The following is a 72,089-nucleotide window of genomic DNA, read 5'->3' as shown; positions in this document are numbered from 1 at the left end:
TTCAATGATTGCATCACAGCCTGTGCCATATGGTCCCTCCCCACCAGCATCTGAGTTGTGCAGGTGAGAACTTTTTCTGCAATATATCCTATATTCCTGTAACTCTCCTATCCTCAACATTCGTTAGTCATTGTCCTCACCCATTCTACCCCTTCCCTGTTCCCATCTCAGGACTACACAGCCCTCATTCCACCATCGCACCCAGTCGTATTTTTACTTCTCTCCTTTTCCACTACCCCTCTCCTGCCATCTGTCTAACCTCCAGATTGCACTTAGCTACCCTACCCTCTCTCCACCTCATCCCTGTGAGTTCCCCAGCAGCATTTCACTGTCCCCTATGCCTACCCACTACCACTCCCCCTCGCCGCCCCAGCCTTCTCCCTACTCCCCCACACAGTTGCCACTCCCATCATGCCATCATGCACTGGTGCTGCTGTTTGCAGTGTGGCTTCAGTTGCCAGAAACTGCAGTCATGTGTGTGTATGTGTGTGTGTGTGTGTGTGTGTGAGTGTGGTTGTGTGTGTGCTGACTATTTTTGACAAGGGCCTTACTGGTCAAAAGCTTATTTGTGAGTCTCTTTGTTGTGCCTATTTGTGACTCAGATTCTCCACTATATGGTGAGTGGCAACTTTCCTTTTCATAATATTGTTACATTCCATCCTGGATTTTCCATTGTATGGATCAAAGCAACATTTAATCATTGATCACAATCTGTTGGTTGCTCTTTTTAATCCTTTGTCTTCTGTGCTGGACAAGGTAGCACCTCATTTGCAATGGTGGTCTCTCTTCCACTCCCATTATCATTATCAGATCCATAACTGGCTCACGAAGCAACACACCAATGCTGATGCCTTATCTTGCCTTACAATCAGTCTATACCTGGCATTTGATCAGGACAGGATGCTTTGTTTCTATTCAGGTACTAAAAACCAAAAATCAGTTGACGGTTTTCCCATCACTAGTACCATGAAAGCATGATCTGTCACTGCAGTTCCTGTACTGAGTGAGGTCCTCTCTTTTGTGGAATACAGTTAGCCAGAAAACTTCTCGTGCTGTGCCTCAGATCCCTTGCATATCTACTTCTGCATCCAGCACTGCCCTTCTGTGTTTGATGGGGTTCTTTTGTTAGCTATGGAGCACTTACCATTGGGGGACCTCTCTCACCAAAGTTTTGGCCCACTGGCATGTGTATTGGCTGGGCATAGATGGGGACATTATCTGGCTGACCTCTGCTTGCAATTGCTGCGTTCATTAACAGGCAGCCCTGCTACAGTCTTTTTTCCCTGGCCAATGTCACAGCACCTGTGGGAGCATCTACAGGATCATCAGTTTTGCTGGGCCCTTCCTAAATCAGTATTAACTCAATGTGGGGGATGCCTATTCCAAGTTTCCCTATGTGGCCTGTTGGCTGTCCATATCCGCAGTGGCCACTTTTTGGGCCCTGTCTAAGATTTTTGCAATTGAGGGACTTCTGTATTCTGAGATGGCCCCCAGATTGTTTCTTGAAAATCCGCATCTTTTTGTCAAGCTAGTGGTTTTCACCATCTCACAGCTCCCCCATTTTATCTTCAGTCTAATGGTGAGGCCGAACATATGATTTGGACGTTCAAAACTCAGATGCAGAATTATGTATCTGGCAGGTCTCCTGAAGCTGCTTTAGACTATTGTTTGAGTTTGTACCGTTTCACTCCAGTGGGGGACAGAGGCCTGCTACTTGACGGGCACCAGACATGGACACTCCACCACATATTGCGTCTAATGCTACATCCACCTTGCGCCTGTTTGGGCTCATGGTTTTGGCTGCTGGATGAACTGGGTTCCTGCTGTTATTTAGCATTGCCAGATCTGACACCTATGCATTGTCCCCACTCCTGATTTTCAGGTGTTCCGTCACTTTGTGCAGTTGTGGCCGGACACTCATTCCCCCCTCCCCCCCTTGCCACTGCTGGTGCCTGTTCCTGTGTCACACACGGTCCTTTTCATGCTGCAGAGGGGGTTGCTGCCTGGCAGATTGCTGTCTGGGGTTCCTGCCTGTGCCCTCACTCCTGACACCACTGCCGCCATTGCAATCACCTCCACCTCCATTGCTGGATCTTGTGAATCTGTCACTTCTGATGCCCCTGCTGATGCCCCCAGTGCTGACTACTGCCTTTGAGGAGGACATCGCTACAGAAATGACATCCCTGGTCTTCCCCTGTGGCCTCACATGATTAAGGGTGACAGCATGTCAACCCACCCTCTCATCACTTCCACCCCAGCTGCCATTGTCATGAGATAAAATGGATGTCAGCAACTTATTTGGTGTTTTGCATAACTCATAATCTCAGTACCTTTTGGGATCAGTGTTTTTCCCATGGTACCAGTGATATTTTTTCTTTACCATGTGTTTTTCTGTGCCATTGTTTTTTTGTGTATGTATGTACGTGGTTTTCCCACCACCTAGAAGGAAGGAGTGATATACCTTCACTCATGACATGCACGATCTCAGAGAGTGTGTAGCCATACAGTTCATAGGCCCACTAATAGAGGCACCTGCGTCAGCCCTTTGGTGCACTCTGGTGAGCTGCCAAAGAAACAGCATTATGTAAGCAATCATAAATGAGTGCTCACCTACACTTTACACTGTGTTACTGTTGTCCAGTCAGTGCATCCAGTGCTACACACAATCCGTATCTTATGTGTTGCTCTGTAAAGTATTATGTTCTATATATCATGTTTGTTCTTGAGATGGGTTCGGTTTTTTGGAGGGGAGGAGACCAGACAGCGAGGTCATCAGTCTCATTGGATTAGGAAAGGACAGGGAAGGAAGTCAGCTGTGCCCTATCGAAGGAACCATCCTGGCATTTGCCTGGAGCAATTTAGGGAAATCATGAAAAACCTAAATCAGGATGGCCAGATTCAGGATTGAACCGTCGTCCTCATGAATGCAAGTCCAGTGTCCTAGCCACTGTGCCACCTCACTTGGTATTTGTTCTTGCAGTAACAGTTTGACTTACTTTTTTTCTGAAGCCAAACAGTCACCATTTAATATCTGTGACACCAATGTATATAACTGGGATTTAGATATTGCTAACAATGTAGGATCAAAAGAACTGACAAATTGTCCTAGTTGGATAACTTGCTTCAAAATATTGTGCAGAGTTGTATTTGGGAATATAATAAAACATTTTTCAAGAAATATTCTAGAGAAAGGTATGGTTCAAACTAAAGTAGCCAAAATTTTTGTCACAAATGCAAAGAGTAAGGTTGTCACCTTTAGCATATCTTGTGTGTATTTTGCACATCAGTCTTGTTTTGAAACAGTAATGTGTGGTATGAAAGGGCAATTTCATTAAAAGTGGAAAATAATACAAAGATGATTGCACTGTCCATGCCTGCAATTACTCTTTTATACATAATAATGTCTGTGACCAATCTTTAAGGTTCATTGTGACTTATGTTATATATTTGTCTTCAAGAATAGGTTATAAACTTCAGACCATGTTGAACAGAAAAGCCTGTGGTAGGCTCACTGAAACCTTGAAAAAAGCAGGAGGAAAACATTGCAGTTTTCCTTGTGTTTTGTGGAAACAAATCCGTTCTTTTTCTAGATATTTGCTTGGGTCATAAGAATTCTTAATCAGTATTAATAAAATGAGAAAGTATGTATGCACCTGGATAAATTCTATGGAAAACATCGATCGACAATAAATATACTAAGTATTAGTTAATACTGAGATCACACACTCTATTGCACTGCATGATGCATAAAACATGAGACACAATAAAGATGAAGACTCTACAGGGCAGGAAGACAGAGAGAGTAAAAATGAACATATTCTAACTTCAGTTCTACAGTGGTTGTGTTTTACATTCTATTAGTGGGATTGCCAAAACAACAGCTTGTGGCTTACAAATCTGCCACTGCTACTAGTACACATTGTAGCCTGTACAGTAGGTGCCAGTTGAATGTCAGGTTGCAATGGATACTGATCGACTGACAGTGCTGTCACAGTCTTTGCCTTCATCACATCATGAGGCATAGGCATTGAGCAACTGTTGGGGACCTGGTCCAAAACACTGTCCTCTCGAAACAGTCAGGTATGATACAGTCTAAGGACACTGCTGTAGGTGTGCACAGCTCAGGGTGTGTAGATGAATTGGCCCTAGTACAGTGCAGTGACTGCTCAGGTGATGAAGACGATTTAAGCTGTGCTTTTATGATATTGATATAGAAGTACTGATGTTGTTTGATGTAGGCCTTGTTCAAGAAACCGGAATTGGCTGAGGATGGAGTTTGTGATGGTGCTCGTTTGTGAGTGTGATGAGTCACATGAGGTGTTGAAGCAGGTTTAACATGACACATTGACTTATCTGCAACCACCAAAATAGTCCCATAATGTTCATAAGCAGTTGTGGACTGACATACTTGTGTAGAAGCAAGTTGTGGTGGATGGCAATGCTTACATTGTCTTTGGAGTTCACCTTGGATGGTTTCCTATTCTTTGTAATAAGCACTATGCTTGGAACAAAACTTCCTATTTTTAGTAGAAATGTTTGGTTTTTCTTTTCTGTAGAGAAGACATACTGCATTTTAATGTGTCATGTGTGGACCTCAGTGTCTTGTGGCATGTCATGAGGTGAGGTGTACTGTGGGATGTCACAGCTGTTTGCTTTACCCAGACACTTGTTAACTACACAGGTCTGCAAAAAAATATTTTTTGAAAGTTATTTGAAATTTTATAACTGACTCTTATGTACTTTTCAATGCTGATTTCAAAAATGCAATCCATTTTTTTCTATCATGTCAGATTTACTCACAAAAAGGGAGTATTTTTTGGGTATAATGACAAAATTTAAGCAATTTATCACATTTTTTCCAACATTATAAAATTTTATTTTATTTATAAATCATGTTCTAAACTATATTTCCAGTACACTTCCATTTCTCTTTAAGCTCCTAAGTCCTTATAATAATGCTTTCGCTTTCTGTCGAAGCTTCTTTTATTGCTTTTCCTGCTGTGGACTCGTTGAGGATAATCTCTCTTTATCATCTAGCAGTAGTCTGCTATCATGTTGACGTTCCATCTTCCTTGATATCTTCTTTCCATTTCTTTGATGTCTTGGTGAAATCTTTTGCCCTGCTCTTCACTTACATCACCAAGGTTTGCAGGAAAGTAGTCAAGATGTGAGTGGAGAAAATGAACTTTAATCATCATGTTGTAGCCCGGCTTCTTAAAGTTGTCTAGCGTGTCTGTGACAATTGTCTTGTAGTTTGGATCTCTCTTGTTTCCTAGGAAACTGGTAACAACTAATTTAAAAGATGTCCATGCTGCCTTTTCTTTTGTTTCCATTTTGTCCACAAAGTTGGGATATGTCATTAGTTTTCTAGTGTCTGGTCTGACAAAGATTCATTCCTTTAGCTTTGCCTCAGATAAATCAGGAAACTGTCCACAAAGATATCTGAAACACTACTCTTCTTTTGGCAATGCCGTAACAACTTGTTTCATCAGCCCCAACTTAATGTGAAGTGGTGGAAGTAACATCTTTTTGGGATCCACAAGGCTTTTCCTCTCAACATTTTTAACCCCTGCCAGTAAGGTTTTTCTCAAGGGCCAAGCTTTCTCCATGTAGTGTTGCTTTCTGTCTCTACTGTCCCATTCAAAGATAAAACAAGGGAACTTTGTATAGCCACTTTGTTGACCAAGCAGCATTGAAATCACTTTTAAATCATCACATAGTGTCCATTTATGGTCTGAATAGCAGAGTTTGCTTAAAATCAGTTCAAGGTTTTTCTAATACTCTTTTAAGCAAACCGAGTGTCCAACTGGTATAGAAGCATACATATTGTCACTGTGCAGAAGTACTGCTTTAAGGCTTCTTTTTGAAGAATCAATAAAATGTGTCCACTCATCAAGAGCATATTCTATTTTGAAATGTGCCATAAGTTCAAGATCATCACTGCCAAACACCAGGTCACCTTCTTGAGAGAAGAAAGATACAAAGTCCTTTTCCCTCGATCGATACCACGAAAAGGATGCACCCGGAATCAACATATGTTTATCTTTCAATCTAGATCCTAAAACCTCTGCTGATTCTTCAGAAAGGCCTAGGTCTCTTAACTAAATTGTTCAGTTCAGATTGTGATAATGGAATGGGATCTGTTGTGTCAGGATTGTAGCAATCCCTGTCTTCTTCATTATCACTTTGCTGAGCCAATGGATTGTGATCATCTATATCATCCAAAGAATCTGGAGGAGAGGGTAATGGTATTTCAGGTCCATGAGGAACAGGGCGAATGGCTGACTGAATATTAGGGTAAGAAATATCCATTTTGTTCTTCAAATTGAAACCTTGTATGTTGCAAGAACAAAAATAGCAGTCATCACTATGATTTTTGGACTCCCTCCAACCCATTGGTATTCCGAAACGTAAGGACTGTTTTTTAGATTGAAACCATTGCCTCAGTTCTTCAACACACACTGAACAAACTTTGTGTGGGGCCCAAGGCTTATCTTGATTGCCTAACTTTGTACCAAAATAGGCAAAATATACTTTTTCAACAAAATTGGAAATGTTTCTTTGTTGCTTTTTAACAGTATAGTTACCACAAATGCAGCAGAAGCAATCTGGCGAGTTTATAAATGCTGTGGTAGCCGTTGCCCATAAAACAACTTCACAACACAAGAAAACAGTCACTACTTTAAAGCGCTTGTAACAACAAAATGTGAAGTGCAGAGTGAAGGGGTACTGTGAACTGAAGGACAATAGCAGAAGTTCACAGCTTGGTGATGGCGGGGGAAGGGGCAGCGCGACAGACAGGTGCTGACATGAAAATACTGCTGGTTTCTCCTAATTACTCTTTATTTTACGTATATCTAGTATAAAAGCGGCTAAACAACAGTTTATGGAGATCCTAAAAAACAAAATTCAAACTCACTAGAATGATGAAATATTGAAAAAAGCCAAAACTAGACATGTAGTTTGCAAAATAACTGTATGTGATGGAATTTTTTCACTATTTTTCCCAAAATCAGCGTTGAAAACCGTGGTATACACCACTTCTAACAAACACTGAACAACACGCTCCAGTACGCGGCTGCCAAATACATCACTGGCCGCACTTCTCTGGGCGTCCTGCTGCTTCCTTCGCTGGCCATCTTCACACGCACGCTCCCTTACGTGGCCGAGAAATACATCGCTGGCTGCACTTCTCCGGGCGGCTCGTGGCTACCATCGCTGGCCGCATTGGCGCGCGTGCGTTTGTCAGCACACAGCCATTGGCTATGCCAGGAAACATTGCGATTGGTTTTCCCTGGAAAACAGCGACTCCAGCCGACGGCTCCATTAACTAGCAAGCCTTATATAAACCCGGCCGCCGCCGCAAATGACAGTTCTCATTGGGAAGTGCAGTACGCCGGGTTCCAGCTGCTTGTGGATGACTTGCCGCCCACTCAAGGTTACCTGGCTGCTCGGTGGAAATCTTGTGACTTCACTCGGAGAGACTGAACTTCACTGGACTTGGGGATAATTACGGAATGTGCACCCCACCATGCACATTTGGACATTGGTATAACCAAAATTTAATTATGCATTACTTCTGAGTGTGAGCCTGGGTAGACGCTTGGCTAACATAATTGTTAAAAAGTGATTTGTGATTTAATAAACCAGACTGAAGAGGTTATTGTGTTATTCCTGGTTATAACACAAACATTATAAAAATCACTTAATAAATTTGAAACAATTTTTATGTCACAAACCTGTGCTATCTCACAATTCATGAAGGAATGCGCACAGTGTAAAGAAATGTCAGTGATAAAATGGTGCCAGAAATCTGCATGAACAGTGAGTTCAGTGAAATCAGCTACTAGAAACATGCACTGTAATGGTTTCTTGTAACCTATATTCACCATTATTGTGCTTTTACCAAGTGTAGAGATTGTGAGGTTAGTCATGGTATGAAGTCAAGAGATAGCTGAAGACTAAGTGTCTTGTTTTCCTGGCAGTACAGTGACGTCTGATCCAGAACCAATTAGCTTTGTTCACAAAAAACATATGTCCTGAACAGACAATTGAAGTGTTATGTTGCTACACAGTTTCAAGAACGTTTACATTGCCAGTGCCGGGTGAAGAAGTGGAATGCAGTGGCAGATTTGGTGGTGGCTGTTTGCTGGTCATGTTTGTTAGTGAAAGCATTGGAAATTTGTGAAGAACCACAGGTATCAGTTTTGAAGTTGTTGATGAGTAGGTGCTTCTTCTTTGTGCAGCAGCTTAAATACAGTCACTGCTGTCTTACGTAAGTGCGAGAAGAAAATTACGTCCTTGTCTGAGAGTGGAAATGCATGTGGCACTAACACAATCATGGAGATTGATTGTAACCACTATGGCATGTACTGTGGCAGCTATTGTCTTCTGAGCAGGCGTGAGTCAGTGTTTTGGTTATTGTCTCATCGAGCTGCCACTGGAAAGTGCACATCTCTTGCTGCAGCCTGTAAATCTGGTCTGTTACTGGATGCTGGAGGTCCATAATAGTGTCTGCTGGAACTGACATAGCAACCCATTACAGGTTACAGAAGCTACACCCAAATTGCCATTTTCTAAAATATTGTAAGCATTGTCTATAGCTTTTAGTTGTGAAGCCAAATCATCACAGTTAATGGAACACATAGCACCCTGAACTGTTAATGGTAAAATGATTAAACCACATGTATTATGCTGTTGCATCCAAAGTGTTAGTTTCTGCAAAGAACTTTCACAATTGATGCCAAAACTGTGCTGGTTATCTGTCACCAATAACCTCACTTAACAATTGTTGAATGTGAAGCTCTCTTGATTTTCAAACATGGCAAAGCACATGGTCTTTGAAGTGTGTATTCCTGCACACCTTAGGCAGCAAATGAAAGTGTCAGAATTTGAACTACAGGTCTGGCTCTGTGTCATATATAGTGGAACAACTGTTGTGCTTCATGGTACAAAAGATGCAAGGCAGCATTACGATAAATTATCTGCGCACTGCATATTACATGAATTTTTTGGCACATGACCATCAACTGGAAACACTTGGGAAACAGGGGTAGTGGTCACCTCCTCAGAATTGCACAATAATTGTTCTGATTACAACATTGTAGCTTCCTTCACACTTAACATTCTTCTCATGATTAATGGCTTTTTACAGGCCCACCACTTGTGGAAAACAGTTTTGGATATTACAAGTCATAGATCGGTAATAACACACTTTTGTAGTCGAATGAACATTTATTTAAACACTGAACAAGGCGAATACAATATGGCTGTACGAGCATAGCACGCAGAGAGACAAGGACAAAAGTAAAGTCAAAGATCATCGGGTCCAAAGACAAAGCACTTCACATCAGAGGTGACACACATTGATTCACAATATGTATTATAAATATTTGTTAATATTGAGATGACACACTTTATGACAAGTCACTGGTTGATACATGAAACATGAGACAAAATAAAGATGAATTGGATACCAGACATTAGAAAATGGGAAGACAGAGAGAGGAAAACAAAAAAAGCAAAGATAGTCCACACTTCAGTTCTTCAGTGATTGTTTTTAAAATTTGATCAGTTGTGCCACCACAATATCATTACACAGAAAATGTCTGCTCTTGCAAATAAAGGAGGGAAAAATTCAGAGACACATTGTAGGACCTAAAAATATTGGACAAGAATATAAATTATGACCAGATAAGAAACTGTTTGAGATAACAAGATAGCTCACAGAATCCTTTAAGAAGGGATGGCTGAGCGTCCAGGGGCATGTCAAGAAAACTACATTAAATAGAAAATCTAAGAAAATCCTGAAATATATGGAAAGCAGGAAGATCCAAATTGACTGGCTGACAGAAGGGCATAAATGGAAATAGTAATTAATAGTGTGCTCAAAGAGGATGGGGTAAGTATCTGGTCATAGGGAAAAAAAAGGTAGCTCACTCAGAAAAAGAAAATATTGAACTGAATGAAAGAAGGAACACAATTATTCTACAGATTATTTGAATGAAATAATAATAATAATAATAACAATAATAGGAGTAATTAGTTATGATATATTCTACATCAAATGCTTTTATATACACACATCGGCAGAAAATAGCACACCTTTGAGCCTAATTATAAAGTCTGCCTCAGAAAACACATTAACCTGTTTACCAGTTTACATAAAAAATTCTTAGTTTATTCTATGCCTGTTCAGTTTGTATTATTCTCATATTAAGGTGTATTAATAAGTATTTTGCTTAATATTCATTACCATGGTTATTTGACAGACCATTACAGTTGTAAATAGTCTTCATGGGTTTGCTGCTGGAAGACTATTTACAACATATCCGCCGGGAAAGCTTGAAGAGTCACACCATTACTGTTGTTTGTGCATGTAACCATAATAATCATTAAGAGTTATTAATGAGCTGTTGCTACAGATATAGCTTTGCTTTTAACTGACAAGATTATAATGAACACCAATGATTAATGAAATTTCTGCTCTAGTGCATGATGCAGTAGATTCTTCCCCTTACTGTGCTATCCTATGACAGTTAATATGATATTTATCTTTGGTTCCTGTATTGTGTTGATAAAGATTAGAGTTTACATTTGGCTGCAATGTTTTGAGACTAAAAGTTGTAAAGGGTCCTTAGAGTTATATCTGCAGATACATGCACAACTCTTTCATACATCCTGGTTTATCATACCTCATATTTTTGTTCCTTAATACATGTTTATGTTTAAGAAAAAATAAAGCCCTATTCAAAATCTTCATTGTAACTTTCTAAAATGTGTGACTTTAAGCTTTCCTGGCGAATCACCGGTCTATGTTGTTTTCAGGTATTCAACCGGGTGCAGTCATTTTACAGAACATGATATTCTGACAGTGTACCTGGTCATCATATTTGTATGATAACTGTAGAATGAACATCTCTGATACTTTGTGCCTGCATTATACTCTTATTTCTGTTTCCCCCTTCTCACACTGTCTGGCCACACACCTTATCAGGTGGAGCTGTCAGGTGATATGATCACTGAATACCAGGCAAAAACTTTGGTCCCTGAGTACTTCTGCCACCTTTGTAAGACATGGAAGTTGCTCTCGGTTGATGTAGTGATTTCAGTTTGGCTGAGTGCTAGGTCCCCCAATTTGCTGAGAGTGAAACCACTGTCTCTGTTTATCAGGCTGTCAGAAACTCATATTTTAACAGCCCACTTTGGAACTGTTTTCTGAAGTTGTTGAATACATGTGTTTGACTGCATGATCAATGGAGACAATGGATTCACTCTCAGCATAGTGTGGGACCTTGTGCTCATCCAGCAAAACTCATAACATCAATCAAGAGTGCCTTCTGTGCACATCATGAGCAGCAGAAGCACGGAAGTACTAGAGTTTGTGCCCAGCATTTAGTGATTGTGTACCCCAAACACTACATGCAATGCAGCATGTGGTTGGGCAGTGAGGGAGTATAAAAGAGGCATGTCTTAGCACAGATAATCATTCTGCAAGTATCACCTGAAGATGACAGCAAGGTACATTGCCAAAATACCATGCTTCATAAATTACTACGTCTATCTGGACACTTGAGACCACTACGAACAGTGTTCCCAAAATGTTTGCTCTTACAACTATTGCATTTATTCTGTTAGATGGTCTTCTTAACAAGATCTACATAAAGCTTCTAATTAAATCTGTCTTGGATTGTTAGCCCCAGAAATTATATACTCAATTCCTCTACCAGTAAGGAACTGTGAGGTTCAAAGCAATTTTTTAGTTAAAACTTCTATGTCCGCCACATTTTATCATTTACATATTAAATTCTGTTATCGATATTTTGATGAGATGATGTTACACCCCCCCCCCCCTCCCATTAACCATGGACCTTACCATTGGTGGGGAGGCTTGCGCACTTCAGTGATACAGATAGCGATACCGTAGGTGTAATCACAACAGAGGGGTATCTGTTGAGAGGCCAGACAAACATGTAGTTCCTGAAGAGAGGCAGCAGCCTGTTCAGTAGTTGCAGGGACAACAGTCTGGATGAATGACTGATCCAACCTTGTAACATTAACGAAATCAGCATTGCTGTGCTGGTACTGAAAGCAAGAGGAAACTACAGCCATAATTTTTCCTGAGGGCATGCAGCTTTACTGTGTAGTTAAATGATGGCGTCCTCTTGGGAAAATATTTGGGAGATAAAATAGTCCACCATTTGGATTTCTAGGTGGGGACTACTCAGGAGGATGTCGTTATCAGGGGAAACAAAACTGGTGTTCTGTGGATCAGAGCGTGGAATGTCAGATCCCTTAATTGGGCAGGTAGCTTAGAAAATTTAAAAAGGGAAATGGATAGGTTAGTTAGATATAGTGGGAATTAGTGAAGTTCAGTGGCAGAAGGAAGAAGACTTTTGGTCAGGTGAATACAGGGATATAAATACAAAATCAAATAGGGGTATTGCAGTAGTAGGTTTAATAATGAATAAAAAAGTAGGAGCATGGGTAAGTTACTATGAACTGCATAGTGAAATCATTATTGTAGCCAAGATAGACATGAAGCCGACACCTACTACAGTAGTACATGTTTATATGCCAACTAGCTCCACAGACAATGAAGAGATTGAAGAAATGTATGATGAGATAAAAGAAATCATTCAGATAGAGGAAACAAAAATTTAATAGTCATAGGGGATTGGAATTCAATAGTAGGAAAAGGAAGAGAAGGGAAAGTAGTAGGTGAATATGGAATGGGGATAAGGAGGAAAGAGGAAGCCACATGGTAGAATTTTGCTCAGAGCATAACTTAATCATAGGTAACACTCAGTTTAAGAATCATAAAAGAAGGTTGTATACGTAGAAGAGGCCTGGAAAGTTTCAGGTAGTTTATATAATGGTAAGACAGAGATTTAGGAACCAGGTTTTAAATTGTAAGACATTCTCATGGGCAGATGTGGGCTCTGACCACAATTTAATGGTTATGAACTGTAGATTGAAACTGAAGAAACTGCAAAAACGTAGGAATTTAAGGAGATAGGACCTGGATAAACTGAAAGAATCAGAGGTTGTAGTGAGATTCAGAGAGAGCATTAGTGAATGAGTGACAAGAACGGGGGAAAGAAATACAGCAGAAGAAAAATGGATAGCTTTGAGAGATGAAATAGTGGAGGGAGCAGAAGATCAAGCAGGTAAAAAGACAAGGGGTAGTAGAAATCCTAGGGTAACAGAAGAGATATTGAATTTCATTGATGAAAACAGAAAATATAAAAATGCAGTAAATAAAGCAGGCAAAAAGGAATACAAACATCTCAAAAATGAGATCGACAAGAAGTTCAAAATGGCTAAGCAGAGATGGCTAGAGGACAAATGTAAGAATTGTTATAACCAGGAATAACACAATAACCTCTTCAGTCTGGTTTATTAAATCACAAATCACTTTTTAACAATTATGTTAGCCAAGCGTCTTCCCAGGCTCACACTCAGAAGTAATGCATAATAAATTTTGGTTATACCAATGTCCAAATGTGCATGGTGGGGTGCTCGTTCCATAATTATTCCCAAGTCCAGTGTAGTTCAGTCTCTCCGAGTGAAGTCGCAAGATTTCCGCCGAGCAGCCAGGTAACCTCGAGTGGGCGGCGAGTCATCCACAAGCAGCTGGAACACGGAGTACTGCACTTCCCAATGAGAACTGTTGTTTGCGGCGGCGGCCGGGTTTATATAAGGCTTGCTAGTTAATGGAGCCGTCGGCTGGGGTCGCTGTTTTCCAGGGAAAACCAATCGCAATGTTTCCTGGCGTAGCCAATTGCTGTGTGCTGACAAACGCGCGCACGCGAAGGCGGCCAGCGATGGTAGCCGCGAGCCGCCCGGAGAAGTGCGGCCAGCGATGTATTTCTCGGCCACGCAAGGGAGCATGCGTGTGAAGATGGCCAGCGAAGGAAGCAGCGGGCTGCCCAGAGAAGTGTGGCCAGCGATGTATTTGGCGGCCGTGTACTGGAGCGCATTGTTTGGTGTTTGTTAGAAGTGGTGTATACCACAAGAAGGTAGAGGCATATATCCTAGGGTTAAGACAGATACTGCCTACAGGAAAGTTAAAGAGACCATTGAAGAAAAGAGTACCACTTGTATGAATATCAAGAGCTCAGATGGAAATCCAGTTCGAAGCAAAGAAGAGAAAACAGAAAGGTGGAAGGAGTATATTGAGGGTCTATACAAGGGTGACATAGTGGAGGGTGATACTATGGAAATGGAAGAGGACACAGATGAAGATGAAATGGGAGATATGATACTGTGTGATGAGTTTGACAGAGCACTGAAAGACCTGAATCGAAACAAGGTCCCGAGGTATACAACATTCCATTAAAACTACTGATACATAGTCTTGGGAGAGCTGGAACATGGAGTACTGCACTTCCCAATGAGAACTGTTGTTTGCGGCGGCGGCCGGGTTTATATAAGGCTTGCTAGTTAATGGAGCCGTCGGCTGGGGTCGCTGTTTTCCCGGGAAAACCAATCACAATGTTTCCTGGTGTAGCCAATTGCTGTGTGCTGACAAACGCGCGCACGCGAAGGCGGCCAGCGATGGTAGCCGCGAGCCGCCCGGAGAAGTGCGGCCAGCGATGTATTTCTCGGCCACGCAAGGGAGCATGCGTGTGAAGATGGCCAGCGAAGGAAGCAGCGGGCTGTCCAGAGAAGTGCGGCCAGCGATGTATTTGACAGCCGTGTACTGGAGCGCGTTGTTTGGTATTTGTTAGAAGTGGTGTATACCACAAGAAACTCTTCCATCCGGTGAGTAAGATGTATGAGACAGGTGAATTACCCTCAGACTTCAAGAAGAATATAATAATTACAGTCCCAAAGAAAGCAGGTGTTGACAGGTGTGAACATTATCGAACTATCAATTTAATAAGTCATGGCTGCAAAATACTAACACAAATTCTTTGCAGATGAATGGAAAAACCGGTAGAAGCCGATCTTGGGGAGGATCAGTTTGGATTCTGTAGAAATGTTGTAACACGTGAGGCAATACTGACCCTATGACATATCTTAGAAGATAGATTAAGGAAAGGCAAACTTATGTTTTTACCCTTTGTAGAGAAAGTTTTTGATGTTGTTGACTTGAATATTCTCTTTAAAATTCTGAAGGTGGCATGGGTCAAATACAGGGAACAAAAGGGTATTTACAGTTTGTACATAAATCAGGTGGCAGTTATAGTAGTCAAGGAGCATGAAAGGGAAACATTGGTTGGGAAGGGAGTGGGAAAGGGCTGTAGTCTATCCCCAATGTTGTTCAGTCTATATATTAAGCAAGCAGTAAAGAAAACAAAAGAAAAATTTGGAGTAGGAATCAAAATTCATGGAGAAGAAATTAAAACTTTGAGGTTTTGCCAATGATTTTGTAATTCTGTCAGAGACAGCAAAGGACCTAGTAGAGCAGATGAATGGAATGGACATTGTCTTGAAAGGAGGATATAAGATGAACATCAACAAAAGCAAAATTAGGATAATGGAATGTAATCTAATTAAATGAGGTGATACTGATGGAATTAGATTAGGAAATGAGACACTCAAAGCATTTATGAAGAAGAGAAATTTGTTAACATTGAGTATAGATCTAAGTGTCAGGAAGTCTTTTTTGAAAGAATCTGTGTGGAGTGTAGCCATGTATGGAAGTGAAACATTGACAATAAATAGTTTAGACAAGAAGAGTAGAGGCTTTCAAAATGTGTTGCTACAGAAGAATGCTGAATATTAGATGGATAGATCATGTAACTAATGAGGAGGTACTGAATAGAATTGGAGTGAAGATGAATTTGTGGCACAAGAGATGAATACACTAAGCAGATTCAGAAGGATGTTGCTTGCAGTAGGTACTTTGAGATGAGGCTTGCACAGGATAGGGTAGCATGGAGAGGTGCAGCAATCCAGTCTCTTAACTGAAGACCACAACAACAACCACTAAGAATGGTTTAATTGAAAGACTGCCTTATTTTGTTTGCAAGACTGGTTGTTGATCTCTATTGCATCATTGGCTTTACAATTTGAATCAGTAGGTATATCATTTGCATGCAAAATTATCTTAGAACTAATAGGACAGTCTTTTATATCAGTCCATGCACAAAAATGCACAGTATGAATATGTTCCTAAAATCCGCATGCGAAAATTCAGTTTTTCTGGTTGTTGGCATATCTCAGGGTCTATTGGTCACAAGATAATGGGTCAAGTGTTTTGGATAGCCCTTGGCATAATGATCATTTGTACATCTATCAGAAAGACATACATACTGTAGCTATCCTACTACACAGGGACAAAATCTAACATTGCACACATCCTCCAGTCCAGCCTAATTGAGCAGTACACTTGTGTGGTACAGGTTGGCCTTAGGCAGCTTATAAAAGCACCATTTGTTCATAGGTGGTTTGCGGGAAAATCCTGATCAACCAAGGTTTTTAGGTACTGAAAGTACCAATTGTGGGGATTGCCACTTCTATAATTTCCACTCATGGACAATCATTAGAATCTTTATGAGATGTTTTTAAGATGATATTGTCAGGTAATTTCAATTTCTTTTGGTATCTTCATCCATTACCAAGATCCAAAGGAACAAAATTACTGTATTTATGTAGAAAAACAGAAAAAATTGTTTTCAGCCATTTCTGCACTATGGGCAGAAATAAAAAACTAACCATAGAAAATTACTCAAATTTTAGCCAATCACACTTAATTTATCTAGAAATTCCATTTTCCTACTTTTAAAAATCTGTATCCATTACCAAGATACACCCAAAAAACCAAGATTTTTGGGTACCAGTTGTGGGGATGGTCACTTTTATAATTTCTGTTTATGACAAATCATTGAAATTTTTACCATATCATTTTAAGATAATGTTCTCAGGGAACCTTGAAATGAAATCTGAAATCATCACATGGGTTCTTAGGTGACCAAACTATGTTTTAGTCATCTTCTTTTCACCAATAAATCTTTATGACACACTTTCTCTGTATAACAGCACGTCACACCTATGCAGGTTCTCTTGAGATGGAAATTAATTGATGATGCCATCCGGCAATGTAAGCACCTTACAAATAATTATTTTGTCATATGAAATTCTTTGTATGCGCAAATTAAACACTGTATTTTTTGCCATGCTGTAGGTGTAGCCTAAAACTTTTGTGCATTTCATGTGATTTAGATGGGAGATAATTTTACATCAACCTTATATTACATGTATGTATTTGTTTGTGTGTCTCAAAGTATGTAAAGGTGTCAAAGGGTGTAAGTAAACTTTTAAAACAAAAATAACCCATGAAATTCATTTTATATAATCAGCAAACCCTGCTGCAATGGAGAAAAGAAGGAAATCAGCTGAAAAATGCCCCTGTTGGAGACAAAAAAGACTGACATTTAAGAGACCATGACAGAAAATTATGGAACCAGGTGTTTCTGATGTGTCGGCAGCTGGGCCAACACCTTGTAGATAGAGGTGGCTTAAAGGGCACGCGAGACTAACGCAGACGGGCGTGAAGTACTGGAACAGGATACGTAATTAATGCTATGAAGAAAAGAACGGAGCTTCTCATATACTTAGCTTTAATGTCTTCTTGTACATCTCTATGGTGAACACAAGTGAGACTCTAATTACAATCGCTGTAAGGCTAATGGCGCCTTGCTAGTTCGTAGCCATTAACTTAGCTGAAGGCTATTCTGTCTCTCGGCTAATGAGAGAGAAAGGCTTCGTACGTCTAGTCGCTAGCACTGTCGTCCGTACAACTGGGCTGAGTTCGAGTCAGTCTCTCGAGACCTGCCTTGTGGTGGCGCTAGGTTTGCGATCACACAGTGGCGACACGCGGGTCCGACATGTACTACAGGACCGCGGCCGATTTAAGCTACCACCTAGGACGTGTGGTGTCTGGCTGTGACACCACATTCCTCCCCCGCAAATCGGCGAACGGTCGTGAGATAAGGCTTCCGCCCGCCGTGGGGAGGACCCCATGTTGACGTATGCGATGAGGTGGGGAGCCTAACAACAGGCGAGGCTGTGCCACCCGCACCCAGCCATTCGGTCCGAGGGGAGCTAGGAAACGCCTGTAAACCTAGTCCAGGGTGCACGTCAACATGCGGTGTATGCGCCCGTAAAGAGACAGGAGGGGCCGAAGGGTTGACCTCCATGTGGTCGGAGAATCCGACGCACGATGACGACACCTGGTCCGGAGCGGGCAAGAGTTCCATGGCGGAGGACAGCTGGGCACGGGAAGCGATCGGCGGCGCGTGACGCAGGGAGGCGCGTGGTGGCTGCAGCGAAGCGTCCACTGCGGGTGGCGCCGGAGGCGGCTGCGGCGGCTGCGGCGGCGGCGCGACGCCATGAGGCAAAATGGAAGGCAGCGTCGGTAACACCTAGGGATGAGGCGAGCCAGTAGATGGGTCCCCAGGGTGCTGACCGGACGGCTCCGTCGCTGAAAGCAGACGGGGAGCGGCAGAACCCGGGCGACGACAGAGGCGCAGCTGATTGAGATGCCGACGCACCGCACCAGAGGCCCCCAAAACCAAATACATCGCGCGGCCGAGGCAGCGAAGAATGTGCCCTGCGAGCCAATGCCGTGAACCACGATAGTTGCGATAGAAAACAACGTCGCCAGGAGCAAAAGCAGTAGTCTGCCGCTGCACTGGAACCTGATGCGGCGGATGCAGCAAAGACATCAAGGTTCGATGAGAACGACCATGGAGCAACTCAGCCGGCGAGCGACCATCGCGGGGCTGAGAGTGATACGAGGACAAAAAGAGCAATAATGCGTCCTCCCGAGAATGCGACTCTTTCAATTGCAACATCTGTGACTTGAAAGTCCGGACCAATCGTTCCGCGGCACCGTTTGACTGAGGCGAAAACGGCGCGGACGTCAGATGTTGAATACCATTGGCCTTGCAGAAGGACTGAAATTCTGCGGACATGAATTGTGGGCCATTGTCGGAAACAATAGTCTGCGGAAGTCCTTCAATGCAAAAGATAGCAGACAAGGCTTGGATTGTGGCAGAAGACGTCGTGGAAGACATCCTGACAACAAAAGGAAAATTACTGAAAGCATCGACCACAACCAACCAACGAGCATTCCAGACTGGACCAGCAAAATCGATGTGCAAGCGTTGCCAAGGGAAGTGGCTTTCGGCCATGCAAAGAATTTCCGCGGCGGTGCGGATTGTTGTTCGGCACACGCCACGCAAGAGGAGCACATATTCGTAATTGCAGCATCGATTCCGAACCAAGTACAGTGCTGACGAGCAAGTTGTTTCGTACGCACTATACCCCAATGTCCGTGGTGAAGAAGCTTTAAGACAGAGGACTGTAACGAACGTGGGACCACAACTCGGGACTGACCATTATCAGAACGCAACAACAAAACACCACGTCGTACAAAAAGTCTCTCCTTGTGAGCAAAAAATCGGCGAACCAGCGGATCCTCGATCCGTGACTTGGACAAGGGCCATTGCGTAGCAACAAAACGCAAAACAGTAGCATGGACAGGGTCAGCAGCTGTGGCTGTAGCGACACGACGAAAATCAATCGGAAACTATGCGACCACGTCATCGGTTTCCGAATCAATGAAGATGCAAGCAAGTTCGGAAGAATCGAATGCTTTATCCTCAGCAACAGGCAAACGGGACAACGCATCAGCGTTTCCGTGCTTAGCAGTGGACCGATACAAGATATCGTAGCGGTACTGCGAGAGAAAAATAGACCAGCGAATAAATTTCTGCGCCGTACGCGGAGGTACCGGTTTGCTCGGATGAAAAAGCGATGTCAAAGGTTGGTGGTCCGTGATGATGGTAAAGTGACGACTATACAAGAAATCGTGAAACTTAGTAACACCAAACACGAGAGCTAAAGCCTCTTTCTCTATCTGTGAATAATTTCTTTGCGGAGATGAGAGCAATTTTGACGCAAAGGCAATAGGGCGATCATGCGATCCATCTTTGTGCGCAAGCACAGCACCGATCCCGAAATCCGATGCATCTACCATCAACAAAAGGGGTTTGCGGGGATCGAATGGCGTAAGGCAAGTATGTGAAAGCAACGCCGATTTCAACTGGCGAAAGGCGCGTTCGCATTCCGTCGTCCAGACGAACGGAACACCTTTACGGCGTAAGCGATGAAGCGGAGCTGAAATGGAAGAAGCATTGCGCAAAAATTTATGATAATAATTTATTTTACCCAGCACACTCTGTAGTTGCTTCAAGTTCTGCGGTGACGGCAAATCCTATATGGCATGGAGGTGCTCTGGACGCGGATGGATGCCCTGGGCATTTATTACATGGCCCAGGTAGGGTAAATCCCGAGCAAAAAACACACATTTGTCCTTCCTCAAGCGAAGACCATTTTGTTGCAAGACCTGAAATAATGTTCGGAGATTTTGCAAATGTTCGGCTTCTGTCTTTCCGGAGATCACAATATCGTCCAGATAGTTCGCAGCAGTAGGGACCGACGCACAAATAGTTTGTAAATATTGCTGAAACAATGCGGGGGCGGATGCACACCTGAAAGGCAGTCTTTTGAAGCGATACAAGCCAAGATGCGTGTTTACCACCAAGACGCGCTGGGATTCTTCGTCCACCGGTATTTGCAAGTATGCATCTGCTATTTTTTGCCATGCTGTAGGTGTAGCCTAAAAATTTTGTGCATTTCATGTGATTTGGATGGGAGATAATTTTACATCAACCTTATATTACATGTATGTATTTGTTTGTGTGTCTCAAAGTATGTAAAGGTGTCAAAGGATGTAAGTAAACTTTTAAAACAAAAATAACCCATGAAATTCATGTTATATAATCAGCAAACCCTGCTGCAATGGAGAAAAGAAGGAAATCAGCTGAAAAATGCCCCTGTTGGAGACAAAAAAGACTGACATTTAAGAGACCATGACAGAAAATTATGGAACCAGGTGTTTCTGATGTGTCGGCAGCTGGGCCAACACCTTGTAGATAGAGGTGGCTTAAAGGGCACGCGAGACTAACGCAGACGGGCGTGAAGTACTGGAACAGGATACGTAATTAATGCTATGAAGAAAAGAACGGAGCTTCTCATATACTTAGCTTTAATGTCTTCTTGTACATCTCTATGGTGAACACAAGTGAGACTCTAATTACAATCACTGTAAGGCTAATGGCGCCTTGCTAGTTCGTAGCCATTAACTTAGCTGAAGGCTATTCTGTCTCTCGGCTAATGAGAGAGAAAGGCTTCGTACGTCTAGTCGCTAGCACTGTCGTCCGTACAACTGGGCTGAGTTCGAGTCAGTCTCTCGAGACCTGCCTTGTGGTGGCGCTAGGTTTGCGATCACACAGTGGCGACACGCGGGTCCGACATGTACTACAGGACCACGGCCGATTTAAGCTACCACCTAGGACGTATGGTGTCTGGCTGTGACACCACAGTTTCTCAATTCTTATTCCACTTTCCTCGTTGAAAATTTTGGCATGCGAACATATTTTCACTTTTTTGTACTGACAGAGAGTAGAAAAGAGGCAGTGATGATGGAAGAGACAGGAGACAGTGTCACTGGGAGGGAAAGTGAGAGGAGACAGTGATGCCAGGATAGAGAAAGTGGCAATGAAAGAGAAAGTGAGATGGATGAAGACAATAGCAGTGGGAGCTAAAGAGAGAGGAGATATTGTTTGTCAATTTTCCCCTACCACCCTATACCCAGGTGTTAAATTTGCCTCATGTAAGGGTCAAAACACTGAGGAAATCCTCCCCAAGGACATGTTTGGAGAGGAGATAATGGTGGTTGAAGAAAAAAGACACCAGATTGTAAGCAAGAAAGAAAGATACATTGGCAGTGAGAGAGAAAAAGATTGAGACAAAGACAATGACAGTGGGTCAGAGAGGCAGTGAAAGTAGCAGACCAGGAGGCAGTGGTAAGGAAGAGTGAGAAAAAGGGATGAAGACACTGACAGTGGGAGAGACAGACAAAAGAAAGTGCCAGTGGTAGAAAAAGCAGACAATGGGAGACGGACATATATAGGCATGGCAGTGAGAGGGAAATGCTGAATATAAATGTTCCACAACAAAGAGTGATTGGGTAAAAGGACTTAGAATGTTCTGTGTCAAAAGAGTGTGAATATGTTTCAGTGCCAAAATTTTGGTGTGGAAGGCAGAATGTGGATTTGATGCAGCTGGTTCCCCACTTTCCTGTCAGAGTCTCTTTAAGAGCATATTCACCTTTTTTGTGCTTGAATGTAGCATTTTTCAGCTAGTAATTAACTTATTTAAGACACAAGGATGGAATGGAAAAAGGTACCATGCTATATTATACCATTGTTTTCATATTCATATTCAACAAACTGTTTTCTGTTAGTTATATAAAATATTATAAATGCATTAGTAGTACCTATAAAATAAATATTCCATTATTTAGCTAGTAATATTTTAACATTTACACATTTAATGTTTTTCGTACCACTTATCACCTTTTAAAGGAAATAAGTTGCTGCTTCACTTGTGGTTTTTTTAAGGAATCTATTTTTGTTTTAAAAAATAAAAATTGCAGTTGTTTCCCATGAATTACAGAGATTCTTTCAACAATGGATTTCAAGGCCAGTACATGCCCATACTTTACCAGAGCGTATCTCACCAGATAGTGATATGGACAAAACTGCACAACTGCTACAAACATTTATTGGGAAACTGTATCAGCTTGCTGAATTACTCCAAAAGCAGACAGCGGTAAGTTGTACTGCAGGCTTAATGTACTAATGTGTGCAGTAATGATAATATACTCATCGAAAAAACAGAACACCTTGAACAAGTAGCGATAGGACGCACATGTTCAAAGGGAATGATTAGCATTTGAACCATGTCAGCCCATGGGTTCAAGGTCATCATTGATACTGTGGCGCAGTACTGCCTGCTGGTAAAATGTACCTGCAGCTATTGTTGCCATTGTAAAACATATATGCGAATTGTACTGTCAAAACAGTGAGTCTGAAAGAGGGTGCATTATTGGCATGAGAGAATGTGATGAAGTGTTTTGGCAATGCAATGGGTGTGTGAAGAATGGTTCATGGAAGGCAGTAGAACACAATGAGCTGGGTCAGGTCACACCACCCAGACTACCCCCTTAGAAATTCAGCTCCTCATCCAAATGGCATTGTAAGACAGACATGCATCCTCCTCAGCTTTGGCGCAACAGTGGAACAGTGGAACACGTCGTACACTGTCAGGAGTGACAGTTGGTCACCATTTATTATGGCAAGGGTTACGTGTGTGTCGTCTATTTCTCTGCCTACCTTTGATGAATGTGCAGAAACATTCTAGAAGGCAGTGGTGTGTGGAATGATGTCATCGGGGACAGGAATAGCACCAGGTAGTGTTTTCAGATGAATCTAGGTTCTGTTTGTTTATAAATGATGGCCGCATTGTGGTTCGCTGCAGACAGGGAGAGTAGTATCACAGTGACTGCATTTGCACAAGACATACAGTGCTAACTTAAGGCCTTACAGTGTGGAGTGCTGCTGGGTGCAACCACAAATCAGAGTTGGTGCATGTTCAGGACACTATGACCAGTGTGACCTATTTGAATGATATGCTGTGACCCATAGCCACACCCTTTCTGCACAACACTCCAGACACCATTTTTCAGCAAGCCAATGCGCAACCACATGTTGCTGCATGAACTTGTGCCTTCTTGGTGTCATAGGATGTCAGCCTTTTTCCCTGGCCCACAAGATCACCAGACTTGTCACCAATCAAAAATATGTGGAATATGGTCTAACCAGAGCTGTGACCCAATGCTGAACACCGCAGATGAACTTCAGAACCAGGTGAATGCATCATGGATGGCTACACCACAGGATGCCATTTGTGCCTTATATGCATTGATGCCATGATGCATGGAACAAGTTATCAGGACCTATTGAGAACTCTGTGGCTACTAGGCAACAGGACATGTTGTGAACCAAGGTGATTGAAATACTAATAATTTCTGCAGCACATATTAAAGTACATGTCCTGTGAATATTAATGTCCTTTCTCCAGTCTTCAAGGTTTTCTTTTTTTCTGAACTTAAGTGTAATAATAATAGTAATAATAATAATAGTAATTTGAAAGAAAAGCCTAATGTCTGCTGGGGCCTAAACCATGTCTGCCAGAGTAAATGTGATGCCTCTGTCAGCAGATAAAAAGATTTGCTACAACTATCCAGAAGTAATCACTGAATGTGGTGATCAGTTATATCAGTTTGCAGTCATTTCTGGTTATCAATGACTGGTTGAGAACTCAGTTCCATTTACCTGATTTTTTTAGTTTGCCTCACTTATTGCTAACAGATTGTGGAGGTTTTAGAATCTGATGATAATAAAGTTTCAACTATTTGCTCAGCTTGTCCAGTGAAATATCCAGAGATATCTCTTCCTGGTAGAAGACCCATTAATGTCAGATGTTACTTATCATTTTGCTATGCTTACTTAGATGATGTCCTAATCTACTCTACCTTTGCTGAGGAGCATGCACAACACTTATCGAAGGTGTTCAAATTTCTGTTGGAAAATGGTTTAGAGATCAACCACTTCAAGTCACAGCCTCGATGCCATAGCTTTACCTTCCTCGGGTATACCATGAAGTCCATCTGATGTCAGACCACGTGGCTTTCATTAATGAACTGCCTCTACCCAAAACTTATTGATATCTTAGACAATTTCTTAGCATGGTGAACTTTCCCTGGCATCATATCCCTCACACTGCTTCTCTTCAGGCTCCCCTGACATATGCTGTGGTGGGTGGTCCAAGAGCAAGACACATGCATCCAGTGATCTCAACACAGCTCTTACTAATGCTATCACTCTTGCAAACTAATCATGGGTACTCTCACATCCATAACTACGGACCTGAGTGAACATTTGATTAGCACTGTTTTGCAACATCTTGTTGGTGACACCTCATAGCTGCTCTGTTTCTTTTCCAAAAAACTTTCTTCCTCACAGTGCATATGGTCAGCCGTTGATAGAGAACTGTTAGTGATCTACGAGGGTGTCCATTACTTCTGTGAGGACATAAAGGGCGAGATGTCACAGTTTTTACCAACCACCAGCCACTTGAGATGCTACCATAACCCTGCGACTGACCTCCTCCTCTGCCACTTCATGCACAAGGACCTTATCTGCCATTATACAGTCAGCATCCCCTAAATTAGTGGCAAAGACAACATTGTGGCTGACTATCTGTTGTGTGTGCACTGTATTTCCTCATCACTTGACTTAAATGAACTTGCTCACTTGCAAGTGCTGGACCTTGACATTGAAGAGCTATTACACAATACCTCTTCCTCTTTGATTGTTGAACCACTTCATCTCCCTGTTTCTACTTTATCGGTTTGGTGTGACACATCTACAGACACACCTCTTCTGCTGTTCCTGCATCTCTTGGTTTTTTTTCCAGCCTTACATGATCTGATGCATCCCAGTATCACGGGTACCATTCACCTAGTAACTGAGCATTTTGTGTAGCCTGGAATTCAAAGTGACTGTTGCACTTGGGCTAATGCATGTTTACCCTGCCAGTGCAGTAAAGTCAGCCATCAGATCCACCCTTCTCTAGGGCATTTATAAATACAATAAGGCAGGTTTTGTGACATCTGTCTTGACCTTGTCATTCCTCTGCCCCCCTCTGATGGATTTAAGTACATTGTCTCCATGATTAATCATGCCAGCAGATGGAAGCTGTTCCTTATTTGGCTGTCCCTCCTCCATCACATCTGATTAGAGGGAGAACTCTGCTCCTCTTGCTCCATCCAAGTTCCCTACTCTCATCAAGCACATATGCTCTGACATCACTTGGGCTTTGCATTCTGCCCTCCCCCTTCCTCACCCCCCCCCCCCCCCATCATCCCCCCTCCCCCCCACCACATCTATCATATTCTTACATAAAGACCTCAGCCAATTTGAGTTTGTTATGCTCCATGACAACTCCATTTGCGCGTCCTTGCAGACCCTGATACTCAGTACCACACTGAGTACTTGGCTAGACTGACAATACTATGGACATTTACCTGCACAGAAAATGCCAAACTGTTTCACTCAACAGGGTTAAACTGGCATGAACACTTAACAAGAAGCCTCTCTCAGCATCTGCCCTAGACGAGCTTCCCACCACTGCTGACTCTTCCTCTGAGTGCCCAGGTCTGCAGCCTCCCACTAGCAACTACCCTAGTGCTTCTTCAGAGTCGAGTGCTGCAAGTGATGTGTTTCATCCAAGTGCTTTGTTACTCTCACCTCCAAGTGTCAAGGTTTCTACAACTCCATCCTCTATGTGCACCCCATACTTTGAGCGTTGCAAGGAAAGTGCCTCCTCCTCTGGTGCCTTCTATTGTATTGCTGCCCCCCACTCCTTCGAATGATGTCACATTCAGTGCCGATATTTCACTGTATTGTGTTGAGGATCCCTCCCACCAGCTGCATGATGCCATACACTCTGTGATTTATGCACCCTTGCACTCCCTTGATGATCCAACCATTTTCCATGGCACCCTACTCCTCTCTACCGGCTTCCTACTGGTGCTGATGGTGACATCTCTGTATCCATAAACACCAATAGCTGCCTTCCTACCTCTGTTCCTCTCAACGAGCAACCCTCTCCAGCTCAGCTTCAGCTGATTCCCTTGTCCCATGCAGGTCACCCACCTTACCCCCCCCCCCCCCCCCCCGCACCATGCTGGCTAAAAGACTATATCATCTCCTCCATCACCATCGAGCCATCACTCTCCATGAGAAAGGTCCAACCATGTCTCCCATCAGGGCAAGTTGTGGCATGACTGGTCATGTTGTTGCTCTGACTTCCGGCTGATTGCTGTCTCATACCATTACAGCGATGTGTCTTTGCATCTTGTTCTTGTTCTCCGCTGTGTTCTGCACTGCGTGGGGTGGGGGGAGGGGGGCTCTTTGGCAACCACATATCAATAGGTGACCATCTTCAAAATGTTGTCATTGGCTCTATCTTAGTTGGTGGCCTCATTGTTTGCTTGTATGTGCTCCCTGTTATGCTCTGAGTTACATGTAATAAAAGTGTACTTCATTCATAAGGGTGGATGCATTCTACTGTCGACTGGGTGTAGTGTGTGAATACCCAGACATATGTACACTCATTTCTTAGCTATAAAATTCTTTTCTGGGAAGCAAATGCACAAAATATTAACACATTTTTCAATCTATAGGAAAACTCTTTAAGAATAATACCAAAAATAGTAGTCAAGCTCATTGTAAAGATCTGTTCAAAACAGGGTAGTTAACAACACCAAGTGAGTACATTTTCCAGTCAACTGAGCACATCAAAAATAAGTTTGATGATTATTGCATAAACAGCTCTGTCCATGGCTATGGAATGAGAGCTACACTGAAAGAATGAACATAAAACTCAAAACAGCGTTTTCTGCCAATGAGTAAAACATTACAATAAATTACCCAAAGTGATGAAAGAGATTACTAAAACTTATTTAAGAAAGCAGTTAAAATACTTGTTAAGTGATACATTCAATGCATTGAAAGATTACTTAGATAACACAGAGCAAGGGTTTGATAAAAGACATAATACATTCAAACAGTAATAACAATGATAATAAAAGATATATTATTTCACTTAATACTTACACAGAATGATTTTTCCTCTTTTTTTTCTTCTCTGGAAAAATTTACTCTCAAAGAAATGCAATGTACATTAGGATTGTGCATATGTCTGTAGTGTTTTTGTTTTATGGTGTTGGTATTCCAGTTGCTAAGTGTTTGTTTATGTACTGTCAGTGTTTTATTTGTGATTCACTGTTGCTATTTGAGTTTCCATATTGTTATTTTGTCATCTGGAGATAGTGAATGGAGCTGTGGATGCTAGAAAATGGAGTGCCAAGTGAAGAAATCGGAACATTTCCTACATATTCTTCTATTTGAGTTCAACAGAGTGGTGATAGTAGTGGAGGCAGCCAGAAAGGGGGCTATGTAAGGGGGATAATGATATTGCACAGAGGATGGCAAGAAAATGGTTTTATGTCTTGAAGAGGATCATTTTGACATTAGTGTTTCTCCATATTCAGGAAGACCTTCTGGATTTGATGAAGAACATTTAAACACATTAATCCACAATGATCCATGTAAGTGGTCTCCAAAACTGTCATATGTGATGTACTTTGATCATTCCATCATTGTGTAACATTTGCATGCAGTGGGAATGGTTGTATAATACTGAATGCTCAAAGTGAAAATCACAAAAATCAGTCAGTTCATCAAATGTACATCTCTGCTTACTTGTCATCAATTGGCTTGTGAGCAACACTGACTACTTCTACACTATATCATTACTGGTTAGAAAAAAGATAACATTATGCATCTGGTGGAACAGTGACAGTGTGATATACCATGAATTTCAAGCCTCCAAGGAGTAACTATCACTACTGACATTTATAGTCAACAACTAAGGCATCTTGCATCACATTCCAAGAACCTTGACCAGGAAGACTGTGTGAAGGATGCTACTCCATAATAATGCCTGTCTGCATTCTGCTTGATTGACAAAAAACACTGTACAAGAGTTGGGTTGGGAAGTCATTCCACACCCACTGTATTCACCTGATCTTGTGCCCTCAGATTTTTACATTTTCCACTCTCTATCAAACAATGTTCAAGTAACTTCCTTCCTGGATGAAAATGCACTCCAAACATGGTTCAATGTCTTCTTCACCTCAAAACCATGTGATTTCTACAGTCATAGAATTGAAAAGTTACCCCTATGTTGGCAGACTGTTGTAAATGGTAAGGAGAATATATTATTGCTCACTAACGTCTCTGTTATGTGTATCTGTTGTGTTTATGGAACTTACAAAAAAATACTTTGAACTTATGCACCAACCAGGTGGGTGCTGATTCAGTCATTCGTGCAAGCAAATGGGAAGTTGCGGTACACAAAGTGGAAGCCAGGCATCATTGCTATGGTACTGACATCAATTGAAAGTATGTGTACAGTTGTGTTATGAAACAGTGTGTGTAGTGTGTGCAGTGACTTGGACTGAGAAATGAATGAACAGTGTAGCACTAGCCTTTGGCAGTATTAAAGAACCTCTCTGGAGTTGATAGTTGATGGATAGAGACACAACATTGCAGTTACAGGTAATCTGCTTAAAACAGTTATAGATGTTGGCTTCTGGTAAATTGTGTATACAGGTGATGTTGATCCTCTTGGAATCAGCTAAGCCCTGAAGACCGTGTATTGAAACACTGAAATTGGTAGTCATACAATAAATGACATCATAAGGACAGCTGTAGGTGTTTCATTTGCTTACATAAAGTGAATGGCTGAAGTCCGTCAGACCTCCAGTCACAAGGATGGACGTACAAAAACTCTTTGTAAAACAGTATTTTACACTATGCATATACTGAATGAGGTAGCACTGTTTCAAACAGACTGACCTCATATTTTGGAGGATGGAGGCTCCAGTCTTCACCTAGCCATCCTGATTTAGGTTTTTAATGTGTTCCCTTAATTACTACAGGCACATGCCTGGATGGTTCCTGCTGTGAGGCAACAATCACCTATTTGTCCCATCCTTGTCAAACTAGTCCCTAAAGTATGTAAATGCCTGCACATATGAATTATTTTGTTTTTGTTGTTCTTAAATTATAATATCAAGCCAAATCCAATTCTGGTCTCTGAACATTGAATATTAGCTTCTAATGGTGGCAGAGTCAGTATTACCATCTATATAGCTTCTAATATGCATTAGATTGGTTAGATGCCTTGTATCTCTTAGAAGTTGGTTGATTTAGTTAAAAGTATTACCTAGAGATTTCCATGTCATTTTATGTACATAAAGTTGTACTATCTACTACCATATTTTTCAAATAAGCAAAATGTGCAAATCTGATGTTATAATCATTTATCATGTAAGCTGTTTTTTCCTGTACAAGACTCATATTCATCTTCTTTTCCTATTTTAAGAATCATATCTCCAAAAATTATCTTACTCTCTCCCCTTGGACATTCATTGTATAATTTATCCAGCTCATCATAAAATGCATAATATTCTTCTTCTCTTTAGTTGGGGCATGAGGACATATGAGATTATAGTTTAAGAATTTCTCACTGATTTTGAGTACACACAGTCTGTGTAATTTTGCCTGGAAGTGATCTTTCTTTCCTATCACTACATCTAACCAGCTTACCTTTTGAATAGTAGTAATGTATGGTCAGTGCCTGTTCAGCTAATCAGGTAATTTGTTTAAATTCCAACTTGACAGAGAGTTAGAGCATTTCATAATCCCAACTGAAAGTCCTGTTTTGTCAGCGATCCCTGTCTTGTGTATTGCCCTATCTTCCACCCTTACGCTCCCAGATTTTCAAATCTCATCCTGTGCAGTTCACTTCCCAGCAATCAGTCTTTCCTTCTTATTCTGTCCAGTAAGCATATGATAGGAAATCATGACAGGCCACATCAGATCAGGCAGAAAACTGATGGAAAAGAAAGCACTACTTTAGATTAGCAATGTTCTGGGACCAGATAAGGCTTAATCTTCCAGGAAGTTCTAACTATAGAGTAGCATCAAAACAGCCTGTCGTGTAACATAATAAAACATGTCAGATATCACCCTGAATTAATTTTTAAGGATATAGAACAGGTGTTATTGTGCTTCTGGATGGCAAAACCAAATATATCTGTGCTAGTATTCTGAAATGTTAATGGATTATTTCTTATCAGTATCAATCAAGCCTGACACATTTTATATTTTTATAATTACTCATTGCTGCATAAAATTATCTATATATTCATACCATGGCTTTCCTCATGATTTGTACTATCCTTAGCTTTTGTGCCAGTTGCTGGAGTTTCCTTCCCAGTGTTAAATTGAGATCATAGTAATTTTACAATTGTTCTAAATTCATAAAATTGCAATATTACCTGTTATCTAATCAGTGAAGAAAGTGTCACACTGATGTCAGAAGTATTGTTACTTGATTATACTTGATTATACTTCTTTTGTTCAAGATATGAAATAGAATGGTCCCTGCAGCACATTTGGGGTCACTAGGAAAATATATATATAAAAACAAAGATGATGTGACTTACCAAACAAAAGCGCTGGCATGTCGATAGACACACAAACAAACACAAACATACACACAAAATTCTGTGTGTGCGAGTGTATACCCGTCCTTTTTCGCCCTAAGGTAAGTCTTTCCGCTCCCGGGATTGGAATGACTCCTTACCCTCTCCCTTAAAACCCACATCATTTCGTCTTTCCCTCTCCTTCCCTCTTTCCTGATAAGGCAACAGTTTGTTGCGAAAGCTTGAATTTTGTGTGTATGTTTGTGTGTCTATCGACATGCCAGTACTTTCGTTTGGTACGTCACATCATCTTTGTTTTTAGATATATTTTTCCCACGTGGAATGTTTCCCTCTATTAATATATATATATATATATATATATATATATATATATATATATATATATATATATATATATATATATATATATATATATATATATATATATATATACTCCTGGAAATGGAAAAAAGAACACATTGACACCGGTGTGTCAGACCCACCATACTTGCTCCGGACACTGCGAGAGGGCTGTACAAGCAATGATCACACGCACTGCACAGCGGACACACCAGGAACCGCGGTGTTGGCCGTCGAATGGCGCTAGCTGCACAGCATTTGTGCACCACCGCCGTCAGTGTCAGCCAGTTTGCCGTGGCATACGGAGCTCCATCGCAGTCTTTAACACTGGTAGCATGCCGTGACAGCGTGGACGTGAACCGTATGTGCAGTTGACGGACTTTGAGCGAGGGCGTATAGTGGGCGTGCGGGAGGCCGGGTGGACGTACCGCCGAATTGCTCAACACGGGGGGCGTGAGGTCTCCACAGTACATCGATGTTGTCGCCAGTGGTCGGCGGAAGGTGCACGTGCCCGTCGACCTGGGACCGGACCGCAGCGACGCACGGATGCACACCAAGACCGTAGGATCCTACGCAGTGCCGTAGGGGACCACACCGCCACTTCCCAGCAAATTAGGGACACTGTTGCTCCTGGGATATCGGCGAGAACCATTCGCAACCGTCTCCATGCAGCTGGGCTATGCTCCCGCACACCGTTAGGCCGTCTTCCGCTCACGCCCCAACATCGTGCAGCCCGCCTCCAGTGGTGTCGCGACAGGCGTGAATGGAGGGACGAATGGAGACGTGTCGTCTTCAGCGATGAGAGTCGCTTCTGCCTTGGTGCCAATGATGGTCGTATGCGTGTTTGGCGCCATGCAGGTGAGCGCCACAATCAGGACTGCATACGACCGAGGCACACAGGGCCAACACCCGGCATCATGGTGTGGGGAGCGATCTCCTACACTGGCCGTACACCACTGGTGATCGTCGAGGGGACACTGAATAGTGCACGGTACATCCAAACCGTCATCGAACCCATCGTTCTACCATTCCTAGACCGGCAAGGGAACTTGCTGTTCCAACAGGACAGTGCACGTCCGCATGTATCCCGTGCCACCCAACGTGCTCTAGAAGGTGTAAGTCAACTACCCTGGCCAGCAAGATCTTCGGATCTGTCCCCCATTGAGCATCTTTGGGACTGGCTGAAGCGTCATCTCACGCGGTCTGCACGTCCAGCACGAACGCTGGTCCAACTGAGGCGCCAGGTGGAAATGGCATGGCAAGCCGTTCCACAGGACTACATCCAGCATCTCTACGATCGTCTCCATGGGAGAATAGCAGCCTGCATTGCTGCGAAAGGTGGATATACACTGTACTAGTGCCGACATTGTGCATGCTCTGTTGCCTGTGTCTATGTGCCTGTGGTTCTGTCAGTGTGATCATGTGATGTATCTGACCCCAGGAATGTGTCAATAAAGTTTCCCCTTCCTGGGACAATGAATTCACGGTGTTCTTATTTCAATTTCCAGGAGTGTATATATGTGATGTGACTTACCAAATAAAAGTGCGGGCAGGTCGACAGACACACAAACGAACACAAACATACACACAAAATTCAAGCTTTCGCAACAAACTGTTGCCTCGTCAGGAAAGAGGGAAGGAGAGGGAAAGACGAAAGGATGTGGGTTTTAAGGGAGAGGGTAAGGAGTCATTCCAATCCCGGGAGCGGAAAGACTTACCTTAGGGGGAAAAAAGGACAGGTATACACTCGCACACACACACATATCCATCCACACATACAGACACAAGCTTGTGTCTGTATGTGTGGATGGATATGTGTGTGTGTGCGAGTGTATACCTGTCCTTTTTTCCCCCTAAGGTAAGTCTTTCCGCTCCCGGGATTGGAATGACTCCTTATCCTCTCCCTTAAAACCCACATCCTTTCGTCTTTCCCTCTCCTTCCCCTCTTTCCTGATGAGGCAACAGTTTGTTGCGAAAGCTTGAATTTTGTGTGTATATTTGTGTTTGTTTGTGTGTCTATCGACCTGCCAGCGCTTTTGTTTGGTAAGTCTCATCATCTTTCTATATATATATATATATATATATATATATATATATATATATATATATATATATATATATATATATATATATATATATATAAAACAAAGATGATGTGACTTACCAAATGAAGAGCTGGCAGGTCGATAGACACACAAACTAACACAAACAAACACACATAATTCAAGACCTAACTTTTGTGCACATCGTTGTCTACCAACCCAAGTCCAACATAGCCCAGCTGTAACCAACACTTTTTCGCCTTTTTTCACACCAGATCTCCAGTTACTTTCCAGTTCACCTTTATCTATCCCCATATATTTCTATTTTCGTTTTCATATCAGCCTCATGTTACACTTTCCACCTTCTAATACTATGTCACCCTCACAACACCCCCACAATGACCCCATTAAGTTTTATTTACATTCCCTCCGCAAACATGCCTTCGCCCTAGCCAGATTACGCTCCCATATTCTATTTTCTCAGGCTTGTCTGACATTTGGTGTTACCTCCAAAGGCCTCTGGCTGCAACCCTTCTTTCCTTCCGTCCCTATACCAGTTCCAAACTGAACAATCCATTGCCCTCACCCACCTAATCCTTCACCTACACATCAACTCAGCCAATGAACACATCCGTCAACTCCTATCCTTAATAAAAGTCCTTAGTCTTTCCTCTCCCACATCCACACCGGCTGTTCAGAGCATCCTCCTACAGGCCAACCGCAAATTAGAACAGCATGCCACCCTTCACCTCAAAAAACTTTCCAATCTCCTGGTTTCCCACATCCGGAAAGGCAACTCACTCACCCTTCACAACCTTTCCAGCAAACCTCAACCTCCTCTCATTGCACACAAACCCAGTCTCTCCCATCTACGCAGTCTCCCACTTCCAGCTCCACTCCCTCCAAAACCTCAAAATTCCAATCAACACAATCTGGAACCACAACACCCTAATTCAGTAGTTAACCTTTCCTCCAAACCTCTCTCCCAATCCGAAACCTCTGTCCTATCCAAAGGCCTCACCTTCAGCCCCACTCCCAGATTCAACCAAACAGCCCTCGTCAAAGATTTACTGTCCTACACTCGTACTCTCTGCTGGAAATATCGCTTTGCCACGAAGAAAAATGATCCTAATCCTACTCCTAATGATCCAACTCCCCAAGACACTATCCAACAATCCATCGTCATTCTTCCGGCGGGCAAGGGTTCCACGACCGTGGTACTTGATCGTCGGGAGTCTGTGGCCGAAGGACTGCGTCAGCTTTCAGACAACACCACATACAAAGTTTGCCAAGGTAATCCCATTCCTTATGTCCAGGCGGAGCTTCAAGGAATCCTCAGAACCTTAGGCCCCCTGCAAAACCTTTCACCTGACTCATCAACCTCCTGACCCCATCGACACCCCGCACCCCTACCTTCTACCTTCTTCCTAAAATTCATAAACCCAATCATCCTGGCCGCCCCATTGTAGCTGGTTACCAAGCCCCCACAGAACGTATCTCTGCCTACGTAGATCAACACCTTCAACCCATTACATACAGTCTCCCATCCTTCATCAAAGACACCAACCACTCTCGAATGCCTGGAATCCTTACCCAATCTGTTACCCCCAGAAACCATTCTTGTAACCATTGATGCCACTTCCTTATACACAAATATTCTGCACGTCCAGGGCCTCGCTGCGATGGAGCACTTCCTTTCACGCCAATCACCTGCCAACCTACCGAAAAACTCCTTCCTCATTACCTTAGCCAGCTTCATCCTGACCCACAACTTCTTCACTTTTGAAGGCCAGACATACCAACGATTAAAGGGAACAGCCATGGGTACCTGGATGGCCCCCTCGTATGCCAACCTATTCATGGGTCGCTTAGAGGAAGCCTTCTTGGTTACCCAGGTCTGCCAACCCAAAGTTTGGTACAGATTTATTGATGACATCTTCATGATCTGGACTCACAGTGAAGAAGAACTCCAGAATTTCCTCTCCAACCTCATCTCCTTTGGTTCCATCAGATTCACGTGGTCCTACTTTAAATCCCACGCCACTTTCCTTGACGTTGACCTCCATCTGTCCAATGGCCAGCTTCACACGTCCGTCCACATCAAACCCACCAACAAGCAACAGTACCTCCATTATGACAGCTGCCACCCATTCCACATCAAACGGTCCCTTCCCTACAGCCTAGGTCTTCGTGGCAAACGAATCTGCTCCAGTCCGGAATCCCTGAACCATTACACCAACAACCTGACAACAGCTTTCGCATCCCGCAACTACCCTCCCGACCTGGTACAGAAGTAAATAACCAGAGCCACTTCCTCATCCCCTCAAACCCAGAACCTCCCACAGAAGAACCACAAAAGTGCCCCACTTGTTACAGGATACTTTCCGGGACTGGACCAGACTCTGAATGTGGCTCTCCAGCAGGGATATGACTTCCTCAAATCCTGGTCTGAAATGAGATCCATCCTTCATGAACACCTCCCCATAACACCAAGTGTGTCTTTCCCCCGTCCACCTAACCTTCGTAACCTGTTAGTTCATCCCTATGAAATCCCCAAACCACCTTCCCTACCCTCTGGCTCCTACCCTTGTAACCGCCCCTGGTGTAAAACCTGTCCCATGCACCCTCCCACCACCACCTACTCCAGTCCTGTAACCCAGAAGGTGTACACAATCAAAGGCAGAGCAACGTGTGAAAGCACCCACGTGATTTACCAACTGACCTGCCTACACTGTGACGCATTCTATGTGGGAATGACCAGCAACAAACTGTCCATTTGCATGAATGGACACAGGCAGACAGTGTTTGTTGGTAATGAGGATCACCCTGTGGCTAAACATGCCTTGGTGCACGGCCAGCACATCTTGGCACAGTGTTACACCGTCCGGGTTATCTGGATACTTCCCACTAACACCATCCTATCCGAACTCCGGAGATGGGAACTTGCTCTTCAATACATCCTCTCTTCCCGTTACCCACCAGGCCTCAATCTCCGCTAATTTCAAGTTGCCGCCACTCACACAACCTGTCATTCAACAACATCTTTGCCTCTGCACTTCCGCCTCGACTGACATCCCTGCCCAAACTCTTTGTCTTTAAACATATCTGCTTGTGTCTGTATATGTGTGTGTGTGCGAGTGTATACCAGTCCTTTTTTTCCCCCTAAGGTAAGTCTTTGCGCTCCCGGGATTGGAATGACTCCTTACCCTCTCCCTTAAAACCCACATCCTTTCGTCTTTCCCTCTCCTTTCCCTCTTTCCTGATGAGGCAACAGTTTGTTGCGAAAGCTTGAATTTTGTGTGTTTGTTTGTGTTAGTTTGTGTGTCTATCGACCTGCCAGCGCTTCGTTTGGTAAGTCACATCATCTTTGTTTTTAGATATATTTTTCCCACGTGGAATGTTCCCTCTATTATATTCATATCATTAATTTGAACCCAACAATTACGTTTGTTATTGTCACTGTTGCATTTCGAAATCTTTTCTGTCGTCTTATTTTCTCTTTCTGTTTTTGCCAGTAGTTTCACTTTGTATTCACCTTCTCCTTTTTACCGTAATCCACTATACTATTTTATCCCGCCTATATATACTCAATAATACGTAACCTACTTCCTACCGTAACCAACTACCTCCGCTATAAAATCCACCGTTTCTAGTTCACAAACAGTTCCTCTCACCTATTAAACAACCATTTAGGCTAGTTCTAATAACTTTCGCTTTATTTCCATTTCCGTTTTTCCCACATCACTGATAATTTTAAGCCGCTTCCCACAGGTTTTAACGTCATTATTTCTTCGTCAGACAATTGTTAGCTTCACTTTCATAATCGGCCACCACAAAACCACTCCTTTTAATACATTTACACGCAGTTTTTTCGAAATTTTCCCGAATTTCTCCGTCGTTTAACGTGTTTTGGCGGCAACACAACTACCTAACTTTTGTGCACATCGTTGTCTACCAACCCAAGTCCAACATAGCCCAGCTGTAACCAACACTTTTTCGCCTTTTTTCACGCAATATCTCCAGTTACTTTCCAGTTCACCTTTATCTATCCCCATATGTTTCTATTTTCGTTTTCATATCAGCCCCATGTTACACTTTCCACCTTCTAATACCATGTCACCCTCACAACACCCCCACAACGACCCCATTAAGTTTTATTTACATTCCCTCCGCAAACATGCCTTCGCCCTAGCCAGATTACGCTCCCATATTCTATTTTCTCAGGCTTGTCTGACATTTGGCGTTACCCCCAAAGGCCTCTGGCTGCAACCCTTCTTTCCATCCGTCCCTATACCAGTTCCAAACTGAACAATCCATTGCCCTCACCCACCTAATCCTTCACCTACACATCAACTCAGCCAATGAACACATCCGTCAACTCCTATCCTTAATAAAAGTCCTCAGTCTTTCCTCTCCCACATCCACACCGGCTGTTCAGAGCATCCTCCTACAGGCCAACCGCAAATTAGAACAGCATGCCACCCTTCACCTCAAAAAACTTTCCAATCTCCTGGTTTCCCACATCCGGAAAGGCAACTCACTCACCCTTCACAACCTTTCCAGCAAACCTCAACCTCCTCTCATTGCACACAAACCCAGTCTCTCCCATCTACGCAGTCTCCCACTTCCAGCTCCACTCCCTCCAAAACCTCAAAATTCCAATCAACACAATCTGGAACCACAACACCCTAATTCAGTAGTTAACCTTTCCTCCAAACCTCTCTCCCAATCCGAAACCTCTGTCCTATCCAAAGGCCTCACCTTCAGCCCCACTCCCAGATTCAACCAAACAGCCCTCGTCAAAGATTTACTGTCCTACACTCGTACTCTCTGCTGGAAATATCGCTTTGCCACGAAGAAAAATGATCCTAATCCTACTCCTAATGATCCAACTCCCCAAGACACTATCCAAATTGAACCCTGCCTGGAATAGTTCCGTCCTCCATCACAGCGGGACCCACCTCCTCTTCCACAAAATCTCCCACTCCAAACTTTCCAGGATTTTCTGACTTCCAGCCTTGCTTCTCAATCCTTCTTAAAAAACCTTAATCCTACTCCCAACATCACCACTGCTGAAGCCCAGGCTATCCGTGATCTGAAGGCTGACCAATCCATCGTCATTCTTCCAGCAGACAAGGGTTCCACGACCGTGGTACTTGATTGTCGGGAGTATGTGGCCGAAGGACTGCGTCAGCTTTCAGACAACACCACATACAAAGTTTGCCAAGGTAATCCCATTCCTTATGTCCAGGCGGAGCTTCAAGGAATCATCAGAATCTTAGGCCCCCTGCAAAACCTTTCACCTGACTCCATCAACCTCCTGACCCCACCGACACCCTGCACCCGTACCTTCTACCTTCTTCCTAAAATTCATAAACCAAATCATCCCGGCCGCCCCATTGTAGCTGGTTACCAAGCCCCAACAGAACGTATCTCTGCCTACATAGATCAACACCTTCAATCCATTACATACAGTCTCCCATCCTTCATCAAAGACACCAACCACTTTCTCGAATGCCTGGAATCCTTACCCAATCTGTTACCCCCGGAAACCATTCTTGTAACCATTGATGCCACTTCCTTATACACAAATATTCTGCACGTCCAGGGCCTCGCTGCGATGGAGCACTTCCTTTCATGCCGATCACCTGCCACCCTACCGAAAACCTCTTTCCTCATTACCTTAGCCAGCTTCATCCTGACCCACAACTTCTTCACTTTTGAAGGCCAGACATACCAATAATTAAAGGGAACAGCCATGGGTACCAGGATGGCCCCCTTGTACGCCAACCTATTCATGGGTCGCTTAGAGGAAGCCTTCTTGGTTACCCAGGTCTGCCAACCCAAAGTTTGGTACAGATTTATTGATGACATGTTCATGATCTGGACTCACAGTGAAGAAGAACTCCAGAATTTCCTCTCCAACCTCATCTCCTTTGGTTCCATCAGATTCACGTGGTCCTACTCTAAATCCCACGCCACTTTCATTGACGTTGACCTCCATCTGTCCAATGGCCAGCTTCACATGTCCGTCCACATCAAACCCACCAACAAGCAACAGTACCTCCATTATGACAGCTGCCACCCATTCCACATCAAACGGTCCCTTCCCTACAGCCTTAGTCTTCATGGCAAACGAATCTGCTCCAGTCCGGAATCCCTGAACCATTACACCAACAACCTGACAACAGCTTTCGCATCCCGCAACTACCCTCAAACCCAGAACCTCCCACAGAAGAACCACAAAAGTGCCCCACTTGTGACAGGATACTCTCCGGGACTGGACCAGACTCTGAATGTGGCTCTCCAGCAGGGATACGACTTCCTCAAATCCTGCCCTGAAATGAGATCCATCCTTCATGAAATCCTCCCCATTCCACCAAGAGTGTCATTCCGCCATCCACCTAACCTTCGTAACCTGTTAGTTCATCCCTATGAAATCCCCAAACCACCTTCCCTACCCTCTGGCTCCTACCCTTGTAACCGCCCCCGGTGTTAAACCTGTCCCATGCACTCTCCCACCACCACCTACTCCAGTCCTGTAACCCGGAAGGTGTTCACAATCAAAGGCAGAGCAACATGTGAAAGCACCCACGTGATTTACCAACTGACCTGCCTACACTGTGACGCATTCTATGTGGGAATGACCAGCAACAAACTGTCCATTTGCATGAATGGACACAGGCAGACAGTGTTTGTTGGTAATGAGGATCACCCTGAGGCTAAACATGCCTTGGTGCACGGCCAGCACATCTTGGCACAGTGTTACACCGTCCGCGTTATCTGGATACTTCCCACTAACACCAACCTATCCGAACTCCGGAGATGGGAACTTGCTCTTCAATACATCCTCTCTTCCCGTTACCCACCAGGCCTCAATCTCCACTAATTTCAAGTTGCCGCCACTCACACCACCTGTCATTCAACAACATCTTTGCCTCTGCACTTCCGCCTCGACTGACATCCCTGCCCAAACTCTTTGTCTTTAAACATGTCTGCTTGTATCTGTATATGTGTGTGTGTGCGAGTGTATACCAGTCCTTTTTTTCCCCCTAAGGTAAGTCTTTGCGCTCCCGGGATTGGAATGACTCCTTACCCTCTCCCTTAAAACCCACATCCTTTCGTCTTTCCCTCTCCTTTCCCTCTTTCCTGATGAGGCAACAGTTTGTTGCGAAAGCTTGAATTTTGTGTGTTTGTTTGTGTTAGTTTGTGTGTCTATCGACCTGCCAGCGCTTCGTTTGGTAAGTCACATCATCTTTGTTTTTAGATATATTTTTCCCACGTGGAATGTTCCCTCTATTATATTCATATCATTAATTTGAACCCAACAATTACGTTTGTTATTGTCACTGTTGCATTTCGAAATCTTTTCTGTCGTCTTATTTTCTCTTTCTGTTTTTGCCAGTAGTTTCACTTTGTATTCACCTTCTCCTTTTTACCGTAATCCACTATACTATTTTATCCCGCCTATATATACTCAATAATACGTAACCCACTTCCTACCGTAACCAACTACCTCTGCTATAAAATCCACCGTTTCTAGTTCACAAACAGTTCCTCTCACCTATTAAACAACCATTTAGGCTAGTTCTAATAACTTTCGCTTTATTTCCATTTCCGTTTTTCCCACATCACTGATAATTTTAAGCCGCTTCCCACAGGTTTTAACGTCATTATTTGTTCGTCAGACAATTGTTAGCTTCACTTTCATAATCGGCCACCACAAAACCACTCCTTTTAATACATTTACACGCAGTTTTTTCGAAATTTTCCCGAATTTCTCCGTCGTTTAACGTGTTTTGGCGGCAACACAACTACCTAACTTTTGTGCACATCGTTGTCTACCAACCCAAGTCCAACATAGCCCAGCTGTAACCAACACTTTTTCGCCTTTTTTCACGCAATATCTCCAGTTACTTTCCAGTTCACCTTTATCTATCCCCATATGTTTCTATTTTCGTTTTCATATCAGCCCCATGTTACACTTTCCACCTTCTAATACCATGTCACCCTCACAACACCCCCACAACGACCCCATTAAGTTTTATTTACATTCCCTCCGCAAACATGCCTTCGCCCTAGCCAGATTACGCTCCCATATTCTATTTTCTCAGGCTTGTCTGACATTTGGCGTTACCCCCAAAGGCCTCTGGCTGCAACCCTTCTTTCCATCCGTCCCTATACCAGTTCCAAACTGAACAATCCATTGCCCTCACCCACCTAATCCTTCACCTACACATCAACTCAGCCAATGAACACATCCGTCAACTCCTATCCTTAATAAAAGTCCTCAGTCTTTCCTCTCCCACATCCACACCGGCTGTTCAGAGCATCCTCCTACAGGCCAACCGCAAATTAGAACAGCATGCCACCCTTCACCTCAAAAAACTTTCCAATCTCCTGGTTTCCCACATCCGGAAAGGCAACTCACTCACCCTTCACAACCTTTCCAGCAAACCTCAACCTCCTCTCATTGCACACAAACCCAGTCTCTCCCATCTACGCAGTCTCCCACTTCCAGCTCCACTCCCTCCAAAACCTCAAAATTCCAATCAACACAATCTGGAACCACAACACCCTAATTCAGTAGTTAACCTTTCCTCCAAACCTCTCTCCCAATCCGAAACCTCTGTCCTATCCAAAGGCCTCACCTTCAGCCCCACTCCCAGATTCAACCAAACAGCCCTCGTCAAAGATTTACTGTCCTACACTCGTACTCTCTGCTGGAAATATCGCTTTGCCACGAAGAAAAATGATCCTAATCCTACTCCTAATGATCCAACTCCCCAAGACACTATCCAAATTGAACCCTGCCTGGAATAGTTCCGTCCTCCATCACAGCGGGACCCACCTCCTCTTCCACAAAATCTCCCACTCCAAACTTTCCAGGATTTTCTGACTTCCAGCCTTGCTTCTCAATCCTTCTTAAAAAACCTTAATCCTACTCCCAACATCACCACTGCTGAAGCCCAGGCTATCCGTGATCTGAAGGCTGACCAATCCATCGTCATTCTTCCAGCAGACAAGGGTTCCACGACCGTGGTACTTGATTGTCGGGAGTATGTGGCCGAAGGACTGCGTCAGCTTTCAGACAACACCACATACAAAGTTTGCCAAGGTAATCCCATTCCTTATGTCCAGGCGGAGCTTCAAGGAATCATCAGAATCTTAGGCCCCCTGCAAAACCTTTCACCTGACTCCATCAACCTCCTGACCCCACCGACACCCTGCACCCGTACCTTCTACCTTCTTCCTAAAATTCATAAACCAAATCATCCCGGCCGCCCCATTGTAGCTGGTTACCAAGCCCCAACAGAACGTATCTCTGCCTACATAGATCAACACCTTCAATCCATTACATACAGTCTCCCATCCTTCATCAAAGACACCAACCACTTTCTCGAATGCCTGGAATCCTTACCCAATCTGTTACCCCCGGAAACCATTCTTGTAACCATTGATGCCACTTCCTTATACACAAATATTCTGCACGTCCAGGGCCTCGCTGCGATGGAGCACTTCCTTTCATGCCGATCACCTGCCACCCTACCGAAAACCTCTTTCCTCATTACCTTAGCCAGCTTCATCCTGACCCACAACTTCTTCACTTTTGAAGGCCAGACATACCAATAATTAAAGGGAACAGCCATGGGTACCAGGATGGCCCCCTTGTACGCCAACCTATTCATGGGTCGCTTAGAGGAAGCCTTCTTGGTTACCCAGGTCTGCCAACCCAAAGTTTGGTACAGATTTATTGATGACATGTTCATGATCTGGACTCACAGTGAAGAAGAACTCCAGAATTTCCTCTCCAACCTCATCTCCTTTGGTTCCATCAGATTCACGTGGTCCTACTCTAAATCCCACGCCACTTTCATTGACGTTGACCTCCATCTGTCCAATGGCCAGCTTCACACGTCCGTCCACATCAAACCCACCAACAAGCAACAGTACCTCCATTATGACAGCTGCCACCCATTCCACATCAAACGGTCCCTTCCCTACAGCCTTAGTCTTCATGGCAAACGAATCTGCTCCAGTCCGGAATCCCTGAACCATTACACCAACAACCTGACAACAGCTTTCGCATCCCGCAACTACCCTCAAACCCAGAACCTCCCACAGAAGAACCACAAAAGTGCCCCACTTGTGACAGGATACTCTCCGGGACTGGACCAGACTCTGAATGTGGCTCTCCAGCAGGGATACGACTTCCTCAAATCCTGCCCTGAAATGAGATCCATCCTTCATGAAATCCTCCCCATTCCACCAAGAGTGTCATTCCGCCATCCACCTAACCTTCGTAACCTGTTAGTTCATCCCTATGAAATCCCCAAACCACCTTCCCTACCCTCTGGCTCCTACCCTTGTAACCGCCCCCGGTGTTAAACCTGTCCCATGCACTCTCCCACCACCACCTACTCCAGTCCTGTAACCCGGAAGGTGTTCACAATCAAAGGCAGAGCAACATGTGAAAGCACCCACGTGATTTACCAACTGACCTGCCTACACTGTGACGCATTCTATGTGGGAATGACCAGCAACAAACTGTCCATTTGCATGAATGGACACAGGCAGACAGTGTTTGTTGGTAATGAGGATCACCCTGAGGCTAAACATGCCTTGGTGCACGGCCAGCACATCTTGGCACAGTGTTACACCGTCCGGGTTATCTGGATACTTCCCACTAACACCAACCTATCCGAACTCCGGAGATGGGAACTTGCTCTTCAATACATCCTCTCTTCCCGTTACCCACCAGGCCTCAATCTCCACTAATTTCAAGTTGCCGCCACTCACACCACCTGTCATTCAACAACATCTTTGCCTCTGCACTTCCGCCTCGACTGACATCCCTGCCCAAACTCTTTGTCTTTAAACATGTCTGCTTGTATCTGTATATGTGTGTGTGTGCGAGTGTATACCAGTCCTTTTTTTCCCCCTAAGGTAAGTCTTTGCGCTCCCGGGATTGGAATGACTCCTTACCCTCTCCCTTAAAACCCACATCCTTTCGTCTTTCCCTCTCCTTTCCCTCTTTCCTGATGAGGCAACAGTTTGTTGCGAAAGCTTGAATTTTGTGTGTTTGTTTGTGTTAGTTTGTGTGTCTATCGACCTGCCAGCGCTTCGTTTGGTAAGTCACATCATCTTTGTTTTTAGATATATTTTTCCCACGTGGAATGTTCCCTCTATTATATTCATATCATTAATTTGAACCCAACAATTACGTTTGTTATTGTCACTGTTGCATTTCGAAATCTTTTCTGTCGTCTTATTTTCTCTTTCTGTTTTTGCCAGTAGTTTCACTTTGTATTCACCTTCTCCTTTTTACCGTAATCCACTATACTATTTTATCCCGCCTATATATACTCAATAATACGTAACCCACTTCCTACCGTAACCAACTACCTCTGCTATAAAATCCACCGTTTCTAGTTCACAAACAGTTCCTCTCACCTATTAAACAACCATTTAGGCTAGTTCTAATAACTTTCGCTTTATTTCCATTTCCGTTTTTCCCACATCACTGATAATTTTAAGCCGCTTCCCACAGGTTTTAACGTCATTATTTCTTCGTCAGACAATTGTTAGCTTCACTTTCATAATCGGCCACCACAAAACCACTCCTTTTAATACATTTACACGCAGTTTTTTCGAAATTTTCCCGAATTTCTCCGTCGTTTAACGTGTTTTGGCGGCAACACAACTACCTAACTTTTGTGCACATCGTTGTCTACCAACCCAAGTCCAACATAGCCCAGCTGTAACCAACACTTTTTCGCCTTTTTTCACGCAATATCTCCAGTTACTTTCCAGTTCACCTTTATCTATCCCCATATGTTTCTATTTTCGTTTTCATATCAGCCCCATGTTACACTTTCCACCTTCTAATACCATGTCACCCTCACAACACCCCCACAACGACCCCATTAAGTTTTATTTACATTCCCTCCGCAAACATGCCTTCGCCCTAGCCAGATTACGCTCCCATATTCTATTTTCTCAGGCTTGTCTGACATTTGGCGTTACCCCCAAAGGCCTCTGGCTGCAACCCTTCTTTCCATCCGTCCCTATACCAGTTCCAAACTGAACAATCCATTGCCCTCACCCACCTAATCCTTCACCTACACATCAACTCAGCCAATGAACACATCCGTCAACTCCTATCCTTAATAAAAGTCCTCAGTCTTTCCTCTCCCACATCCACACCGGCTGTTCAGAGCATCCTCCTACAGGCCAACCGCAAATTAGAACAGCATGCCACCCTTCACCTCAAAAAACTTTCCAATCTCCTGGTTTCCCACATCCGGAAAGGCAACTCACTCACCCTTCACAACCTTTCCAGCAAACCTCAACCTCCTCTCATTGCACACAAACCCAGTCTCTCCCATCTACGCAGTCTCCCACTTCCAGCTCCACTCCCTCCAAAACCTCAAAATTCCAATCAACACAATCTGGAACCACAACACCCTAATTCAGTAGTTAACCTTTCCTCCAAACCTCTCTCCCAATCCGAAACCTCTGTCCTATCCAAAGGCCTCACCTTCAGCCCCACTCCCAGATTCAACCAAACAGCCCTCGTCAAAGATTTACTGTCCTACACTCGTACTCTCTGCTGGAAATATCGCTTTGCCACGAAGAAAAATGATCCTAATCCTACTCCTAATGATCCAACTCCCCAAGACACTATCCAAATTGAACCCTGCCTGGAATAGTTCCGTCCTCCATCACAGCGGGACCCACCTCCTCTTCCACAAAATCTCCCACTCCAAACTTTCCAGGATTTTCTGACTTCCAGCCTTGCTTCTCAATCCTTCTTAAAAAACCTTAATCCTACTCCCAACATCACCACTGCTGAAGCCCAGGCTATCCGTGATCTGAAGGCTGACCAATCCATCGTCATTCTTCCAGCAGACAAGGGTTCCACGACCGTGGTACTTGATTGTCGGGAGTATGTGGCCGAAGGACTGCGTCAGCTTTCAGACAACACCACATACAAAGTTTGCCAAGGTAATCCCATTCCTTATGTCCAGGCGGAGCTTCAAGGAATCATCAGAATCTTAGGCCCCCTGCAAAACCTTTCACCTGACTCCATCAACCTCCTGACCCCACCGACACCCTGCACCCGTACCTTCTACCTTCTTCCTAAAATTCATAAACCAAATCATCCCGGCCGCCCCATTGTAGCTGGTTACCAAGCCCCAACAGAACGTATCTCTGCCTACATAGATCAACACCTTCAATCCATTACATACAGTCTCCCATCCTTCATCAAAGACACCAACCACTTTCTCGAATGCCTGGAATCCTTACCCAATCTGTTACCCCCGGAAACCATTCTTGTAACCATTGATGCCACTTCCTTATACACAAATATTCTGCACGTCCAGGGCCTCGCTGCGATGGAGCACTTCCTTTCATGCCGATCACCTGCCACCCTACCGAAAACCTCTTTCCTCATTACCTTAGCCAGCTTCATCCTGACCCACAACTTCTTCACTTTTGAAGGCCAGACATACCAATAATTAAAGGGAACAGCCATGGGTACCAGGATGGCCCCCTTGTACGCCAACCTATTCATGGGTCGCTTAGAGGAAGCCTTCTTGGTTACCCAGGTCTGCCAACCCAAAGTTTGGTACAGATTTATTGATGACATGTTCATGATCTGGACTCACAGTGAAGAAGAACTCCAGAATTTCCTCTCCAACCTCATCTCCTTTGGTTCCATCAGATTCACGTGGTCCTACTCTAAATCCCACGCCACTTTCATTGACGTTGACCTCCATCTGTCCAATGGCCAGCTTCACACGTCCGTCCACATCAAACCCACCAACAAGCAACAGTACCTCCATTATGACAGCTGCCACCCATTCCACATCAAACGGTCCCTTCCCTACAGCCTTAGTCTTCATGGCAAACGAATCTGCTCCAGTCCGGAATCCCTGAACCATTACACCAACAACCTGACAACAGCTTTCGCATCCCGCAACTACCCTCAAACCCAGAACCTCCCACAGAAGAACCACAAAAGTGCCCCACTTGTGACAGGATACTCTCCGGGACTGGACCAGACTCTGAATGTGGCTCTCCAGCAGGGATACGACTTCCTCAAATCCTGCCCTGAAATGAGATCCATCCTTCATGAAATCCTCCCCATTCCACCAAGAGTGTCATTCCGCCATCCACCTAACCTTCGTAACCTGTTAGTTCATCCCTATGAAATCCCCAAACCACCTTCCCTACCCTCTGGCTCCTACCCTTGTAACCGCCCCCGGTGTTAAACCTGTCCCATGCACTCTCCCACCACCACCTACTCCAGTCCTGTAACCCGGAAGGTGTTCACAATCAAAGGCAGAGCAACATGTGAAAGCACCCACGTGATTTACCAACTGACCTGCCTACACTGTGACGCATTCTATGTGGGAATGACCAGCAACAAACTGTCCATTTGCATGAATGGACACAGGCAGACAGTGTTTGTTGGTAATGAGGATCACCCTGAGGCTAAACATGCCTTGGTGCACGGCCAGCACATCTTGGCACAGTGTTACACCGTCCGGGTTATCTGGATACTTCCCACTAACACCAACCTATCCGAACTCCGGAGATGGGAACTTGCTCTTCAATACATCCTCTCTTCCCGTTACCCACCAGGCCTCAATCTCCACTAATTTCAAGTTGCCGCCACTCACACCACCTGTCATTCAACAACATCTTTGCCTCTGCACTTCCGCCTCGACTGACATCCCTGCCCAAACTCTTTGTCTTTAAACATGTCTGCTTGTGTCTGTATATGTGTGTGTGTGCGATGTATACCAGTCCTTTTTTTCCCCCTAAGGTAAGTCTTTGCGCTCCCGGGATTGGAATGACTCCTTACCCTCTCCCTTAAAACTCACATCCTTTCGTCTTTCCCTCTCCTTCCCCTCTTTCCTGATGGGGCAACAGTTTATTGCGAAAGCTTGAATTTTGTGTGTTTGTTTGTGTTAGTTTGTGTGTCTATCGACCTGCCAGCGCTTCGTTTGGTAAGTCACATCATCTTTGTTTTTAGATATATTTTTCCCACGTGGAATGTTTCCCTCTATTATATTCATATCATTAATTTGAACCCAAAAATTACGTTTGTTATTGTCACTGTTGCATTTCGATATCTTTTCTGTCGTCTTATTTTCTCTTTCTGTTTTTGCCAGTAGTTTCACTTTGTATTCACCTTCTCCTTTTTACCGTAATCCACTATACTATTTTATCCCGCCTATATATACTCAATAATACGTAACCCACTTCCTACCATAACCAACTACCGCTGCTATAAAATCCACTGTTTCTAGTTCACAAACAGTTCCTCTCATCTATTAAACAACCATTTAGGCTAGTTCTAATAACTTTCGCTTTATTTCCATTTCCGTTTTTCCCACATCACTGATAATTTTAAGCCGCTTCCCACAGGTTTTAACGTCATTATTTCTTCGTCAGACAATTGTTAGCTTCACTTTCATAATCGGCCACCACAAAACCACTCCTTTTAATACATTTACACGCAGTTTTTTCGAAATTTTCCCGAATTTCTCCGTCCTTTAACGTGTTTTGGCGGCAACACAACTACCTAACTTTTGTGCACATCGTTGTCTACCAACCCAAGTCCAACATAGCCCAGCTGTAACCAACACTTTTTCGCCTTTTTTCACACCAGATCTCCAGTTATTTTCCAGTTCACCTTTATCTGTCCCCATATATTTCTATTTTCGTTTTCATATCAGCCTCATGTTACACTTTCCACCTTCTAATAGCATGTCACCCTCACAACACCCCCACAACGACCCCATTAAGTTTTATTTACATTCCCTCCGCAAACATGCCTCCGCCCTAGCCAGATTACGCTCCCATATTCTATTTTCTCAGGCTTGTCTGACATTTGGCATTACCCCCAAAGGACTCACACTTAAAGTTCCCATCTCTGGCTGCAACCCTTCTTTCCATCTGTCCCTATACCAGTTCCAAACTGACCAATCCATTGCTCTCACCCACCTAATACTTCACCTACACATCAACTCAGCCAATGAACACACCCGTCAACTCCTATCCTTAATAAAAGTCCTCAATCTTTCCTCTCCCACATCCACACCGGCTGTTCAGAGCATCCTCCTACAGGCCAACCGCAAATTAGAACAGCATGCCACCCTCCACCTCAAAAAACTTTCCAATTTCCTGGTTTCCCACCTCCAGAAAGGCAACTCACTCACCCTTCACAACCTTTCCAGCAAACCTCAACCTCGTCTCATTACACACAAACCCAGCCTCTCCCATCTACGCAACTCCCACTTCCAGCTCCACTCCCTCCAAAACCTCAAAATTCCAATCAACACAATCTGGAACCACAACACCCTAATTCAGTAGTTAACCTTTCCTCCAAACCTCTCTCCCAATCCGAAACCTCTGTCCTATCCAAAGGCCTCACCTTCAGCCCCACTCCCAGATTCAACCAAACAGCCCTCGTCAAAGATTTACTGTCCTACACTCGTACACTCTGCTGGAAATATCACTTTGCCACGAAGAAAAATGATCCTAATCCTACTCCTAATGATCCAACTCCCCAAGACACTATCCAAATTGAACCCTGCCTGGAACAGTTCCGTCCTCCATCACAGCGGGACCCACCTCCTCTTCCTCAAAATCACCCTCTCCAAACCTTCCAGGAATTTCTGACTTCCAGCCTTGCTTCTCAATCCTTCTTAAAAAACCTTAATCCTACTCGCAACATCACCACTGCTGAAGCCCAGGCTATCCGTGATCTGAAGGCTGACCAATCCATCATCATTCTTCCGGCGGACAAGGGTTCCACGACCGTGGTACTTGATTGTCGGGAGTATGTGGCCGAGGGACTGCGTCAGCTTTCAGACAACACCACATACAAAGTTTGCCAAGGTAATCCCATTCCTTATGTCCAGGCGGAGCTTCAAGGAATCCTCAGTACCTTAGGCACCCTGCAAAACCTTTCACCTGACTCCATCAACCTCCTGACCCCACCGACACCCCACACCCCTACCTTCGACCTTCTTCCTAAAATTCACAAACCCAATCATCCCGGCTGCCCCATTGTAGCTGGTTATCAAGCCCCCACAGAACGTATCTCTGCCTACGTAGATCAACACCTTCAACCCATTACATGCAGTCTCCCATCCTTCATCAAAGACACTAACCACTTTCTCGAATGCCTGGAATCCTTACACAATCTGTTACCCCCAGAAACCATCCTTGTAACCATTGATGCCACTTCCTTATACACAAATATTCTGCACGTCCAGGGCCTCGCTGCGATGGAGCACTTCCTTTCACGCCGATCACCTGCCACCCTACCGAAAACCTCTTTCCTCATTACCTTAGCCAGCTTCATACTGACCCACAACTTCTTCACTTTTGAAGGCCAGACATACCAACAATTAAAGGGAACAGCCATGGGTACCAGGATGTCCCACTCGTACGCCAACCTATTCATGGGTCGCTTAGAGGAAGCCTTCTTGGTTACCCAGGTCTGCCAACCCAAAGTTTGGTACAGATTTATTGATGACATGTTCATGATCTGGACTCACAGTGAAGAAGAACTCCAGACTTTCCTCTCCAACCTCAACTCCTTTGGTTCCATCAGATTCACGTGGTCCTACTCCAAATCCCACGCCACTTTCCTTTACGTTGACCTCCATCTGTCCAATGGCCAGCTTCACACGTCCGTCCACATCAAACCCACCAACAAGCAACAGTACCTCCATTATGACAGCTGCCACCCATTCCACATCAAACGGTCCCTTCCCTACAGCCTAGGTCTTCGTGGCAAACGAATCTGCTCCAGTCCGGAATCCCTGAACCATTACACCAACAACCTGACAACAGCTTTCGCATCTCGCAACTACCCTCCCGACCTGGTACAGAAGCAAATAACCAGAGCCACTTTTTCATCCCCTCAAACCCAGAACCTCCCACCGAAGAACCACAAAAGTGCCCCACTTGTGACAGGATACTTTCCGGGACTGGACCAGACTCTGAATGTGGCTCTCCAGCAGGGATACGACTTCCTCAAATCCTGCCCTGAAATGAGATCCATCCTTCATGAAATCCTCCCCACTCCACCAAGAATGTCTTTCCGCCGTCCACCTAACCTTCGTAACCTGTTAGTTCATCCCTATGAAATCCCCAAACCACCTTCCCTACCCTCTGGCTCCTACCCTTGTAACCGCCTCCAGTGTAAAACCTGTCCCATGCACCCTCCCACCACCACCTACTCCAGTCCTGTAACCCGGAAGGTGTACACAATCAATGGCAGAGCCACGTGTGAAAGCACCCACGTGATTTACCAACTGACCTGCCTACACTGTGACGCATTCTATGTGGGAATGACCAGCAACAAACTGTCCATTTGCATGAATGGACACAGGCAGACAGTGTTTGTTGGTAATGAGGATCACCCTGTGGCTAAACATGCCTTGGTGCACGGCCAGCACATCTTGGCACAGTGTTACACCATCCGGGTTATCTGGATATTTCCCAGTAACACCAACCTATCCGAACTCCGGAGATGGGTACTTGCTCTTCAATATATCCTCTCTTCCCGTTACCCACCAGGCCTCAATCTCCGCTAATTTCAAGTTGCCGCCACTCACACCACCTGTCATTCAACAACATCTTTGCCTCTTCACTTCCGCCTCGACTGACATCTCTGCCCAAACTCTTTGTCTTTAAACATGTCTGCTTGTGTCTGTATATGTGTGGATGGATATGTGTGTGTGTGCGAGTGTATACCCGTCCTTTTTTCCCCCTAAGGTAAGTCTTTCCGCTCTCGGGATTGGAATGACTCCTTACCCTCTCCCATAAAACCCACATCCTTTCGTCTTTCCCTCTCCTTCCCCTCTTTCCTGATGAGGCAACAGTTTGTTGCGAAAGCTTGAATTTTGTGTGTTTGTTTGTGTTAGTTTGCGTGTCTATCGACCTGCCAGCGCTTCGTTTCGTAAGTCACATCATCTTTGTTTTTAGATATATTTTTCCCACGTGGAATGTTTCCCTCTATATATATATATATATATATATATATATATATATATATATATATATATATATATATATATATATATATAGAGGGGAAACATTCCACGTAGGAAAAATATATCTAAAAACAAAGATGATGTGACTTACCAAATGAAAGTGCTGGCAGGTCGACAGACACACAAACATACACACAAAATTCAAGCTTTCGCAACGAACTGTTGCCTCATCAGGAAAGAGGGAAGGAGAGGGAAAGACGAAAGGATGTGGGTTTTAAGGGAGAAGGTAAGGAGTCATTCCAATCCCGGGAGCGGAAAGACTTACCTTAAGGGGGAAAAAAGGACGGGTATACACTCGCACACACACACATATCCATCCACACATATCCATACATATACTGTGTCTGTATATATATAGTGTTTGTTTGTGTGTCTATCGACATGCCAGCGCTTTCGTTTGGTAAGTCACATCATCTTTGTTTTAAGATATATTTTTCCCACGTGGAATGTTTCCCTCTATTAATTTATATATATATATATATATATATATATATATATATATATATAAAAAACAAAGATGATGTGACTTACCAAATGAAAGTGCTGGCAGGTCGACAGACACACAAACGAACACAAACATACACACAAAATTCAAGCTTTCGCAACAAACTGTTGCCTCATCAGGAAAGAGGGAAGGAGAGGGAAAGACGAAAGGATGTGGGTTTTAAGGGAGAAGGTAAGGAGTCATTCCAATCCCGGGAGCGGAAAGACCTACCTTAGGGGGAAAAAAGGACGGGTATACACTCGCACACACACACACACACATATCCATCCACACATATACAGACACAAGCAGACATCTCACAAGCAGACATATTTAAAGACCAGCGGAAAATAAAATGTTTTTTGGTTATGGTTTGGAAGTGGGTTACGTATTATTGAGTATATATAGGCGGGATAAAATTGTATAGTAGATCACGGTGAAAAGCGGAAGGTGAATACAAAATGAGATTACTGGAAAAAACAGAAAGAGAAAATAAAGAGAATATAAGACGACAGGAAAGATTTCGAAATGCAACAGCGACAATAACAAACGTAATTGTTGGGTTCAAATTAATTATAACCATATATATATATATATATATATATATATATATATATATATATATATATATATATATATATATATATATATATATAGAGGGAAACATTCCACTGGGAAAAATATAATATATGTGAAACAAAGATGATGTGACTTACCAAATGAAAGTGCTGGCAGGTCGATAGACACACAAACAAACACAAACATACACACAAAATTCTAGCTTTCGCAACCAACGGTTGCCTCGTCAGGAAAGAGGGAAGGAGAGGGAAAGACGAAAGGATGTGGGTTTTAAGGGAGAGGGTAAGGAGTCATTCCAATCCCGGGAGCCGAAAGACTTACCTTAGGGTGATAAAGGACGGGTATACTCTCGCACACACACATATCCATCCACACATATACAGACACAATTAGACATATTCTTTGAATAATAAGTTTTCAACAACTAACTACTCCAAAGTGTAGGCTTAGTTCTATTAATAAACATATTGTGCAGTCAGTGAAGCAGTACAATAGGAAACATTTGATGTCAGTGGTATTGCCAGATTTGAAGAATGTGACAGCTATAAGATTAATGGTACTATAAAATGGCAATTTGAGTCTATAAATGTGTGCCACTAGTCTCTAGTAAATTTAGCCATTGTTTTGTTGATACCTTTCTTTCTATTTTGCAGAGTGGACTACAGCTCATCCTAGATCATTTGTCTGAACGTGTTCCGCAACTACTACCAGAAACTGAACTTATGGAATTTCTACTCTCTGTTTCATGGCTTCATGATCCTCAGTATCTTGTTTCTCATTTTGCGTCCTTACCGCAAACTGATATTGATACAGGCAAGTTCCGCTATTACATAATGTAAACATCTAACATTACAAAAAAAGTAAGGAAAAAAAGAAGTTAATTCATTGTGTTACAGTTACCAGTGTATTCACTTCACTTCAATGTTAACACCTTTCATGCATATTCTCTGATACAACCCCTTGTGCAGTCTTAAGGATAAATACAATACAGCAAATCATTATTTAATGAAATAAACAATGGAAAGTTCAGGATTGTCTCTGGGCACTAAAGTCTGATTGCGACTGCATCTGATGTGGCAAAACACCTAGCAGGGGTGGGTAATGCAGGTAAGATGGTGGTATGAGGGAGGAAGGGGGGGGGATAAAATGGTAATGTGGGAGAAGATGCCAACGCTGTTTCTGGAAGCATGCTGGGGCGTAGTGGGGGCAGGATTGGAGTGCTAGGTGCATCACTGGGGTGCTGGGGATGAGGGTGGGGAAGATGAGGAGGAAAATGAGAGAAGTAGACAAGATGAAAGGATTTGTAGGTGAAATGGTAGCATAGAGGGCGTATGTGTGCTGGAATAAGAGCAAGGAAGGGATAGGGAGGTGGAGGACAGGGACTAGCAAATGCTGAGACCAGGATAGTGGCAAGAGGGGTTATGGGAATGAAGGACATGTTATGGGCAAGTTTCCATCTGTGCAGTTCAGAAAAGCTGTTGGTGGGAAGATTCCAGATGGCACAGACTGTGAAGCAGTCATTAAAGTTAAGCCTGTCACACTGGGTGGCATCTGAAAAGGGGTTGGGGGTGAGAGGGGGGGGGGGGGGGGTGAATGGTCAAGCTGTTTCTTAGCCACAGTCTGTTAGTGACAAGTTGTGTGGACAGACAGCTTATTAGTGCTCATGGGCATGTAAGATGTGGCACAGTGGTTTAGCAACTAAGTTTGTAGATCACATGGCTGCTTTCACAGGTGGCCTTGCTTTTAATGGTGTAGAAGATGCCAGTGACAATAGGAGTGGATATATGGGACAGATCTTGCCCCTAACCTTGCTGCTCATATTTCAGATTAATTTTGTTGCAAAACTGGAAAAAATGCTACTCTGTGTCTGTGCGCATGAAGTTTTTCTACTACTTGGAGCAAATGTGACGGGGTGAGGGGAGGTTGCTTTATTTGTGTGATAATGTCTGTGAATGATAAGAATTTGGTAATTTTCATTAATTATCTTACTGTCCAGATTTCTTGACGTTCATTGTCTATGTTATTGCTCAATCTGTAGTGATACAAAATTCCTACATGCTGCAGGATAATACGGTTGAACTAGAAAGTGTTTAAACAAAACAGACTAACTCTTCACAATTACATTATCCAGCATGAACTACTATATCTGTACCAAAATTCAACTCAGATACAGTTTATAAGTCAGTAATGTTTTATGATATTAACATTGCTGAGGTTCTTCAAATTATGATCTAATATTTATTTAAATACTAATAATTAAAAAAAAATGATTCATTTCAAAAGTTTCTTTTGTATATTCATGCACCAGTGAAATAATTTTCTATAGTTTAACAATGTAGGGATAGACAGATTGACATGTTTACCATACAGACGATCATGATGCACAGTGAGGGGAGGTGAAGATCCCCACACTATGCAACCTCACATATCAAAGAAAAATGACCTTTTTCTGTCCGTAGGATGGTCAAGGGCCAACTCTCATCAACTTCAGTCCTTGCAAGAAAGATGAGAGCAATGTCAACATGTCGTGTGTCCTGTGGTGCAAACTGCTGTATGATACGGATCTTGGATGGATAGTATTTGAGAATCGGTTTGGAGCATCTTCAGTGTAGTGGACCATGGAATGTTCAACTGTCATGGCACAGCGAGTGCATTGCTTGATGACCGGGAATTGTGCACAGCATTGTCTGCCATAGCAACAGCAATTTCAGCCACCTGTGTTGCAACCGGTCGTTGGCCACCTCCCAGAGTGACAGCCAGTTCTCCTGTTGATTTGAGCTGCTTCATCATGCTCCACACAGGTGGAGAAAGAGGACCCTTCCATTTTCCTTTCAGCCAGCAATATCCTCAAAGTGCAGTTGCAGCATATCTGTTGTTTTTATAATAGAGCTTCACCAATAATGCCCTGCTCCTTTTGTCCAAGCTCATATTGACATGTCAACAAGTGCACTGTGATTGGTCAGACATATGAGACTATGAATCATGATGACTGATCATTGCACCCGCTGGCCATAGTTGTAACTGGTTGGTGGCACTGCCTCATCCTCTGGACATTAATGCTACCAAGTTCAGTACTCATATAGTAATTAGTTTCTATGTTAAAACATGTTAACTAGGGAAAGTTTAATTATTACCACCTGGTATAAATACATCAGGTTAAAGTATCTCTTTCTACTTACTGCCTTTGACAAAACCAATGACCAGAAGTATACTTACATATGGCATACAGTGCTTCAGTGGTCATTGCTACCTTTCAAATACAAAATTGATTAACTTTTCAATTACTAGTGCCTCCTTAACCAATTTTCTGCTCCCTCATCTAATAGTATTCTCACTTATGCTCTTTTTTGTGGTTTCAGTGTCTTCTTTCACCATTTCACATGGTCAGTTACTACACTTCTCATAGGAGAATTTATGTTTTTTCACATTTCTCACAGTAGGTTTATATTTTTCACATTTTTTTTGTACATCTTATGCATCAATGGAACATCAGCTACAAAAAATAGTCTTACTTAGGTGGGTAGGAAACATGTTAATGTATCTGGGATTGACTTATCATTGGGAAGAAGTAGAAACTTTACATAACTCTGAGTGAAATTTTTCAACACAGAAGAGGCTGAAGACAGAACAACAACTAATACAAGCATTCATACAAAATCTTTAAAAGGTCTGCATGTGAGTGAAGAATGTAAGAAATGTGTTATTAACTACATACACAAAGACACTTTATGGAAGTTTGAAACTGTAATTATTTGCAACCTGTCATAAATTATAAACTGGAATAATAAATGAAAAGCACAAGTTTGCTTTTGTTCTACAATATTACCTTTATTGTGTTAACTGGTTTTCAGCTTACAAGGGCAACTCGTGCACTGGTGGGGAGCGCCAAAGATGACCTGGGTCTGAGGAAGGCCGGCGTGTACCAGATTCTGTGTCAATGTGGCAAGTCGTATATTGGTCAGACGATGCGTACTGTTGAGGATCGATGCCGTGAACACCAGAGGCACACTCGACTGATGTATCCGAGCAAGTCGGTGGTCGCTGAACATTGTTTGTCGGAAAATCACGCTATGGAGCATGAACGCACAAGGATTCTGGTACAGACATTGAGATACCAGGACAGCGCTGTTAGAGAGGCCATCGAAATTCGCACCAGTGATGACCTCATATACCATGACTGTGGCTATAATCTTAGCAAGGCTTGGGAACCAGCGATTGGGTTAATCAAGAGTAAATTGAGCAAATGTATAGTTGTGACAACCACGGCGGACAGAGCCATCACACCGACGTCATCTCAGACGCCGTCGCAATCTGTTCCACCGCGTGACCATGGCGCGGGGCGCGGATGGCGGAGGGAGTGCGCCGCGGGCGGAGGGTATTTAAATTGGCTGCCGCCGCGACCGAAGCCAGTTCCCACTGAGGAGCCATAGCGTACGGATCTCTGTACCGGCACGTTCACAAGAGCTCAGTCCGTCAGTTCACCTGATGATGGCGATATGTATGATCGCCGAAATATTGTGCCCGTTGGACACTGTTGACCGGCAATACACCTGTGGATATTTTGATTATCAAATACGCCGGGAGAAACTCAAGAATCAAATCTCATTATTGATTCTCACAATAATGGTTGTAGTATTCAGTTATCATAAGACATAGAAAGCTGGTGGATTGCAATTGCCAATACAAATGAATTTCAAACCATATAATTCTATGGCTGACTATTTACAAATGAAGTATGTAAATGGAAAGTATAATAATAGATATAGAACTGTTGAAGAAATTCAGCTAAATTATTCCTCATCAGCTGTAGAAAGAAGAAACAGCAGCAACAGTCGTAAGGCAAGAAGGTGAGTATAAACGTAGCTGAGAAACATCCAGTGGCAACCACTCATCAATAAAAATATACAATGCAGATTGCCAGAACAGACGATTGTGGTCATGCCCCTACAGCAGTGTAAGAAACCTTCCTACTGAGAGATTTCTCTAAAACTCATTACATGCCCCTGGGGCACTCTAGATGATACCCTTGTTTCTGATGAACACTTGCTGTTGAGGTCTATGTACTGGTTTCTATTAAGAAATCTTTGAGCCATTCACATATCTGGGAAAATAATCAATGTGCTCAGCTTTGTTAACAGTCTGTGGAGGGGCACTGTGTCTAGAACTTACCAGAAATCTGGGAGGATGGAATCCACATGTTGCCCTTCATGTATGATTTGCAGTATATCATGCAATAAAATGGCTAGCTGAGTTTTCCACTAGTCATGCTTTTTAAATCCATGCTGAACTGTGGACAGAAGCTATACAGGGTTATTCAGAATGGTCATAACACTTTTAAGTGATTGTAAAAATGTTTGTATTGAGGCAATGTGGTATATGAATATATGTAAAGAAACAGCAGATCTAGAACTTACTTGTGTCATTGTTCACAAATGTTCAGCATGTGAACCAGTAATCACATGACGCAAATTTAGTCTACAGTTCCTTGGGCCCATATTCACCCCAAAATGCTGCAGCGATATCAGTCACAGCTGCCCTGATATGCCTGCATTTACAAAGGCATTCTCTTTCCTTAAACTTCTATATCCACTTGTAAGTGAATTGCCTCATAGGTGGAACATTGTTAAATGTAGACTTGAAGTTCTTATGTGTGGCAGTCATGGACTTGCTCTTAGAGAACTCCATCATGTAAAATACTGTCTTTATTGGTGTGGCAGCCACATTGCTGGAAAAAATATCATATTGAGTTGCTGTATTCATATATAACTCAATACAAACATTTTTTAAAATCATTTTGAATGTATGGAAATTTTTAACTACTATGAAAAAATTGTTTGGACTGGAATTTTCTAATGTTTAGATGTGGCTCAAAAAAAGAAAACAGTTTACAGCTCCACATCACATTGTTTCTTTATTAGGAACAACCAGCATAATTAATAATTCCTTTTGGTTTGTTTCATTTCTTTAACTAATGTTTGAAATTCATTAGTAATGTTAATAAATAGAAATTCTCTCCTGTTTTGCAATTGTGGTTCTTTTTATGAATTAATTTCCAATTTATCTGAAATAAGGAGAATGAATATTTTTGTTTATATCATTTGCAATTTTAAGTTGTTTCTAGTACATAATTCCATTATTATTTAGTACTGATGATGAATTTTATAACCTAATAAATTTTTCTCTGAAATTGAATGGGCTGCTTCACATGCATTATCAGTGCAGTCAAACAGCAATAAATAGAATCTCTAGAGAAGGCGAAATTCATTGAATATATCATGGATTTGATATAACAAGGTTTATAAAAATAAAGTAGTTTACAGTCTATGGTTTTTTTTTTTTTTTTTGCATTTGTGTGTGATATAGGCCTCTGTTGGGTTTTGATAATATAACAAGAAAATCAAAATAGGTTGTTATGCACATTGTTTTATTTTTTCTGAAATAGATGTCAATTTTGAGTTAAAGTAAAATATTTTCATCATAAGAAATTCTGTTCAGTAAAAGAATATGCAGTGCATACATAAAAATTTCCAGAAATCATTGGCATTAAAAGTAATCCATAACTTTGGCTTGCTTTAAACTTTTGATCACCTGTGAGTCAATTTCATTGTCTGGGATTATGATGGATGAGAACACATTATCCTCTACTTCCTCAAACTCTCCACGTATTCTCTGTGTTGAGAGCCACTTTAGCCTGCCTGGCCATCACTGATGATGCTTCTTTGACCTTCCCCTCTTACTCTTCCCATTCCTTTTGATCTCTTTTTTATTTGCTGTCTTCATGGAATCAACAATCTCAGCTTATGGTAGTGATTCTGCTACTGTGACATCCTTGTCCATATACACAAAATCTTGAAAATGAAAATGAGCACTGTTAAAGTGAGTCATCACTTTCATCCATTCAGACTCGAGGATACTGATGGAGGCCTGTAAGTGCTGTATAAAATAAAAAACTTTAATCAGAACTCCCACAAACCAATGTTGGAAGCAAACTAAGATCTTACATGCTAAAGTTTTAAACTCACCAACTGCTCATTTTCATCTGTCACCAAAAATCCAAATGTTCAGAAATAACTGATGATTATTTGCTCATTCATGTTTCTCCACATTTTATTAAACATTCTCATAACATCTAAAATGTTGATAGTTGTAGGGTTGTCATCATTGGTACTGTGGACTGCCATTCAAACCATTTCATATCTGTAGTTTTTTTGGCATTCTTGATTATTCTTTGATCTAAGGGCTGCAATTTTGATGTAGTGTTAGGTGCTAAAAATTTTACTGTGTTGGATTTTAATGGAGGGATAGCATTGTGCACACTGCAATCGTCCAAAAACAAAACAACTTTTCGATTTTCACAAGTAATTTTCCTATCAAAATCGTTTTACTAGTTAGAAAACACTTATGAAGCCATCTATGCTTTCTTGTTCACAGTGTACTGGTTCACCACACTATTTTCATTCTACAGTGTACTGGTTCATCACACCATTTTCATACTGCTTCTCTACCATTCCACTCTCGAATGGCACGTGGGAAAAAGGAACACCTAAATCTTTCCGTTCGAGCTCTGATTTCTCTTATTTTATTATGATGACCATTTATCCCTATATAGGTGGGTATCGACAAAATATTTTCACATTTGGAAGAGAAAGTTGGTGATTGAAATTTCATAAATAGATCTCACTGCAAAGAAAACCGCCTTTGTTTCAGTGACTGCCACCCCAATGCGCGTATTGTATCAGTGACACTCTCACCGCTATTGCGCGGTAACATTTTTTCGATGTCCTCCATCAATCCTACCTGGTAAGGATCCCACAACACGCAGCAATATTCCAGCAGAGGATGGAAAACTGTAATGGGGGCTGTCTCTTTAGTGGGTTTGTCACATCTTCTAAGTGTTCTGCCAACAAAGGACAGTCTTTGTTAGGCCAACCCCACAATATTGTCTGTGTGGTCTTTCCAATTTAAGTTGCTTCCCCCTGTGACATTTTGCTCCTCAGAAAGTGAAAGTGTTGTATGGAAGACATGTTTAAAGAATTCCAAGTTTGTCTGCATTAAAAACATCATCTGGTTCGTAATCTTGAAGGATCCCCTGCCATTCTAACTTCCGCTCATCACAGAATTTGTTATCTAAATTGGCACTTTCCCCACTCCAATTTCAGAAGGCAATACTGTGTCTCTTCCTGAAATTTTCTAACCAATCGTTACTTGTACGAATCTTATCATATCCCAATGCTGCTGCAAAATAATCTGCCTTTTCTTTCAAAATAAGTCCACCAATGTTCACATTATTGTTCCTTTGTCGTCAGAACCACTGCACTAAACTCTTCTAAATCTGGAAACTCAGCGTTTCATTGTTGTTTTCAATCTGTCTATTAATCTGTGGTAATCACATGGTCTTCATTCTTTATTGACAGTGTGCTTGCCAAAATCGTAAACTCAGCAGCTATGTCTTTCTTTTTCTTCACTCCTACTTTCTCGTCATCAATGAACTTTTGCTTTTCAACAATTGTCAGATGTTTCTGCTTAGAGCCTGTCACTGACACACACAGCTCATACTCCATCAAAACAAACACAACCACAAATCACACCTGCCTGGAGGGTGGGGCAACTGCAATGCGATGCAGATCTCACTGACACATTGATGCAGGGATTCCCCTACTTATGCACACTTCAGTATACAGAGGTATGTATAGAAGTGACTTCAATATAAAGACACTGAACTTTGATATATAGTGGTAAAATCTACCCTTCTCGAGATTTCCAAAAACTTCAATACACTGGCGAGTTTTCTTTGAAATATCAAGGTTTTGGGCTTTCAGGGGCAGGGAATAATCAAAACTTTTAGTGTAGGCAGATGATTGGTACATCAAGGTTTGATATATTGAGGTTTTGAAAATATTAAATATGTTTTATAATAATAATAATAATAATTGATAACACATACTTTTATTTTTTCCAGAGCTTGAGTTACCAGCAGCCACAGATTTTGTTCCATATAATGTGTTCTTTACTCTACCTGAACCACAAGATTAAGAGGAATTGTGAGAGAATATTTCACTGAGCTTTAAATTGTAGATAATGATGACAAAGACATTTTTGGTGCACTAAAAGGTAAGAGCTGGAGAATAAGAATGGAAAATAAAACATCTGTAATTATGAGAATATTTCTCTTTGCAATATAAAAAATGGTAACTACAGTTAGTAACAGTGACCTCAAAGGATAACACTTCAACACTGTGTGTAGGCCTAATGTTCCATTTATTTGCTTCAATGACTTGTATATGATAAAAGTTTAAAAATTTGAAATACCAACTATATAAAAAGGTATTTGTGATGGAGTTACTTCCATATTTTTTTAGTCTTTAATAATCATTTGCTTCAACTGTATAAAAATGTTATGTAATAAAATAGTGATAGTGTATGATTAAATCTCAAAAGACATGTGTCTTGAAAATACCAGTCTCAAAGATGTAAGTCTTTAAAATATAAGTCACAATGATATAAGTCATGAGGATGTAAGTCATGAGCTATAAGTCACAATGATTTAAGTAACACTGATGTAAGAGTGGAGTTTGGGACATTAAGATCAGAGAAAGTAGATGAGTTTAGAACATTTAAGAATGAATGCAAACAGATGGTTAACCAACTAGAAACTGCTTTGTTTGGGCAAACAGAGGTACCAACTAAGGATATTCAAGGGTGGGCAAAGAAACTGCAAGAGCAATATGCATTTAATGTGGCTGAAATGGAAACTCAAATTCAGTCAGTGCAGGAAAATTGTAAGTATGCACATGAAGAGGATGAGGTCTAGAGCCATGAAAGAAGTATGAAGGGAAAGAGCAATGTAACACATGTAATGACACACTCAAAAAACTTGTAGAAGTTATTGCAGCCACATATATAGAATCAGAAACTCCGGTCACACAAACAGGCAGGTTACCTGTATGGGATGTCTTTCCTTCTCATCCCACACTGTAAGGCTCCTCTGACCTGTGGTTCTGGGTGACATTTCCAAAATCTACCCCTTTTCCTAGATCTCTGCAGTCCTTTTCCTTCATCCTTCTTCCTTCCCCTTCTGCCTGAAGAAGGATCCCTGGCTCCTAAAGCTTGCCAGTCACAACAGTCTTTTATGTGTGTGTTCTGCTGTCACTTGGCGAGTAGATTTTTTACAGAGATATTTAAACAATCAGTCTCCCCAGAATCCATGAATGAATGGACTGCAGCCCATGCCCTGCACTTCACAGTGGTTTTCAGAGTATGGATGTAGATGTAGATATGTTAATGGCTGGAGTGAAATGTGAGGTCAAAGCAGTATAAAGGAATTAGTGGGTTGAGATTTTGTTAATTACTGTTCTAAGCTGTCATTGGAAAAGAGACTATGACTATTCAAAGCAACAAATAGAGAAGATAGATATTCAGATAGTAGTGGAGATACCAGAATGAGATTTTCACTCTGCAACGGAGTGTGCGCTGATATGAAACTTCCTGGCAGATTAAAACTGTGTGCCCGACCGAGACTCAAACTCGGGACCTTTGCCTTTCGCGGGCAAGTGCTCTACCAACTGAGCTACCGAAGCACGACTCACGCCCGGTACTCACAGCTTTACTTCTGCCAGTACCTCGTCTCCTACCTTCCAAACTTTACAGAAGCTCTCCTGCGAACCTTGCAGAACTAGCACTCCTGAAAGAAAGGATATTGCGGAGACATGGCTTAGCCACAGCCTGGGGGATGTTTCCAGAATGAGATTTTCACTTTGCAGTGGAGTGTGCGCTGATATGAAACTTCCTGGCAGATTAAAACTGTGTGCCCGACCGAGACTCGAACTCGGGACCTTTGCCTTTCGCGGGCAAGTGCTCTACCAACTGAGCTACCGAAGCACGACTCACGCCCGGTACTCACAGCTTTACTTCTGCCAGTACCTCGTCTCCTACCTTCGAAACTTTACAGAAGCTCTCCTGCGAACCTTGCAGAACTAGCACTCCTGAAAGAAAGGATATTGCGGAGACATGGCTTAGCCACAGCCTGGGGGATGTTTCCAGAATGAGATTTTCACTTTGCAGTGGAGTGTGCGCTGATATGAAACTTCCTGGCAGATTAAAACTGTGTGCCCGACCGAGACTCGAACTCGGGACCTTTGCCTTTCGCGGGCAAGTGCTCTACCAACTGAGCTACCGAAGCACGACTCACGCCCGGTACTCACAGCTTTACTTCTGCCAGTACCTCGTCTCCTACCTTCGAAACTTTACAGAAGCTCTCCTGCGAACCTTGCAGAACTAGCACTCCTGAAAGAAAGGATATTGCGGAGTCATGGCTTAGCCACAGCCTGGGGGATGTTTCTGCAATAATTTGTTCAATACACAAGAAAGGAAACAGACTGGAATGTGGAAATTACAGAGGAATCAGTTTGCTGAACATAATGTACAAAATCCTCTCAATGATTATTTTGGAACAACTTAAACCTTATGCAGAAAACATTATTCAAGATTACCAGGCTGGATTTTGAACAGACCATTCCACAACTGATAATTTGTTTACTATACAACAGATATTTGAGAAATACTGGTAATTTAACAAAAACACCCACTGTCTCTTCATTCACTTCCAGTGAGCCTACAACAGCATCCACAGAAGTAGCCTCTACAACACATTAGGAGAATTTAGTATACCAAGTAAAATCATTAGGATGATACAACTGTGCCTGGATGGCTCCCAGGCAGCGGTGAATTTCAGAGGTCCATATCCCCCACCTTTCCACTTAAAACAGGTTTACGACAGGGAGACACTCTTTCACGTGTCCTCTTCAACCTTGCATTAGAGAAAGTGGTTTGGGAGAGTAATTTACATCTATACAAAGGTCTTTGATTCAAACACAGTGAAGTAAAACTCCTGGCTTATGCAGATGATACAGTGTTGCTGAGTAAAACTGAAGAAGAATTGAAACACGTGTACAGATCTCTCAGGCACAGTACCAGCAAAATGGGGCTTTTGATTAACCAAGAGAAAACTGAATATATGGAAATAGGTTGAGTCATAAACCCAAATCCTTACTTTTAAATTGATCAGCATTCTAAATTCAGAAAAGTTCTCCAGTTTAAATACCTTGGATCACATTTCAACAATAAAAATATCATAACAATGGATATAAGTGAAAGAATAGCCTAAGGGTAAAGATGGCTGTACACACTAAGCAACCCACTCAAAAGTAAAGCTTTGTCAATCACCACAAAAATGAAGATATACAACACTATTGTCTGCCCCATAGTAATGTACGGTTCAGAGAGCTGGATGCTTACAAAGAATGAAAGAAAAAAACTGAATATTTTTGAAAGAAAAATAATTAGAAATATCTGGGGACCTGTGTTGGAGAATGGTGTATGGAGAATTCGAAAGAACAATGAAATTTATCAGTTAATGAAACAATCCACTATCATCCAGAAATTAAAAAGTAGGAGACTACAATCGGCTGGACATGTGGCTAGAATTGAAAACAACAGAATCACCAAGAAAGCATTTGAAGGAACTCTCCAGGCAACAAGACCATTGGTCTGACCCCGTACAAGGTGGAAAGATGACATAGAGAAGGATATTGCAGCATTAGGAATTTCCACAGCGTGGAGAGAGGCTGCGAGAGATAGAAGGTGATGGAAGCAGATCGTTGATGCGGCATGTGGTCTACAGGGCCTATGATCATTGAGGAGAGAGAGAGAGAGAGAGAGAGAGAGAGAGAGAAATCTTCCCATATCACCTGGTCTTGTCCAAGTATTCCTCCTCTTGTGATTCTTGAAGAGAGTGTTCACTGCTACTAGTTGAAATTTCTTACAGAACTTAATTACTTTTTCTCCTCTCTCATTCCTTGTCCCAAGCCCATATTCTCCTGTAACTTTTTCCTCTAATCCATTCCCCCCCCCCCTCATGACTGTTAGATTTTCATCTCCCTTTACACACTATAGCCTTTCAATTTCCTCATATACTCACTCTATCTCTTCATCTTCATCTTGCGACGTGAGCATATATACCTGAGCTATTGTTGTCGGTGTTGGTATGCTATTGATCCTGATAAGAGCAACCCTATCACTGAATTGTTCGGAGTAACACACTCTCTGCCCTATCTTCCTGTTCATAATGAATCATACTGCTGTTACAACATTTTCTGCTGCTGTTGATATTACTCTATACTTATCTGAACAGAAACCCTCATCTTCTTTCCATTTCACTTCATTGTCCTCTACTGTATCTAGATTGAGCCTTTGCATTTCCCTTTTCAGATTTTCTAGCTTTCCTACCACATTCAAGCTTCTGACAGTCCATGCCTCAACTCCGAGAATGTTATTCTTTCTTCAGTTTTTTACTCATGGTCACCTTCCCTTCGGCATTCCCCTCCCGGAGATCCGAATGGGGGACTACTCTGTAATCTTTTGCCAATGGAAAGATCATGTCACTTTTTCAATTACAGGCCACATGCCCTATGGATACATGTTTTGTGTCTTTAATGCAGCTGTTTCCATTGCCTTCTTCATTCTAATGCATTTGATCATTGCTGATTCTTCTGCCTTTAGGGGCAGTTTCCCATCCCAAGGGAAAGAAAATGCCTTGAGTGTCTGTCTGCTCCTCTGCCCTCTTTGACAAGGCCATTTGCAGAATGAGGGTGACTTCTTATGATGGAAGTCTTCAGATGACAAGCTGATTATTAATCAAAATTTAAACAGTGGTGGGTTTTCAAACTGGGACCGAGGACATTTTGATTACTAGTCAAAGATGCTACCTTAGACCACAGGTGTATCCTCAACATGGATTGTGACATATAAACAATTCTTATTGCTCTCAAAGTAGAAGACAAATTGATCAGGATTGTTGTTTTCAAATGTGGCTTTTGTCTAAATTCTATGAAACGTATGTTCCAACCACATACAGGTTCTTCTTCGATAACAGTCACACCCAGTATCACCTTCAAAATCTTGAGTTTGTTCCATGTGTACATCATCTTGGAGTACACTATTTACAAAAGTTACTTTGATGTAAAACTGGTCAAGGTTCATTTTCTGTGCAGCAGCCACTACCAACATGGTTCAAATACCATCATAACATCCAATAGGACTAAATGTTTCTTCGTGGTAAATTTCCTGCCTTTGTTCTATCCTTTGGCCACAAGTAGAGTGTCAAAGGTATTTTATGTTGGCATCTCTATACCAAGTGTGACACACAAGTTGTGCTCTCATAAAGGTGAGTAATGTGTCGTTCCATATGAAATCAACCAAGATAAAAATATATTTGTACCTTGATGATTCAGAATTTTGTAATTTTTTCTTATTTTATTGAACTTATCAAAATAACATAAAATCCAAAGTTACAAAGATTTTTAGACACTTCATTTTTGAGTTTTTAATTTTTAAAGTTCTCAAAAAGTAAGATTTTTGCCACATTTTGAAACCTTAAAATGGCCACGGCTTTAAAACTATCTGCTTTTTGACAAAATTACATGAAATGCTAAATTTTCCCTAACCAAAAGGTTTTTAAATTTCGAAAGTTTCAAAATCAGATTTTTTATTTAAAAAGAAAAGAAAAAAAGCCATGCATTAATCATGCACTATTTGTTAAAGTGTGTGCCAAATTTCATGATGATATTCCAAAGGGAACATATGGAAATAAATTTTATTTTCCCGCAATTTGTATTGGCAACAGTTTCTCAGCTGCACCTGGTTTGTAAGCTGTTAAATTAAACTACTGTTAAAATGATTGTTGAGTTCTAATTAAGCACACTTCAGCGTTTCATTTAAAAATTGTATTAAACTATCTCATATGATAATCAACATAAATAATGTAAGGAATGGTATGCATTTTCCATTTTATGTAATTTTTAATTTACGGTAGTAGAACAATAGTTTCGTGTGTGTGTATGTGTGTGTGTGTGTGTGTGTGTGTGTGTGTGTGTGTGTGTGTCTGTGTGTACATTCACTTCTATTGACAGCTGAGGAGGATTATCAGGTTGGTTGCAGCAATAATCACACCCATTTAGCAATAGTTTATTTATTAACCTTAACACATACAAGGATCACACAGAATTGAACTGAACATGGCGGAACAGCCAAAGATAAATGCATATTGATGTTGGTGTTGATTTCATCGGCGCCACATAGGCCCCCCTCCCCTCCCGCAGTACGGAGTACTCGTGAGAGGCCGGGGGGAGGGGGGGTGACTATGGTGTCGGCGGGGGTGGTCCGCAGGAGTCGGACCATGGTCAGCTCGACAGCGTTGTCGGGGAGCTGTGTGGGTAGATGTCGTGAAGGAAGGTTTGGCCACTGAACCTGGAAGTCATTGAAGTGAGCCAGGCATCGTACTGGGCGTGCTGGTTGTATGGCGACAGGTAGGCCGGTGGATTGTGGGTGAAACGGAGCGACCATGATAATGTCTCCGGTGGGCGTGGTGAACACACGAAGCATGTCCAGGTCGATGTCGGGCGGGAGGGGAACACATTTCACCAGGTGGCAGGGAATGGCGGAGGTTGTGTCATGAGCACTGGATGAAGACAAACACACGACAAACAGTGTATAATTGTGCAGTATTATTGAGATGTCATGGATTATGTCCGGGGGGACAGGAACAAACACCTTGAGCGAGGGTATGTTCAATACGGGCGAGGCAGGTGACAGTGGAGAGGTCGAAGGGACCGACTGGCGAAGGGCCCAGCGGCGAGGGTGTGATTGTAGGTAAGCTCGATGTGGGAAGCATGTGGTCACTCGATGGAGTGCGTGAGACCGGAGTAGAGGGCGAGGTCAGAGGAGAGCTCGACGAAATGAGCTGGAAGTCACTCGATTGAGTGTGTAAGTCCGACATGGAGGGAGTGGTCGGAGCGTCGTGAGCCACGACAGTGAGTGGTGTGGTCATGGCCTGAAGGAGGGTAGAAGAAGGCTTGACATGAGCAGGCTTAAGTCTGTTGAGATAGACTGTAACAGCTGAATCTTTCATCTGGATGTCATAGGTGTTGGCTGAGCACCGGAGAACTTGGTACGGGCTGGTATATGGAGGTTGGAGGGGACCACGGACAGTGTCATCTCAGAGCATGATGTACTCGCAATTGTCCAGAGATTTCGGGACGTGAACCGTAGGGTGGGAATGGCTGGCGGGTGGAGGGATATGGAGGTTGGCAAAGTGGTGTCTGACGCGGTCCACGAAGGAAGGTAAGTGAGACTGGGGGGGGGGGGGGGGGGGGGGGGAAGCGGGGAAGGGCTCACAAGTTTGCCAGGAAGAACAATGTTCTGGCCGTATACGAACTTGGCTATTGTGCCTTTGAGGTCTTCCTTATAGATTGCACAAATGCCGAGTAGCACAAGGGGAAGGGCCTCTGGCCATAGAGAGTCGTGGCATCGAAGAGCCACCTTGAAAGTGCGGTGCCAGTGCCTGACTAGCCCGTTACTTTGCGGGTGATATGCTGTGGTACGGATGCGCTGAATGCAGCAAATATTACAAATCCCGTTGAACAGGGCCGACTCAAATTGTCTGCCCTGGTCAGTCGTGATGACATCCGAAACGCAATACCCATGACGCGACGAAAGCTCGAGCAACCAGATCTCATCAGAAATGCCAGGGAAGGTGGTGTGGACAAAGTGTAGTGAATAAGTAGAGTCTGAAATCAGGTTTTGTGTTTCCTCATCAGCGGGTTGGAGGTTAAACAGTTCAGAGAGGTCTAACAGCAAATGGTCGGTGTCGACTCGTGAAAGGAAACCAGCAACTATATTGTCAGCACCCTTTATGTGTCTGACATCAGTGGTGAACTGAGATGTGAAGTCCATGTATCTGAAGTGGCGAGGAGACGGGTCAGCTGGCGGGTTTGTAATGGCCGCAGCCAGGGGTTTGTGGTCCACTAAAACATAGAAAGGGCATCCCTCAACGTCAGTCTTAAAATGCTTCATCGCTTCGTAGACCGCGAGCAACTCCCTGTCAAACGTGAATATTTCCGTTGTGCATTGGTGAGCTTGTGCAAGAAGAACTGCAGAGGCAAAGTTTGGCCGTCGATTGTCTGGCTAAGGACAGCGCCGATGGCAGTATCGCTCACGTCTGTGGTGATGAAAAGCTATGCGTTGGGATGAGGATGCGTGATGGTGCAGGCCTCAGCAAGAAGATTTTTGAGGGCCGTGAAAGAGTCAGTCATAGCAGGGGTCCAAGGAATGGGCCAAGATCCAGAAGTGTTGGTGCCTGCCAAGGCAGCCGTCAGTGGAGCCTGAATCTCTGCAGCCCGAGGTAGATGATGGCGATAATAATTAACCATCCACAGAAAGCACCGGAGCTCTTTGAATGATGAAAGTCTGGGTAGGTTTAGTATTGTTTGTACTTTCTTAGGGGGCGGTGAAATGCTGTCGGCAGAGACCAGAAAACCAAGAAAAGTGACAGCGGGCTGATGTAGCTGCAATTTGTCCTGGTTGGTCTCGATGCCTGCTGCCACGAGAGTGTTCATAACAGTTTGCACATGTTGAATGTTGTCCTTGATGGAGGAGCTGAACACAAGAATGTCATCAAGATATGTAAAGTATAATTTTAGGTGGAATAGCACTTCGTTGATGAAGCGTTGCCAGGTCTGGGTTGCGTTTTTCAGACCGAAGGGCATGAATTGAAACTGAAATAACCCGATTGGGGTGGTGATTGCTGTCTTCTCGATGCCTTCAGGTGCCATGGGGATCTGGTGGTAGGCCCGTTTACAATCAATGACAGAGAACGTGGTTGCACCTGCAAGGGAACTGATTGAGTCGGCAATGTTGGGTATGTGGTAGGTATCCATAATTGTTCGTGCAATTATTCGACGGTAGTCTCCGCACATGCGCCAGGACCCGTCTTTCTTGGGTGTCATATGTATGGGTGTAGACTAGCCACTGGCAGAGGGTTCAATGACGCCGGAGCTTAGTAGTTCAGAAATCTGATTTTTTAAGTCGGAGAGGCACTCAGGACAAAGTCGACGGGGTTTACTTGAGATCAGGGGACCTGGCGTGAGACGAAGCTTGTGAACCATGTCGTTGGTGACGATGGAAATGTTGCTGACAGCACGGGAGGCGGTTTGTTTACAATGTGTGGTGGACAGGGCAGGCAAGGCGTGGTTGTGGTGTTCGGAGCCACTCGGTGGATCCGACGGGAGCCGAGGTGGAGAAGTGTACCAGGAGTCAATTCGACAAGATGGCCGCTGGCCCGAAGCAGTGACACCGTGGTCGGGTGAGCTCGGTAGAGCTCGTGAGCTGTTAGTGAGTCCATTGTCCGAGGGTGTGGCCTGTGGCAGCACAGTCACGGGTGAAACGCTTGGCGCGAGTGCACTGTTTGTGTTGTCAGTGGCGGTCACACGGCGGCATAGTTTGAGGTGCTGTCCACGAGGGGTGGGGTATGCATGCACACTTGGGTCTGGCTGAGTGTGAAACGCTGCCGTGTTAGGAGGGTGTGGCCCTGCGGAACTGTCAGTGCACGTTATGGCAGTCTTGATAACACAGTTGTGAGGGGTAGCGGGAAGTAATCACAC

General features: G+C 43.1%; 1 protein-coding gene across 1 annotated transcript; it reads left to right on the top strand.

The window, feature by feature from the left end:
• Nucleotides 1-13,891: 13,891 nt before the first annotated feature.
• LOC126252432 (uncharacterized) lies at nt 13,892-62,628 on the top strand. Its single transcript, XM_049953324.1, has 5 exons — nt 13,892-13,953; nt 14,513-14,672; nt 22,537-22,692; nt 54,249-54,408; nt 62,555-62,628. Exons 1-5 carry the CDS (start codon nt 13,892-13,894, stop codon nt 62,626-62,628), a joined length of 612 nt encoding a protein of 203 aa, XP_049809281.1.
• The last annotated feature ends 9,461 nt before the right edge of the window (nt 62,629-72,089 follow it).

This window comes from Schistocerca nitens, chromosome 4, assembly GCF_023898315.1.
Source record: "Schistocerca nitens isolate TAMUIC-IGC-003100 chromosome 4, iqSchNite1.1, whole genome shotgun sequence".
In the NCBI taxonomy this organism is placed as follows: domain Eukaryota; kingdom Metazoa; phylum Arthropoda; class Insecta; order Orthoptera; family Acrididae; genus Schistocerca; species Schistocerca nitens.
Note: the sequence above shows the minus strand (reverse complement) of the source record. Positions and strands in the feature narration are given on the sequence as shown.

Coding starts and splice junctions, on each gene's coding strand:
- LOC126252432 (XM_049953324.1), top strand. CDS start 13,892: ATGCGTGTGAAGATGGCCAGCGAAGGAAGCAGCGGGCTGCCCAGAGAA. Junction 14,673..22,536: donor GCAGCGGGCTGTCCAGAGAA/GTGCGGCCAGCG, acceptor CATGAATTACAG/AGATTCTTTCAACAATGGAT. Junction 22,693..54,248: donor TACTCCAAAAGCAGACAGCG/GTAAGTTGTACT, acceptor TCTATTTTGCAG/AGTGGACTACAGCTCATCCT.